Source organism: Malaclemys terrapin, chromosome 1, assembly GCF_027887155.1.
Source record: "Malaclemys terrapin pileata isolate rMalTer1 chromosome 1, rMalTer1.hap1, whole genome shotgun sequence".
NCBI classification, from domain to species: domain Eukaryota; kingdom Metazoa; phylum Chordata; order Testudines; family Emydidae; genus Malaclemys; species Malaclemys terrapin.
In genome coordinates this window covers 354763380-354835185 of record NC_071505.1, presented here as the reverse complement: position 1 = coordinate 354835185, position 71806 = coordinate 354763380, and the positions used below count along the sequence as shown (strand labels likewise).

At 46.5% G+C, this 71806-nt stretch overlaps 4 protein-coding genes across 4 annotated transcripts; all 4 read left to right on the top strand.

Annotated features, from left to right (window-relative positions):
- The first annotated feature begins 13406 nt into the window (after window positions 1-13406).
- Window positions 13407-14405, top strand: LOC128834216 (olfactory receptor 52M1-like). The gene has a single exon (XM_054022816.1). The coding sequence runs from the start codon at window positions 13407-13409 to the stop codon at window positions 14403-14405; it is 999 nt and encodes a 332-aa protein (XP_053878791.1).
- Window positions 14406-20111: 5706 nt separating this feature from the next.
- Window positions 20112-26194, top strand: LOC128849060 (olfactory receptor 52J3-like). The gene is given in 2 exon segments (XM_054049459.1): window positions 20112-20140; window positions 25261-26194. Coding segments are annotated over 2 exon segments (963 nt in total).
- Window positions 26195-51438: 25244 nt separating this feature from the next.
- On the top strand, window positions 51439-52377 carry LOC128834209 (olfactory receptor 52N2-like). The gene has a single exon (XM_054022804.1). The coding sequence runs from the start codon at window positions 51439-51441 to the stop codon at window positions 52375-52377; it is 939 nt and encodes a 312-aa protein (XP_053878779.1).
- A 16137-nt stretch (window positions 52378-68514) lies between these two features.
- On the top strand, window positions 68515-69462 carry LOC128834205 (olfactory receptor 52K1-like). The gene has a single exon (XM_054022794.1). The coding sequence runs from the start codon at window positions 68515-68517 to the stop codon at window positions 69460-69462; it is 948 nt and encodes a 315-aa protein (XP_053878769.1).
- The last annotated feature ends 2344 nt before the right edge of the window (window positions 69463-71806 follow it).

Here is a 71806-nt window from a genome sequence, read left to right as displayed (position 1 = left end):
CTGTGCAGAGCTGCCTGGTGACATGGTGCTGGGCCCCCTTCCCTGAATCACTCAATTGGCAGTCAGAGAGACATTAAACCCTTCCCTGACCTTAGTGTGCTGTCAGTGTGAGAACTGGAGAATCAGTCTGTATACCACTCATTAAGTCATTGGGTTGCCACCTTTCTAACTGCTGGTAATTGGACCCCATGACTCCCCTCTGTCCCCCCATTCCTTTAAGGCCCTGACCTCTGCCCCACATATTTCCCCTTGGCCTCTTCCCAGGCCCCACCTAGTCCATCAAGACCCAGCCTCATTCTCCATTTCTTCCACCACTTCCCTGCCCTTGTCCCTGGCTTCTCTACTCCGCTTCCCCCATCACTCGCTAGTTCTTCTCCACCTCCATCTCTGCCCCAGGTGGGCTCCCTCTGCTCTGGGACTGGTTGGAGCTGCTGAAGCCTGACAAAGGGCCTCCCTGTTGGTATGATGTGGCCCTGGCTGAGGAGGGGCAGGCCTGGGTTAATGACCCAATACCTCCACCCTGCCCTGCAGGATCCAGGCACAGTCCGATCCCCTCCTTGGGCGGACTTTCTAGTTCAAAACCAGGCAACTGAGAACCCAGCATGGCACCCAGACACAGAAGCCAAAAAACAGAGTGTCCGGATAAAACCCAGATGGGTGGAAACCCCATTAACTCACCCTTTATTAAAGAAACCGTCTGTATCCCCTATGTCTTTGGGCTTTTCCTGTACTCTTCTCTCACCCACCTTGTATGAAGGGGCTGAAGGCTGAAGCAGAGGCATCTCGCTCTAAATAGGGTGGTCATTAAAGACTCTTAGCCTTGGTCTACACGGGGGGGGGGATTGATCTAAGTTATGCAACTTCAGCTACATGAATAATGTAGCTGAAGTTGACCTACTTAGACCTACTCAACGCGGTGTCTTCACTGCGGTGAGTCGACTGCTGCCGCTCCCCCGTTGACTCCGACTGCATCTCTCGCTGCGGTGGACTACAGGAGTCAATGGGAGAGCACTTGGGGGGGTCGATTTATCGCCTCTAGACTAGATGCGATAAATTGACTCCCCGCTGGATCAATTGCTGCCCCCCGATCCGGCGGGTAGTATAGACATACCCTTATCCCTAGCGAGAGCTCACCCAATAGAAGGAGGGAATAACTGAATTCTAGATAAAAGCAGTTTTCTCCAGCTTCTCTGCAGAGGGGCGGGCATGGAAGAAATGGAACCTCCCCAGAAAAGGGAACAGAGAGAGGAAGCGTTGTTTCCAGCCCTTCAAAAACACAGAGACTGGATGAGTCCGAAGAAGCTGGGGCAGTAGAGAGGCACCAGGGTGTCAGAGGTGACTCTTTGGTTGCAGGGCTCTGGCTGCAGCAGAGACAGGTTCCAGCTGGAGGAGAAGCCAGGAGTTCCAGGAGGTGGCCCCTGAACACCCTGGAGGGCTCTGACCAATCCCAATGATGCTCCAGGATGATGTAGACAAAGTAATGCATATTGGAAAACATCATCCCAACTATACATATAAAATGATGGGGTCTAAATTGTAGCCAATAATTTTAGTTCATTATTCATTTATTTTGTGATGTTATGATTACTCACCATGTTATACTATATTTTCACTGTGGACACTTTTATGGACATGCAAAGAACGCAGATATAGAGAGAATCACATTATAAATAGGCTATGCTCAGAGTGGGAAAATTCAGTTCCCTATGGAAGACTCTAGCAGGAACCATCTGTCTACTGATGATCGAGGTATGAGACCCATCAGACCCTCACACTATTGTTAAGGATGGGAATATAACTAGATTTGTAACTGGTGCCTAGGTGTGTATAAAATTTCTGTATGCTTGGATAATTGTAACTTTAATAAAATTTATAAAGTAGACTAGGCCTTGTACTGATGAATGCATGTGTGGTCACTACCTTTGGTCTTTGTGTGTTCCTAGAGACTCTAAATTTGAAGCAAGCAGCAGAGGTGACTTTCACTCTGTTAAGATTGAAACTGTAGCCACCAGCGCCAAAGCCACAGTGGTGTAACACCACATTACAAAATTTACTTTAAATAAAATAAAAGGCTACAAAATCAGTGTTCCATCTTATTTTTTCCCCATCCATTTGCAGAATGAATTTTGTTATTTGCACCAATATCAAGGTAATGTGCAGATGTGTGCCACCAGTAGAAAAAAAAAGTTAAAATATGTATATATATAAATAATGGGAGATATCCTATCTCCTAGAACTGGAAGGGACCTTGAAAGGCCATTGAGTCCAGCCCCCTGCCTTCACTAGGCAGAACCAAGTACTGATTTTGCCCCAAATCCCTAAGTGGCCCCTTCAAGGATTGAGCTCACAACACTGGGTTTAGCAGGCCAATGCTCAAACCACTGAGCTATCCCTCCCCCCCGTCAGGCTAATTAGTCCAGTCAGGACAGGTTAGGTATTTTAGAACTCACTCACTACTCAAAAAATTAAATTTAAGCGTAAGAGCAAAATAATTTTTTGAAATGCACAGACCAGTCCAAAGCCTAAAATAACAGCATGTGGAAAGAATAAAATTACAGAGTGTAGATGTGCACTGCAGGAAGTATGAAGAAGTAAGAACAACAACAACACATGTATGTATTAGGAAATGACTGTGAAAGAGAGAGAATGTGTGTGCGTGTGAGACTGAGACAGTGTGTGTGTGTGTGAGAGAGAGAGACACACAGACTATGTGTGTGTGAGACTGAGACAGTGTGTGTGTGAGAGAGAGAGTGAGAGAGAGAGAGACACACACAGACACACACAGACACAGACTATGTGTGTGTGAGACTGACAGCGTGGTTGTGTGCTGGCTGGTGGGGAGTGTATGAGGGACCATGCTCTGACTCTTTAAACACTGAAGCACTCACCTGTCTGAAGGCTCCTTCAGACCACAGCAGCTGCCAGCCCCTCCATCCCCGTCCTGATCCCTGCCCCCCTGCCCCACTCTGTGGAGATGGGGGTACATGGATGGGGGAAGGTGGGGGAGGGGACACCCTGACCTCAGCACCCCCTCCCTCCCTCTGCACAGCGAGCAGGAGGGTCCCAGGAGCAGCTGGCCAGGGGTTCAAGGCAGAGGGCAGGAGCAGGGTGGCAGCAGACAATGGGGGGAAGGGCATCTAAACACAAGTTATCAGAAGTGTGCGGCTCCACTACTGAAATGCCCGGCACTCGACTGACTCTTGTGCGGCCACATAGCTTAGAGGGAGCACTGGCACTCTAACAGAGCTGTTACCACTCAAGAAAGAGATCTTGGATCTTTACGGATAGTTCTGCAGTGGCAGTCAAAGAAGCAAACAGAATGTCGGGCATCATTCAGAAAGGGACACAGCAGAACCTCAGAGTTACGAACACCAGAGTTACAAACTGACCAGACAACCACACACCTCATTTGGAAGGGGAAGTACGCGATCAGGCAGCAGCAGAGACCAAAAAACAAAACAAAGCAACTAGAATTTTTAGATATACACAAATGCACAGAGCAGCCACTTCCTCTCTGACTCAGCACAGAGCCCAAGAGTTCTCATCTCCCTTTGGGAAGGTCCCTTAATTGCTGTTTACTCAGAATATCAGGGTTGGAAGGGACCTCAGGAGCTCATCTACTCCCAACCCCTGCTCAAAGCAGGACCAATCCCAAGGCAGATTTTTGCCCCAGATCCCTAAGTGCCCCCTCCTGGATTGAACTCACAACCCTGCATTTAGAGGGCCAATGCTCAAACTACTGAGCTATTCCTCCACCCTAAAGCTGGATAAATAGCACAGAAGTGCAGACAGGCCTGTCTCCAGCCTGTTTACATTCAGATGCAGCTTCTCCCCTAGAGGCTGAGCGAACCCCACTGGGATTGCACAGAGCTATATTATAAATGGTGCACACCCTCGTGTCAACTCTTGGCGTGGGATGCTGCTGCAGATGCTGGGGTGAGAGAGGTGTGGGACACGGCTACCTGAGGGGGATTCCCAGGGAAGACGCTTTAATCTCAGGATTTACAGGTACTCATCTCTTGCTCAGGAGCTCACCTGCTCTACAAACCCTACAAACCCAGTGCAACATGGGTGTGATGGGGTAGAGAGTTAGTCTGGGGTCCTTTCTCTTCTGCACAGCCATTAAACATCCCAGGGCCCTTTCCACAGGTGATGAATTTGCTCCAGTATCATTGTCCAAAATGTCATAAGAACATCAGAATGGCCCTACTGGGTCAGACCAAGGGTCCATCTAGCCCAGTATCCTGTCTTGTGACCGAGGCAAGTGCCAGGTGCCCCAGAGGGAATGAACAGAACAGGGAATTATCAAGTGATCCATCCCCTGTCGCCCATTCCCAGCTTCTGGCAAACAGAGGCTAGGGACACCATCCCTGCCCATCCTGGCTAATAGCCCATTGATGGACCTACCCCCATGAATTTACCTAGTTCTTTTTTGAAGCCTGTTATGGTCTTGGCTTTCAAGGGGGGAGGGATAGCTCAGTGGTTTAAGGATTGGCCTGCTTAAACCCTGGGTTGTGAGCCCAATCCTTAGGGAGGCCATTTAAGGATCTGGGGCAAAAATCTGTCTGGGGATTGTTTCTTCTTTGAGCAGGGGGTTGGACTAGATACCTCCTAAGGTCCCTTCTAACCCTCATATTCTATGATTCACAACAGCCTCTGGTAAGGAGGTCCACAGGTTGACTCTGCATTGTGTGAACAAATACTTCCTTTTATTTGTTTTAAATCTTCTGCTTATGAATTTCATTTCATGACCCCTAGTTCTTGTGTCATGAGAAGTAGTAAACAACACTTCCTTATCTACTTTTTCTACACCAGTCATGATTTTAGACACCTGAATCATATCTCCCCTTAGCCGTCTCTTTTCCAAGCTGAAAAGTCCCAGTCTTATTAATCTCTCCGCATATGGAAGCCGTTCCATACCTCTAATCATTTTTGTTGCCCTTTTCTGAACCTTTTCCAATTCCAATATATATTTTTGAGATAGGGTGACCACATCTGCACACAGTATTCAAGATGTGGGCGTACCATGGATTTATATAGAAGCAATATGATATTTTCTGACCCATTATCTATCCCTTTCTTAATTATTCCCAGCATTCTGTCTGCTTTTTAGACGGCCGCTGCACATTTGAGTAAATATTTTCAGAGAACTGTCCACAATGACTACAAGATCTCTTTCTTGAGTGGTGACAGCTAATTTAGACCCCATCATTTTATATGTATAGTTGGGATTATGCTTTCCAATCTGCATTACTTTGCATTTATCAACATTAAACTTCATCTGCCATTTTGTTGCCTAGTCACCCAGTTTCGAGAGATCCTTTTGTAGCTCTTCGCAGTCTGCCTGGGTCTCAACTATCTTCAGTAATTTTGTATCATCTGCAAGTTTTGCCACCTCACTATTTACCCCTTTTTCCAGATCATTTATGAACATGTTAAATATCTTTGGTCCCAGAATAGACCCCTGGGGGACACCACTATTTACCTCTCTCCATTCTGAAAACTGACCATTTATTGCTACCTTTTGTTTCCTATCTTTCAACCAGTTACAAATCCATGAGAGCACCTTCTCTCTTATTCAATGGCATCTTACTTTGCATAAGAGCCTTTGGTGAGGGACCTTGTCAAAGGCTTTCTGAAAATCTAAGTACACTATATCCACTGGATCCCCCTTATCCACATGCTTGTTGACTCCCTCAAAGGATTCTAGTAGATTGGTGAGGTATGATTTCCCTTTATCAAAACCATGTTAACTCTTCTTCAACAAATTATGTTCATCTATGTGTCTGACAATATTGTTCTTTATTATAGTTTCAACCAGTTTTCCCAGTACTGAAGTCAAGCTTAAAAGTCTGTAATTGCTGGGATCACCGGAGCCCTTTAAAAAAATGGGCGTCACATTAGCTATGCTCCAGTCGTCTGGTACAGAAGCTGATTTAAATGATAGGTTACTAACCACAGTTAATAGTTGTACAATTTCACATTTGAGCTCCTTCAGAACTCTTCGGTGAATCCCATCTGGTCCAGGTGACATTGCTGTTTAATTTATCAATTTGTTCCAAAACCTCCTCTAATGATACCTCAATCTGGGATAGTTCCACAGATTTGTCACGTAAAAAGAATGGTTCAGGTTTGGGAATCTCCCTCACATCCTCAGCCGTGAAGACCGATGCAAAGATTTCATTTAGTTTCTCCACAATGGCCTTATCGTCCTTGATGGCTCCTTTAGCACCAAGATTGTCCAGTGGCCGCACTGATTGTTCATCAGGATTCCTGCTTCTGATGTACTTAAATTTGTTTTTGGTATTACTTTTTAAGTCTTTGACTAGCTGTTCTTCAAATAGTTTTTTGACCTTCTTAATTATATTTTTACACTTCACTTGCCAGTGTTTATGCTCCTTTCTATTTTCCTCACTAGGATTTAACCTCCACTGTTTAAAGGATGCCTTTTTGTCTCTCTCTGCTTCTTTTACTTTGTTGTTTAGCCACGGTGGCACTTTTTTGGTTCTCTTACTGTGTTTTTTAATTTGGGGTATACATTTAAGTAGAGCCCCTATTATGCTGTTATTAAAAAGTTTCCATGAAGCTTGCAGAGATTTCATGTTTGGTGCTGTACCCTTTAATTTCTGTTTAACTAACCTGCTCATTTTTTGTAGTTCACCTTTCTGAAATTAAATGCTACAGTGTTGGGCCACTGTGGTGTTTTTCCTGCCACAGGATTATTAAATTTATTTATATTATGTTCACTATTACCAAGCGGTCTAGCTATATTGACCTCTTGTATCACATCCTGTGTTCCACTTAGGACTAAATCAATAACTGCCTGTCCTCTGGTGGGTTCCAGGACCAGCTGCTCCATGAAGGAGTCATTTAAAGTATCGAGAAATTTTATCTCTGCATTTTGTCCTGAAGTGAAATGTTCCCAGTCAATATGGGGATAATTGAAATCCCCCACTATTATTGGGTTCTTAATTTTGATAGCCTCTCTAATTTCCCTTAGCATTTCATCATCACTATCACTGTCCTGGTCAGGTGGTCTATAATAGATCCCTAATGTTATATTCTTACTAGAGAATGAAATTACTATCCATAGAGATTCTATGGAACATGTGGATTCACTTAAGATTTTTACTTCATTTGATTCTACATTTTCTTTCACACATAGTGCCACTCCTCACCCCCCCTGCATGACCTGTTCTGTCCTTCCGATATATTTTGTACCCCAGAATGATTGTGTCCCATTGATTGCTCTCAGTCCAACAGGTTTCTGTGATGTCTATTATATCAATATCCTCCTTTATCACAAGGTACTCTAGTTCACCCATCTTATTATTTAGACTTCTAGCATTTGTGTACGACACTTTAAAAACTTGTCATTGTTCATTTGTCTGCCCTTTTCTGATGTGTCCGATTCTTTATGTGAATGTTTATCATCTGATCTGGCCCTTACATTATCCTCCTCCATCCTCTGCTCCTGACTATAACCTGGAGATTCTCTATCATTAGACTCTCCCCTAAGAGAAGTCTCTGTCCGATCCACATGCTCCTCTGCAGCAGTCGGTTTTCCCCCCGCCCCTAGTTTAAAAACTGCTCTACAACCTTTTTAATGTTTAGTGCCAGCAGTCTGGTTCCACTTTGGTTTAGGTGGAGCCCATCCTTCCTGTATAGGCTCCCCCTATTCCAGAAGTTTCCCCAGTTCCTAATGAATCTAAACCCTTCCTCCCTACACCATCATCTGATCTACCCATTGAGACTCTGAAGCTCTGCCTGCCTACCTGGCCCTGCGCGTGAAACTGAAAGCATTTCTGAGAATGCCACCATAGAGGTCCTGGATTTCAGTCTCTTCCTTAGCAGCCTAAATTTGGCCTCCAGGACATCTCTCCTACCCTTCCCTATGTCATTGGTACCTACATGTACCACGGCCACCGGCTCCTCCCCAGCACTACATGTAAGTCTCTCTAGATGTTTCAAGAGATTTGCAACTTCGCACCAGGCAGGCAAGTCACCATACGGTTCTCCCGGTCATCACAAACCTATCTATGTTTCTAATGATCGAATCTCCCATTACTAACACCTGCCTTGTCCTAGCAATTGGAGTTCCCTCCCCCAGAGAGGCAACCTCAGTGCGAGAGGTAATCCCAGCACCATCTGGAAGGAGGGTCCCAACTATGGGAAGGTTTCCCTCTGCTCCCGTTGAGGTCTTGGGGTGGTCTTGTCTTTTAAGTTTAAAGAATGTTGAGTTCTCTCCCCTGCTCACACTCCCCCTCTAAACTCCCTCACCAAACTCCCCGTTAGCCGCTGCTGTTTGTAGCTCTTCTGGTCACTTGAGAGCTGGCTTTTTAAAGCCCTAGTCTCCCTGAGTAGCCCTGAGTAGCCCCGCCCCCGGTTAAGGGTTGATGGTGCTAAAAGGCTTAGGGATCGCAGCCTCGTTAAGAAGCTCTCAGCGCTCAGCCTTGCCTAGCAGGCCGCTAGGCTCAGCACACACACGGTCAGCACAAGGTCCCCCAAACAAACAAAGAGAGCGCACGGTAATTTCAGTCAAGTAGCAAGCACACCACAAACACAGATCCATACACTATGGACAACAAATGTACCCCAAGGGTCACGTAATTGCTCCTCCATCACCTCGAGAAGTCCCTGTTAGCCGCTCCTGTTCGCTAGCTCCTTCTCTGCACTCCCTCCTGCCCCGGCTGATGGCTGATGCCCTCTAGCCCTGAGATAGCTGCATTTCAGTGGCACAGTGGATCCCTCAGGATGAAAGGTGTGAGTAGATGACAATACAAGGCCAAACTCTGAGGCCATGACTTGTAGTTTGCTCAGGCCACACTGAAGGAAAACTCCCCTTGGAGTAAAAACTGATTAAAGACCTCAGGAGACAGCTGTGTGTTAATGCACAGAAACTGTCACCTCCTGCTCTTGCATTTCATAGCTCTGGCTGTTAATGGGTGTGTGTGTGTGTGTGGGGGGGCTGTTACCTGACTTTTATCTGCTGGAAAGCATGGAGGTGCTAGGGTGCCTCACTGGAACAATTCTAAGAATTTTTCAACATGGGCAAGACATCTTCTCTCCTAGCTTCATTTGAGAAGTTGGCTGAACTGTTATGCCTGAAACTTTCACGTAATAATTCAGCCAGAAGCAGACATCCAGGATGGGAAATTTCAGTCCAAATGCTTAAAATTTGGCAAACTTATAACCACTAACCATGGTGCCACCAGCACCACCTACAATGGCCAATCCACTTGTATATCCCATTCAGCTAAGCTCTTCTCCAACAATGTCAGAGCCAAGGAGTTCCACAGGCCAAATATGGATTATGTTAACAAGTTTTTTTTCTCAGTTTTATATGTTCAGATTTCCAGTGTAATTGAATATTTCCTTGCTTCTGTGTTGTGAGACAGAGTAAATATTAATGTCTGATCTTTATCTTTTCGTTATCAATGGATTCGTTGGGTTCAATGTCAGTAGGCACCATTAGATCATCCTGTCTGACCTCCAATATAACACAGGCCATGAAACTTAACCCAATTACCCCTATATTGAGCTCAGTAACTTGTTTCTGACTAAGGCCTGGTCCACACTAGGATTTTACATTGTAGAATCACAGCCACAGGGTCAGAAGGGACTGCAAGGGTCAGCTACGCTAACTCCCTGCCACGGTGCAGGATTTGTTGTATCAAAACCATCCCAGACAGATGAGGATCCAGCCTCCCTTGGAAAACCTCCAGCGAAGGAGCCAGAACGACCTCCCAAGGCCTCTGTTCCATTGTCCTCCTGTTGTTACAGTCAGGAAGTTTTCCCTGAGATTTCATCTAAATCTCCTCTGCTGTAGTTTGAACCCATTGACTCTTGTCCCGCCCACTGTGGTGAGACAGAACAACTTTTCTCCATCTTTTTATGGCAGCCTGTCAAGTAGCTGAAGACCACAGTCATGTCCCTGTTCAATCTCCTCTTTTCCAAACTAAACATTCCCAGTTCCTTCAGCCTTTGCTTGTATGGCATGAATTCCATCCCTTGGATCATATTTGTCTGTCACCTCTGGATCCTTTCCAGTTTCTTTCCATCCTTCCTATACACTGATGACCCAAACTGGTCACAATGCTCCAGCTGAGGCCTAACCAGCGCTGAGTAGCGGAATACTATCACCTCTGGAGACTTGCATGTGCTGCCTTTGTTAATGCAACCCACAACTGCATTTTCTTCCTGTGCAATAGCAAAAACATCCACACCCCAGAGAGATGTCTCTGTATTAACCTAACCCCCGTGAAGACAGTATGAGGTCAATGGAAGAATTCTTCCATTGACCTAGTTACCACCTCTTGGGGAGGTGAGCTACCTACGTGGATGGGAGAACCCCTGACGTCGGTGTAAGTTGTGTCTACACTGAAGCGCTACAGCAGCACCACTGTAGCATTTTAAGTGTAGACAAGCCCTCAAGCAGATCTTTCAGAAAAGCATCCAGCCTGGGTCTGCAGACATGGGGAGTTGGAGAATCCACCACTTCCCTTCGCAGTTTGTTCCAAAGGTTAATAACCCTCAGTGCTAAACATTTGGCCCTTATTTCCAGTTGGAATTTGTCTGGCTTCAGCTTCCAGCCATTGGGTCTTGCTCTGCCTTTCTCCACTTTACCAATGGTTTTCACCCCATAAAAGTCTCCGCTTGAACGTCTTTTGATAAGTTAAATATGCGAGGCCCTTTTAGTCTCTCACTGTCCGGCATTTTCTCGAGACACCAATAATTTTTGTGGCTCTTTTCTGCACCCTCTTCAATTTTTCACCAACCTTTTTGAAATGTGGACCACAGAACTGGATTCAGTCAGTTACACCAATGCCATGTGCAGAGGTAAAATCCTTCCTCTGCTCCAACTCACCACTCCCCTGTTTATGCAGCCAAGGATCGCATCAGTGCTTTTGGCCACAGCATCGCACTTGGAGCTCACAATGAGTTGGTTGTCCACAATGACCCCTAAAGCCTTTTCAGGGTGCCTGTGTTCCATCATACAGTGCCCTAGTCTGTGGATCCGGCCTGCATTCCCTCTTCTGAGACAATAACTTTTCATGTGACTGTATTAAAACATTTTGTTTGTATGGCCTATGCTCCCGATCAATCGGTGTGCCCGACCTGGCTTCCTCATTGTAAACAGTGATTTTCTATTTCCTTCCAGATCATTGATGATCATCAGGCCAAGAACTGATCCCTGCAGAACCCCACTAGAAACACCCCCATTCACCCCCTTGACAGCTGATTTCTGAGATCTGTCAGTTAGCCAGTTTTTAATCCACTTTACATGTGCTCTACTGATATTGTAGATTGTTCATTTTTATCTGAATGTTTTCCCCTACTGAATACAATGTCTCTGAGAAATTGAAGTTCATTGCATCTGTGCAGTGCATTTGATCAATGAAATATGTACTCTCATTAAAGGATGAAATCAGTTTGATTTGACAAGACCTGTTTTCCATAAACCATGTTGTTTACTGGCATTAATTATATTCCTAAACTTTTTTTTTAAACTAATCTCATACCAGCTTTTCCATTGTTTCCTAACCTTTTGAAATCATCTTTTTTTAAAATTCCCTTTTTTAAAATACTTTACATTTAACACAAAACTGTCGTGTATTTGCCTTTTTTTTTTGGCTCTGCTGCTGACAGATTGCGCACTTCCACTTCCGAAGAGGATGTGAGGTGGATCGGTCAGTTTGTTACTCTGGTGTTTGTAACTCTAAGGTTCTACTCTAGATGCTTTTTAACATTCTCCTTGGCAGCTAATGGACTGGGGACTATTTCAGCACTTCATGTGATATGAGTACCTCATACTGCTTCTTTCTAAAGGCAGAACAAAACTATTTCTGCAACACATCTACGTTTTCTACAACATTAATAAGCTTCCGTTCTCCCTCTAAGAATTGTCCTAAACCTTTTCTAGGATTTCTTTTGTTCTTAATATACTTAATAACCAACTTTTTGTTATCCTTAGCCTTGCCAAGCATGGATATTTCCCTGGTCAGTAACGTCCTTTAGCAATTTTCATAACTTCCAATTTGTATTGCTTGCAATCTATTTTCCCTTTTCCCATTTGTATATATTGCTTTCCCCCCCAAATTCCTGCCTTCACTTGGCCACTGAATCGGTTGTGGAATTGTGTCTATTTAGCTATCTAATAAACTCTTCTTAAAGAACTCCCAAGTTTCAGTCCAATTTTTCTATCTAATATTTTCATCCCAATCAGTTTTCTTGATAATTTTCTTCAGCTTTGGGGAATTAGCCCTTTTGAAGCACTGTGTCTATAGATGTTACTGGTTGGGAACTGTTCTCTCTTTGTCCAATTAAATGTAATCAGTTCTTTTCTTTATATTCCTCTCCTCTATCAACTGCCCCCTTCTTTGTCTCTTCTCTAAACTGCGTCTGATGAAGCGGGTATTCAGACATGAAAGTTTATGATCCAATACGTCTGTTAGTCTATAAGGTGCCACAGGACTCTCTGTTGCTTTTCTCTAAACTAAACAGACCCAGAATTATCAGTTCGTCTGCATATGACAGCCTTCCCCATTCTCATAACCTGTCTTGGAAATCATCTTTATAATGCTGTATCCTTTTTAGAGACTGAGTGACCAAAACTGAGCACATATCCAGAGCAGGCTATTCTCCATCCCATTTCTTAGGCATCCGAACATTGGCTTTGATTTGGCCACTACTGGAAATGATCAGAGGGGTAGCCGTGTTAGTCTGGATCTGTAAAAAGCAACAGAGAGTCCTGTGGCACCTTTAAGACTAACAGATGTATTGGAGGATAAGCTTTCGTGGGTGAATACCCACTTCGTCAGATTCACCCACGAAAGTTTATGCTCCAATACATTTGTTAGTCTATAAGCTGTCACAGGACTCTCTCTTGCTTTTTACTGCAAATGAGCATGTTTTTTGTTGACCTGCTACCAATGACACCCAGGTCTTTTCCCAGAGGTCTATTCTAGTTGGGATGTTTCTCCCTGGCACATGTCTTGGCAAAAGGGTTTTTTTTTTATAATCTCAGGTTTTGAGCAACTGGGTGAATGGGGAACACCCTACAGCATGGACTCCCTAGACTAGCTTTCATTGCATTATGGAACAATGATGGATAACCAGTATACACACTAATGGTTCCTGCTGATGCCTATTAAGGTTTCCCACACCAAGACATGTAGAATTATTGATGCATGGAGCACCATCAAATATAGAATTGGGATTAATAGGGCCAGTTCTTCATAATTCCTTTCTCTGAATAATGAAAATGTCATCGTTCAGTGTGTGAAGAGCGACCAATCTGCTTTACCCACCAGTAGTGTATGTAATATCTCATATTAACATTGTCTCTCTATCCAGGCATTTGCACTGGATGGGCACATACAGGACGTCAGAGGAATGTACGCTACATGAAGGAGACACCATTCTGCTTCAGAGTTGGACATCTTCTCTCTTACTGCATGTCTGATTCCAACACAACCGACTTCACCAACCCCTCCACTTTCATCCTGCTGGGCATTCCTGGCCTGGAGATGGCCCATATCTGGATCTCCATCCCCTTCTGCACCATGTACATAATAGCCATCTTGGGGAACTTCACCATCCTGTTCATTGTGAAGCGGGAGCCGAGCCTCCAAGAGCCCATGTACTATTTCCTCTGCATGCTGGCCATCAGCGACCTGGTCCTGTCCACATCCACCCTACCCAAAATGCTGAGCATCTTCTGGTTCAATTCCAGGGAGATCGATTTCAGTGCCTGCCTCACCCAGATGTACTTCATTCACTGCTGCTTAGTGATTGACTCTGGGATCCTTGTGGCCATGGCTTTTGATCGCTACGTGGCCATCTGCGATCCCCTGAGACATTCCACCATCCTGACTAACCCTGTGGTGGCCAAGATTGGCCTGGCTTTGCTGCTGCGTGGTGGCATGCTCATTCTGCCCTATCCTTTCCTGGCGAGGCAAGGGCCATATTGCAGAACCAACATTATCCCACACTTGTTCTGTGAGCACATGGCCGTGATGAAGCTGGCCTGTGCCGACATTCACGTCAGTAGTTACTACAGCCTCTCTGTGGCATTCTTGGTGACTGCTCTGGATGTGTTTTGTATCGCCATGTCCTATATCCAGATCCTCAGGGCCATCTTCAGCCTCCCCACAAAGGACGCCCGGCTCAAGACTTTTGGGACCTGTGGCTCCCACCTCTGTGTCATTTTAGCCTCTTACATCCCAGCTATCTTCTCTCTCCTCATGCACCGGTTTGGCCACAATGTGCCCCTGCATTTTCACATTCTCATGGCGAACGCGTACCTGCTCATGCCCCCCATGCTACACCCCATCATCTACGGGGTGAGGACCAAACAGATCCGCGACAGGCTGCTCCAGCTACTTGCTCATAAAGGGATGTAAAGTTTTCTCCTGGTGCTCTGGCTCTCAGACCGAGCTCCGTGCAGAGCTGGCTGGTGACATGGTGCTGGGCCCCCTTCCCTGGATCACTTACTGGACAGTCAGAAAAGACATTAGATCCTTTCCTGACCTTACTGTGCTGTGTCAGCGTGACAAACTGGGGAATTGGTCTATGTACAATTCAGTGGGTTGCCACATTTCTAATTGCTGGTAACTGGACCCTGACACCCCACCCCTTCCTCACCTCTTCTGTCAAAGGCTCTGTCCCTGCTTTACCTTTTCCCCCGCAAGGCCCCGTGCATGTTCTTGCTCCTCTATTCCCCTCCCCCTGTCACTTGCTGGATCATTTCCACATTCCTTCCTCCACCCCCAGCTACAAGGGAGACATTTCAGATTTTGGTTGGGGTGGCAACTTGAGCCGTGATTCCAAAGGCTACTTAGGGTCTTGAAAACTCTAGTTTTTGGCAGATAACTTAGCAATTAGCTGACAGGAGCACTGTGTCTAATTATGATATGAACGAAAGAAAATAAAATAAATATTAGACCCACTCAGCTCTAATACTAACATGTTCTGACATCTTGTGCCCAGTCACTTAGACTATGAATGTATATTCTTACTTTGTTACTAACTCTGCAGAGAGAGAGATCCCATCAGGACTTCTGGGTTCTATCTCACCTCTGGGAGGGGAGTAGGTTCCACTGGGGGGCAGATAAATCTTGGAATGCAGATGTTGGGTAAAAACAATGGTTCATCTAACCCAGTATCCTGTTTGCCGAGAATGGCCAATACCATGTTCCTCAGAGGGTCTAGTGCATTACTGTGGTGGGGAGAGGGCGGAGATACCTCTGGGGTCTCCATAAGAACATCAGAATGGGTCAGACTAATGGTCCATCTCCAACACTTGGAGTTGCAACTAGCAAGAGATGTTAAGAGTAACAAGAAGGGTTTCTACAGGTTTGTTAGCAGCAAGAAGAAAGTCAAGGAAAGTGTGGGCCCCCTACTGAATGAGAGAGGTAACCTAGTGACAGAGGATGTGGAAAAAGCTAATGTACTCAATGATTTTTTTGCCTCTGTCTTCACGAACAAGGTCAGCTCCCAGACTCTTGCACTGGGCAGCACAATATGGGGAGAAGGTGACCAGCCCTCTGTGGAGAAAGAAGTGGTTCGGGACTATTTAGAAAAACTGGACGAGCACAAGTCCATGGGGCCGGATGCGCTGCATCCGAGGGTGCTAAAGGAGTTGGCGGATGTGATCGCAGAGCCATTGGCCATTATCTTTGAAAATTCATGGCGAGCGGGGGAGGTCCCGGATGACTGGAAAAAGTCTAATGTAGTGCCCATCTTTAAAAAAGGGAAGAAGGAGGATCCGGGGAACTACAGGCCAGTCAGCCTCACCTCAGTCCCTGGAAAAATCATGGAGCAGGTCCTCAAGGAATGAATTCTGAAGCACTTAGAGGAGAGGAAAGTGATCAGGAACAGTCAGCATGGATTCACCAAGGGCAAGTCATGCCTGACTAACCTAATTGCCTTCTATGAGGAGATAACTGGCTCTGTGGATGAGGGGAAAGCAGTGGATGTTTATTCCTTGACTTTAGCAAAGCATTTGATACGGTCTCCCACAGTATTCTTGCCAGCAAGTTAAAGAAGTATGGGCTGGATGAATGGACTATACAGTGGATAGAAAGCTGGCTAGATTGTTGGACTCAACGGGTATTAATCAATGGCTCCATGTCTAGTTGGCAGCCCATTTCAAGTGGAGTGCACCAAGGGTCGGTCCTGGGGCTGGTTTTGTTTCAATATCTTCATTAATGATCTGGAGGATGGGGTGGACTGCAGTCTCAGCAATTTTGCAGATGACACTAAACTGGAAGGAGTGGTCGATATGCTAGAGGGGAGGGATAGGATACAGAGGGACCTAGACAAATTAGAGGATTGGGCCAAAAGAAACCTGATGAGGTTCAACAAGGACAAGTGCAGAGTCCTGAATCCCATTCACTGTTACAGACTAGGGACCGAATGGCTAGGAAGCAGTTCTGCAGAAAAGGTCCTAGGGGTTACAGTGGACGAGAAGCTGGATATGAGTCGACAGTTTGCTCTTGTTGCCAAGAAGGCTAACAGCATTTTGGCTGCATAAGTAAGGGCATTACCAGCAGATCGAGGGACGTTATCGTTCCCCTCTATTCGACATTAGTGAGGCCTCATCTGGAGGACTGTGTCCAGTTTTGGACACTACAAGAAGGATGTTGGACTCTCTGGGGGGTGCAGTGGAAATCTCAGCAGCTGTGGCTCCCCTCATTATCTTGTCGGGGGCCTCCTCCCCCTCTGCGTCAAGGGCGAGGTGCCGATCCTGTGACTTTTGAGTGCCACGCTTCCCATGAACAAGGACCCAATGTGATGCCACACCCCATATTCGTCATAGAAATATTGTTATGATATGGATACGGCATAACTGAGATATATTCCATGGAAGCTGGGTCATGTGAAGTATCATTGGAAAGGTTACGATTTACTAAATGTGATTATCCAATTTGTATGCATCTGTCATTTCTGTATCTGACGTGAGGAATATTGACTCTGTAACAATTACAACTGTGTGTGTACTTGGGGGAATGCCTACCAGACAGTAGGCAATCAGCCTGAATGAGCCATTTAAGAAGGACAATAAAACTTTGAAGATTCTAATCTCCCACCTTCCTGAGGAGCTTCTTGGGACGTTGCTTTGGAGGCCTAGGCTTTGACGAACCAAGGTCTGGCCGCAGCCTGAATCAACTAAGGCCAAGGTTGGGTAATCCCCGACAACCACTGGCAGACCCAGGTGTAGTCCCATGTCGCGTCCGTGGCCAGGCCCCGATATACAGTTTGGATGGTCCCGGTCAGGTATGGGGCCAAGATAGTAGCCCGTTGGTCTTGGGCCCAGCCTGCGACTAACGCCACCCTTTCAAAAGTCACAAGAAAGGTTTCTGGGTTGTTGTTTGGGCCCATCTTGGTCAATCAGATGGGAGGCGCTAGGCTGGGGGGTCCAGTGGCATCCCCAGGCTGGGGCTCCGCAGGACGGGGCAGCAAGATCGCCAAGTGCTGCAGGCATTGCTGCTGATGGTCCCGGTTCTGGCGTCCCAGCTCCAAAATCAACTGTTGCTGTTGGGTCCCGAGCTGCTGGACCAGCTGCTGCTGCTGGAGCTGGGCGGCCTGCTGCTGCTGTTGGTTTTCGGCTAAGAACCTCATAAGCTCATCGTTATCCATGGTCGCTCGGGCCCACTCCTCTGCAGATCCCTTCTCACAAGGATCAGGGGATCCTGCCCACATTCTCCACCACGTGTAGGGGTTCGGCCGGGGCTTATCCCCATCTGGGGCAGTGGGGGAACAGGCTGCCTCGCTACTTAGGTCAGTGAGTCGGGGAATTAGCCTGGCGGTGTGTCAAATAGTCAGCAGCTCAGGCCCTCAGGCAGGGGCTGAGCGAACAGTTTAAGATTAGCAGGCCCCGGCCCTGGGTCAGGATGGGGCAACAAACAGTCAGTAGCCCAGGCCGTCAGACACGGCGGAGCAAACAGTTCAATACGCAGGCCCAGGCCCTGGGTCAGGACGTGACAGTAGAGAGTCAGTGGCTCAGGCCCTCAGGCAGGGAATGAGCAAACAAATAAGTTTAGAAGTCCAAGGTCCTGGCTCTGAGCGGCCAGGGAGAGGGGGAGACTGCCACCCACACATTGGGTGGCAGGGGGGGACGCAGGCCCACCCACTCCACTGCGTCCCAGCCCGGGGCCCTAGCAGTTTGTCCAGAGGGGCCGGTAGAGGAGAGGTATCCCTTACCCCCATTTTTCCCCAATTGCATCCCCTATCCTTGGATCCATTGCCTCTGCTCCCTGGCCCCAACCCTGCTGGCTAGCCCTCCACCTCCACCTTGGAGGACTGGGTGCTCATTCAGGGCAAGCGTGGTACCTGAAAGCCACAGACTCGGCACCTCCCCCTCGACCAGCCTGGGCTTCCTCACCCTGTCCTCCAGTGCCAAGCCCTCAAGCCTTCTTTAGCACACACCCGCTGCAGACACAGACTGAAATCACCTCTGTGGGAGGATTCAGCTCGGGACTTTACCCAGCACTCACGGGCACGCCTCCTTCGGGGTGTAAACCCAAAAAATATTCTCTTGCGCTGTATAGAGAGATCTGTACAGCATGAGCTCATAAAATCGCCCCCTCCCTCAACGTAGAGGGAGATATGCAAAGCTTTTTGCCCCCGCCCCAGATATGAATTGCAGAAACTGGGGGTTGAAATAAACAAGAAATAGGTTTATTAACCACAAAAGATAAATTCTAAGTGATTATAAGGGATAGCAAACAGAACAAAGCAAATTACTGAGGAAATAAAACAAAACAGGCCACCTAAGCTTAATTCACTAAAGAAAGAGGTTACAACGTGTCATTTCTCACCCTAAATGTTGTTTTAGGCAAATTGCAGAGTTTCTGTAGCTTAGAGTTGCAGGTATTTCTCTTCACGGGCTAGACCCATTTCAGCCTTAACTCAGCCCTTGTCTTTCCGCAGCTTAGTTCCTTTGTTACTTCAGGTGTTTTCAGCCTTTCACCCTTCTTGGGTGGGAGGCAATGGAGAAGAGCCCTGATTGACTCACTTCCCAGCCCTGAGTAGAATTTACATAAAGTGGGAATCTTTTATTTCCAGTGGAAAAATACCAGCAGTGTCCAACAGCGCCACTTTCTTCCAAAGAAGAGGGGTAGAGAAAACAATCCCTAAACGCAGCTTGTTTCAACTGACTCCTGTCAGTTAACCGCGACTGACTGGATATCCAATTTTGCAGTCACAAAAGAAAATCAACAACTAAACAGAAACTATGCTTTGCATCCTGGAATGCACTGTGACAAAGTTCCTCCTCTATCTTGGTGGGTCCTGCGCTTATTGGCGGATTTTCTTGCCTCAGAGATTCACCATGTGGGTTGGGGAACAGCCCAGAGACCTTCCCCTCTGGAAGAACCCACAGTCCAGGTCAATTGGGAGGTTTGGGGGAACCCAGGCCCACCCTCTACCCCAGGTTCCAGCCCAGGGCCCTGTGGACTGCAGCTGTCTATAGTGCCTCCTGTAACATCTACAGGACAGCTACAACTCCCTGGGCTACTTCCCCATGGCCTCCTCCAAAGACCTTCCTTATTCTCACCACAGGACCTTCCTCCTGGTGTCTGATAATGCTTGTGCTCCTCAGTCCTCCAGCAGCACACCCTCTCACTCTCAGCTCCTTGCGCCTCTTGCTCCCAGCTCCTCACACTCACACCACAAACTGAAGTGAGCTCCTTTTAAAACCCAGGTGCCCTGATTAGCCTGCCTTAATTGATTCTAGCAGCTTCTTCTTAATTTGCTACAGGTGTCCTAATTAGCCTGCCTGCCTTAACTGGTTCTAGCAGGTTCCTGATTACTCTAGTGCAGCCCCTGCTCTGGTCACTCAGGGAACAGAAAACTACTCATCCAGTGACCAGTATATTTGCCCTCTACCAGACTCCTGTACCCCACTGGTCTGGGTCTGTCACAGTACGTACACTTCTTGACAGCGATGATCGCTGTGAACGCAGGTCGGCCATCATTGAGCCACTGTCTGCCAAAAGGTCATCATTCTACTGCATGCTGGAAAAAGTTGGATGTAGGTAAACTTGAAATGCCCGAGACATGAGCATTGTTTCAACTTAGTCTTGATGCCTCCTTAGCCATTGACAATGACGGTTCAGAGCGGCCAGTCACTATTGAGGAGGACTGGGTCAACATCAAGAAAACAATCTATAAAGCTGCTGTGGAAGTACTGGGCTTCTGAACAGGCAAACACAAGGATTGGTTTGACCCCAAGGACAATGATGTCCCATGCTGTCTTGACAAGATGCATGTGACACTCCTGGCTTGGATCAATGATAAAGAGAAGGCCTCCAGGAAATCTGCATACATTCAAACTCAGCAGAAGCCACAAGGCAATTACGGCAAATGAAAGAGGATTGTAGCGAGTGGACTCCTCAAAAGGGGTGTGCTTGTCCTTGCCTGTGGCTCCAGAGCCCTGTAGTAAAGACATTTTACTAGGACCCTGTATGTGGGATGAACGGATAATGAGATCAGAGTACTGTATAATGGGCAATGGGTATGTGTTAATTCCTGGGAAGAAGTATTTTGGGAGGATGGAAGTGTTAGCAACCCGCTAGCAGGCAAATGTAATGTAAGTATTGTGTTTACCAATAATCACATTTACTGTTTGCCACAGCCAAAGTCTCAGCTTTGACCAGTTGAGGAAGGAGCTATGTGAAACCCCTGAAGCTATAGAGACCTCTTTAGATAAGGAAAAGGCCAAATGTAAGGGGATCGTCAGTAAAGACGTCTGGGGATGGCAAATTGGAGACAAGGAAATGTTGCAAAAGCTGGGGAAGGCGGCCCACACTCTGGACGCCATGTGGGTGGGTCTGTACTCCATTGTGAATCACATCTCCCCGGTAGTGTACCAGCTTCAGCTACCAGGCAAATTGAAATGGGCGCATGCCAATCAGCGCAAAACGTATGTTTCTCCCTAGGTTTCCGGTCAGGGCGTCGTGGGCCTCGGTTGTGGACCAGCCACCTGCCTGGACCATCTGGATTTCCAGATGGCCATGGGATTATCCAAATAATCATAATTATGAGGAAGGGAGATACCTCCAGGGGCTCTCCCTAGTTTCAGCTGCTGATAGGGCCCGGGCCACAGTGTGGCGTGAGGCTGGAGGGGAGGAGCCTTGGAAACAGTGCATCATTTGGATAGACACAGCAGGGCCACAGCAAAATACCTGGTGTGTGGCCCCCGCCTCCCTTGGATCCCATTAGGACAAACACTGTTCCTCCTGTGGCGGCCTGGAGTGGAAGTGGAATGGGAAGCCCTTTGGTAAGCAATAGCAATTACTGATCTTGGGATGTAATATGGTTGTTTTAACCTCTGAAACCAGGCAAACAACATCCATGACGAAAGCCAGAGCTGTAATGAGACAACTAATCATTTAGGGAGTTTTCATCCGTGCCTCAGTTTCCCTGATTGGCACATTTGTGTTGTGCTTTTCCTTTCCACCTTGCTTTGTTAACAGGACAAAGCAGTAATAGCGAGAGCCCAGGGACACCCCGAACAGGAGTGGTGGGACCGCTCTTGCTGCTTCAGGCAAGTGTAATACAATGTATGTATGGTGGCACGTAGCTACGGGAATCCTCGGGTGTTCTCCTTTATTAATTTTACCAGTGTCCAAAATTGGCCCTGGTAAAAGCAAAGGTCAATTATCCATTAGCCGGGGGGCGGGGAGGGGGGAGGAGGGCAATTGTGGCTTAGCATTCTGGGAATATGGTATCATGTGTTATCTGGGACTGGGTGGTCCATCGCGACGTGTGGGAGGTGGCTCCCGCCAATGACATGGCTAAGTGGTATGTGCTGACTACATCCTCATTCAGCACGTATGGATTGCAGAGGGCAACACTTGGCAGCTGTGGCCTATGGAGCCCCCTCAAATGTTGTGTAACGAGAAGGCAGCACCAGGCCGCTTTTACGAGGTAGGTCAACACCTCTGCTGGGAAGGGGAGGCATCGGGATAGGCCCCCACTGAGGCCCATGTGTTTACCAATACCTCTGCATGTGTTTGGAGGACCAACTACCCCAGGGTGCCTCTCTACTTACCATTAAGATCACGACCACAAACATTTTCAGTACATTGGCCCACCGTACTGCAACAGACTGTTAACGTTTCTAACTATGTTGTGTTTAATTTTTCATGGATAACACCCAATGTGTTTCTCCAGTTGGTGCACACCCAAGAGCAACTTTCCGTATTCCAGACAGATGCCTCCTCCTTTTTCTTTGTAGGTTATAAGAGGCTGAAAAGGGGGGAGAAGAAAAAGAAAAGAGCAGAGAATGGATTAACTCAACACTGCAGCTAGCAAGCTCAGTCCGAAGATAAGACGCTGGCCTCTGCCCAAGGACACCGCTCGCAGCTGAGACTTGGCTGACAGCCAAGAAAGATGGGGGCTTGAAAGTTGCCCAAGCAGGTGTGAGAAACGGACTACACAGACCTGCACCTGCAGGACAGCAAAAACAGTAGAGAGGAAAACGAAGCCCAAGGCTGCAGAATCTGAAAGCACAGACGAGACAACAAGAGGGGGAGCCAGCCAGGTTATATTTCATATTTCTAGTTTCAGATACAAGAGTGGTACATTTATACAAATAGGATGACCACACTCAGTAGATTATAAGCTTTGTAACGATACCTTAAAAAAGACCTTTTGCATGAAGCATATTCGAGTTACATTATATTCACACTCATCAGCATACTTTCATAAAATCATATAGAGTGCAACGTCACAGGGGGACTGAGTGGCTCGGAGAGGGAGGTGCAGGCATGCGTGGTTTGCTGGCAGGGGGTCCAATTCCATTGGCCTGGGTTTGGAAGACAGCTTTTCTTCCCAGACCATAAAACATCAGCAGAGGAGCCCAGGCAGGGAGTGAGAACTCAGGGCCACGTCGCCTGGCTGTGCTCGGCCTGGGACTCACACTAACAGCTCTCACTCAGCCACGGCATCTGCAGACATGGGGACTTGTCATGTCACCTGAACTGGAATCCATCTTTCTCCTTGTGCTTTTCCATTGAGAAGGGGGGACGGGAACCCAGAGAGGGACAAAGGATTCCCGCCTTGTGCAAAAGATATATAAGTGGGTGGAACAGAACAAAGGGGGGCTGCCAGTCATAAGGAATCCCCTAGCTACCACCTGAGCTGGAATGAGGGCTGTACCAGGGGAAAGGACTGTGCCCAGACTAGGAAGGAATCCAGCAGGGCCGGCTCCAGGGTTTTTACCGCCCCAGGCAGCCAAAAACAAAAACAAAAAAAAGCCGCGATCACGATCGCGATCTACGGTGGCAATTCGGTGGGAGGTCCTTTGCTCTGAGCGGGAGTGAGGGATTATCTACCGAATTGCTGCCCAATAGCTGGACGTGCCGCCCCTCTCCGGAGTGGCCGCCCCAAGCACCTGCTTGCCAAGCTGGTGCCTGGAGCTGGCCCTGGCGTCCAGTCTGTGAAAGAAATGTAGTGAAACATCTCTCAGCGTGAGATTTTTATCTGTACTCAGTTGTATTACTGTATTAGGCTTGGATTTGTGTGTTTTATTTTATTTCACTTGGTAATTCACTTTGTTCTGTCTGCTACTACTTGGAACCACTTAAATCCTACTTTCTGTATTTAATAAAATCGCTTGTATTAATTAACCCAGAGTATGTATTAATACCTGGGGTGAGAGGGGGGCAAGCAGCTGTGCATATCTCTTTATCAGTGTTATAGAGGGCGAACAATTTATGTGTTTACCCTGTATAAGCTTTATACAGAGTAAAACGGATTTATTTGTGCTTAGACCCCACTGGGAGTTGAGCATCTGGGTGTTAAAGACAGGAACACTTCTGTTAGCTGCTTTCAGTTAAGCCTGCAGATTTTGGGCACTTGGTTCAGACCCTGGGTCTGTGTTGGAGCAGACGGGCGTGCCTGGCTCAGCAAGACAGGGTGCTGGAGTCCCAGGCTGGAAGGGAAAGCAGGGGCAGAAGTAGTCTTAGCACATCACTTGGCAGTTCCCAAGGGGGTTTCTGTGATCTAACCCATCACACCCTCCTTTAATTCTTTATCTGTATCAGCTGCTCCATCATCTTGCCTGGCATCTATCAGATTGACAGGCCTATAATTATCTGTGTTATCCTGTTTACCCTTTTAAAAAACTGGTACAACATTCACTGTCTCAGTCTTCTAGGACTTCCCCAGTTCTCCAACTTATTGAAAATTAACATTGACTGCCTTTTGAGCTCTTCAGCCATCCCTTTTAAAACTCTTAGATGCAAGTTATCAGAATCTGCTGATTTAAAAATGTTTAACTTTAGTAGCTTCTGTTTAACATCCTCCTGAGATGCTAGTGGAATGGAAAAAGTGTTATCATCACCATATGATGAGTCTATATCACCTGTTTTCCCCCCAAATACAGAACAGAAATATTTAGCAAACACTTTTGCATTTTCTGCATTACTATTGATAATTCTACCATTTCCATCGAGTTACGACCAATACCATTGTCTGGATTTTTTTTGTTCTTAATATATTTTAAATACTCCTTCTTATTGTCCCTAACTCTCTTGGCCATGGATTTCTCCTCGTGTCCCTTGGCTTCCCTTATCAGTTTTATAAACTCCATAAGTTCCCCTTTCTTCCATTTATTTTTTAAACCTACCTTCACTTCCCCTTTAAACAGGGTCAGATATTTTAGCCAGCATGAACTTCTTTCTTGATTGTGAGATTGTGAAATTTGGGGCATCTAATGAGGGATCTTTAAAAGAATCTCAATTATAATTCACATTTTTCTGATTCAATGTTTCCTCCCCACTCCTTTGGCTCAGAATTGTTTTCAGCTTTGTGAAACTGGTCCAGTTAAAGCCCCAAGTGTATCCATTGCTGGTCTGGAATTCCCCCAGGTTAGATGCACACTTTCTGAGCAAGGAAACTCTCCTCTGTAAGATTTAGAAATTCCAAGGACATTGAAGTACCGCAGTCCTTCCTGTCCGTCCCTCCTCACAGCCTTACTGTCCCTGGTGTGAAAGTCTTCAGCTCTGGGGCTCCTGCTGTCTTTAGAGGACTCCCTGGCTCTCACTGACTCTCTGTCTCAGCTGACAACTTCCCTTTCTTCACTTGCTTGTTTCTCTTTCTGTAGTTTCTCTCTTTGGCTCTTAAGTACAGTTTGGATGAGCGATGCTAAGCAGAAATTAGCACTGTTTTTCCTTGCAGGGAGCATCTGTGCCAGCAGCAGGGACATCAGAAACCCCTGGAGATGTCACTGCTCATTTATACCTACTCCCACCCTTCCACCTTCATCCTGCTGGGCATCCCAGGGCTGGAAGCTGCACACGCCTGAATCTCCTTCCTCCTCTGCACCGTCTACATCATAACACTGCTGGGGAACTGCACCATCCTGCTCATCGTCAAAACAGAGCCCAGTCTTCACCAGCCCATGTTCTACTTGCTGTGCTTGCTCTCAGCCGTCGACCTGGGCCTCTCTACTGCTACAGTGCCCAGAATGCTGGGCATCTTCTGGTTCAACTTCAGAGAGATCAGCTTTGGTGGCTGCCTCACCCAGATGTTCTTCATTCACACGTTCACGGGAATGGAGTCAGCCATCCTTCTAGCCATGGCCTTTGACAGATACGTGGCCATCTGTGACCCTCTTAGATACACTGTGATCTTAGCAAAGAAGAGAATTGCACTGATGGGCCTGGTGATTATATTGAAGCCAGGAGTCCTCATTTTCCCCATGGTATTCCTGGTTAACCGTCTGTCTTTCTGTAGAGCCCGTGTCCTTGCCCATTCCTACTGCGAGCACATGGGAATTGCAAAGCTGGCCTGTGCAGACATTAGGGCCAATGGAGAATATGACTTGTTTTTAGTTTCCCTCTTAGTGATGGATCTGATCATGATTTTCTTGTCCTATGTTCGTATACTACGGGCCATCTTCCGGCTCCCATCCAATGACGCACGCCTCAAAGCTCTCAGCACCTGTGGCTCCCACATGGCCGTGATGTTCATATTCTACACCCCAGTGCTTTTCTCATACCTCACACACAGGTTCGGCCAGCAGATTCCCAGTTCTGCCCACATTCTGGTTGCCAGTTTCCATATCCTCATGCCCCCCATGCTGAACCCAGTCATTTACGGGGTGAGGGTGAAGGAGATCCGTGAGAGGGTGCTGAGAAAATTCCCCAGAGAAAGCGCTACTTACTCCTGTTTCTGCTGATCAGTGCAACCTCCAATAGAGCTTCTCACATCCCAGAGCAATACGTTTGTCTGGGGCCTTTTGAACCTGAACTCGGTAATGATGCATTGGTGTCATTTCTCATCTGCTCTGTGCCTTGGAGAGCTGGGGTGAGACTGGCAAAGGCAAGGCAATATTCTCCTGTCACCAGTGACTTTGCCACTTATATGTGGATCACTTCAACAAAACCAAATTGGCCAAGAGGCTGTGGGAGAACTATAGAACCAATGTGACCAGCTATAGGAGAGAGACCAATAGATTTGAAGCGCTGGGGAAAGGGCTAAAGTTCTTCAATCCAAAGCATGGTGATATCGGCGACTTGAAACCCAGATGGCACCGTTCGTTGTCTGACTGCAGAGAGACCGGCAACACCAGCAAGGTGCAGTGACAAGCTCTTTATTGAGGAGTGCACACAACAATAGAGAGCGGCCCGTCTCCAGAGAGAACCAGCCATGGTTTTAACAACTAGTAGGGTTATATAGACAGTTCCATCGCGTCATAGATTATTCATTTAAAACAACCGCATCCCACCCCCCTTTGTTAGTGAGAAACTTCTAGTATTCATGTATACCTATCCCCCTATACAAGCAGCCTTAAGCAATTCATAATGTTTCAGCAACTTTCTTATCAGCACGGTTAACAAGCACCAGAACTAGGAGACAGGGGGAGTCAAGAACATACAAAGAACAGAAACAGGGAGTGGAGGCAGTATGTCTCCTACTCTATCTTCTGAGCACATCTGGTACAGGAATGCAACTCCCCTCTTAGCTCACTTTTTCAGCTTAAGCAACTATGTCTTCGATTCTGCCCGGGGACCACCCAGAAACCTCTGTTGGCCTAATTCTGGTTAGGTTGGCATATCTGCTCTACAATTTTTCTTTTTGGGCCTGACAATCCCCCCTTTTTTCCCTACAGTACCTTACAGGGACTCTTGGGACATACTGGCTGCAACTCTTACTGAGTTTTGAACTAATTACTGCTGGGTGGAGCACAACTTGGTGCCTATCCAACACCCACATCGGAGAATAACATACAAAACTATCAGGCCACAAATAATTACAACAGCGCTGTGAAGGAAATTACAAAGCCAGCCACCTATGTCTAGAACCCAGTTAAACAGGTTGCTCCACCAAGAATCAACCCGCTTCTCTCCATGGTCCTTTGCTACTTGTATGAGGTAGTTTGCTCTGTCCCAGGTGGCGTGATAAACATTAGGAAAATATATGCAGCACTCTTGCCCAATTACTGCACGTGTTCCTCCCTGAGAGGCCAGTAAGATATCTAGAACCAAGCGGTTCTGGAGAACCATCTGCCTTAGTTTTCTCTGTGCAGTTTCCAAGTGCACCAGGGCATCGGCGATAGTATTTGCCATTATCTCCAAAACCCCCTGAAGTCTCATTACTCCTTCTCCAATTCGCCAGGTGGCTCTGCCACAAACAAAAACAAATCCTGCACAAACGCCTGTCCAATCATTTAGAGCCCGCCAGGTAGGGGGGTGAGATCTGTCACCTGACATCTATTCATCATAATCTGTTACAAAGGTTAATTCTACTTTTTATAATGTCTACAGTTAGTTCTACTTTTATGATTTCTGTCTACTCTCATCCTTTTACTCTCCCCCCCTTTTTCTTCTTCCTCCAGGCCACACATACAGTTCACCTGACTCTACATACAGTTCACTTGACCAAAGTTTAGGCCTTAGACTATTTTTCCTTCACAGATTCCTTAACATTATCCTCAGCAGCCCTTACATTTCTGATTTTCCCTCTTGGGAGGTGGGCGCGATAAACTACAGGTGGCTCTAACCAGGCTAGATAGCAGGATCCACTCCACGAGGGAGGGAGGACTAGGTATGCTTTGTTGCCACACACCCAATATACCCCGAATAGGGGTCGGTCCCACCGATTCCATCGGTCTGGACTGATTGGTAGGGTTGGGCCATTTGGATAAGAGCATATGCAAAGGGACCTATTATTGGGTCCGGGGGAACATTGGGTACAGTGTAAAGAAAAGCAGTTATAGGAAAGGTGTGAGGAAGAAGGTGTACATGCCGTGGTATTTACCTTCATCCATCTAGGAATTAAAGAGACATCCGGACCATTTATAATTTGAAATCCTTCCTTAGTGTGTGTATAAGCTAGTCCACTATGGGGGGTGTTATAATACCATGTGCACTGGCTAATCCCAACAAAAATGCTAGAATTAGCAAGTGGTCCTTTTAAGAGGCACCAATGTCCCGGTCTCCTCCAAACATTTAAGAACCCTTTATTCTTAATTCCAGTATCATTCCAGGTTATGTTTAGAGTGCCTGAAGAGTCCTTCCAGGAGGGAGTCCAGGTCATGTTCCTTGCACTGAGGGGAGTAGGGACCATAGGGAGACCTTTTTGGCTATCCGCTGGCATCAGAGAACATACCCAGCATGAAGTATTATGTCAGGCTGGCATGCGAGCTTTCATCTCATGGGCAAGGTATATAAAGGTGTTAGGACTGTGAGATTCTATAGCCCCTATGCTTCGTACCACCAGAAGAGAAAGGTAACAAATAATAAACAGATTAAAAACATAAGACCCCAGGCCAGAAAACGGGGCCATCCTTCCGAGAAAGGACACCACCAATTTAAGGCTTTTTTAGTTGCAGTCGAAGCTTCAGGTCGCCCAAAGGCGTATCAGTCCATTGGTCTCGGGCCCAGATGTCGTCTGCTTCTGGTTCAGCCGGTTCACGGTGGGATGAACGTGCGTAGCAACCTCGAAGTCCGACGTCGTCTACTTCTGGGGAACCCTTTACTCAGTCAGGTTCCCTAGTGGTGCTCCTCTTGACTCTAGTATGATGAATCCAGGTGGGTAGCTCCTTTACTCGGATGGCGGTAGGGCTCACCAGAAGAATTTCAAAGGGTCCTAGCCACTGCGGTTGAAGCGGAGTCTTGTATGCTTTTACCCACACGGGATCACCTGGTAAAAAAAATGAACAGCTTCCCACAATGGTAAGGCTGGGGAATGTGCAGAGTACTGCTGTAATGTCACTAGATGGCGCTGCAACTCTTTTACGTAGATCTCCGTTTCCTTGGTCATATCAGTATCATTGGGAACTGATATTAAAGGAGCAAAGGTTGGAGGTACATGTCCAAACAGGATTTCGTAGGGTGCCAGTCTAGTCCTAGCATTCGGAGTAGTTCGAATGGTATAGAGAGCGAGAGGAAGGACTTTAGTCCATTTCAAATTGAGTTCCCGGCATAATTTTGTCAAAAGGTTTTTCAGAGTTCCATTCATACGCTCCAGCTGGCCTGAACTCCGGGGGTGCCAGGGAGCCTGAAAGGCCCATTTTGTTCCTACCGCTTCGGTAAATTCTTTACAAATCTTTGCTATGAAATGAGTACCTTGGTCGGAGCCAGTTATTTCAGGAGGGCCAAATCTTAGGCTTGGTCTACACTACCCCCCCTAATTCGAACTAAGGTACGCAACTTCAGCTACGTAAATAACGTAGCTGAAGTCGAAGTACCTTAGTTCGAACTTACCTTGGTCCACACGCGGCAGGCAGGCTCCCCCGTCAACTCCGCGGTACTCCTCTCGCCGAGCTGGAGTACCGCAGTCGACGGCAAGCACTTCCGGGTTCGACTTATCGCGTCCAGACTAGACGCGATAAGTCGAACCCAGAACTTCGATTTCCAGCCGTCGAACTAGCTGGTAAGTGTAGCCAAGGCCTTAGTATAACTTCATTGAGGAATATCTGACATACTGTAGTTGCAGTGGCTCGGGCGGTGGGATACGCTTCCACCCATCCAGTGAGCTGGTCTATTAGTGCTAACAAGTGCTGTTTTCCTTCAGAGGGAGGTAAATCGGTAAAATCCATCTGTCTATGAGCCCATCTGCGCCCCCCCAGGCGGTGCTTGTTTGTTTACACCCATTGGATTACATTGCTGACACACAGCACACTTTTCTACTCTTCTCCTGGCTACTTCGTGAAGTCCTGGGGAAACAAACTGTCCTAAAAGAATCTGGGCCATTTTATTGGCTCCCAAATGCGTGTTTTTGTGAATCTGTTTCATCACTTCACTCTGGTGACTTTTGGGTAAAACAAAATGACCATGACATTTCCACATTCCTGTCGAGTTGGGCTTAGCTCCCCATTTCTCCCAGATTATTTTCTCACTATCTGGGGCTTGCCATTGCCAGGTTAAAAGAGGAGAGCCTAAATCTAGTTGAGTACTTCGTAAGGCAGCGGTTTTAGCAGCCTCATCAGCAAAGCGGTTTCCCACTGATACAGGATCAGTGTGTTTGGTGTGAGCCCTGCAGTGAATAACTGCAATGTCTTTAGGGGCTTGGATAGCTTGCAGCAATTCAGCGATTTCTTTACCAGGAGCAATTTGTGACCCTGAGGAAGTGATAAATCCTCTCTCCTTCCAAATGGCTCCGGTGGCATGGCACCCACCGAAAGCATATTTCGAGTCAGTATAAATATTAACCCTTTTTCCTTTAGCATACAAACAGGCAGCTGTTAAAGCCTGCAATTCGGCTGACTGAGCGCTTGTCCCAGGTGATAAGGGTTTCCCTATTAATACTCAAATATCAGAGGGGTGGCCGTGTTAGTCTGGATCTGTAAAAAGCAACAGAGAGTCTTGTGGCACCCTTAAGACTAACAGATGTATTGGAGCATAAGCTTTCGTGGGTAAATTCGCATGCATCCGACGAAGTGGGCATTCACCTACGAAAGCTTATGCTCCAATACATCTGTTAGTCTTAAAGGTGCCCCAAGACTCTCTGTTCCTATTAATACTGTATGCCCATCTGTAACTGCATATCCAGAGTGTCGAACTCCATTCCAAACAAAAGCAGACCCATCCACGAACAATTCCTATTTCGGATCAGATAGAGGAATGTCTGTAAGATCAGGTCGTGGAGTAGATACCTGATCCCAAACTCGTAAGGAATCATGTACTGTTTTCTGACCATCCTTACGAGGTAGCAAGGAACCCGGATTTAAATTTGCACATCTCTTTAAGGTAACTCAATGAGTCATTAGCAGAGTTACCTACTTTGACAGCCTTTGCTTAGTTAAATGTTTGTGCTGCTGAGAATTCAACCAGCTTGCTACAGCGTGTGGAGTGTGTACCATTAAAGGTTATCTCCATATTGATTTATACCTGCCTCTGGAGATTTCCATTACTTGCATCTGAAGAAGTGAGGTTCTTACCCACGAAAGCTTATGCTCCCAATACTTCTGTTAGTCTCTAAGGTGCCACAGGACCCTCTGTTGCTTTTTACCATTAAAGGGTGTCCGAAAACCATTTCTTGAGCCTTTTCAACTAATAGTGCAGCTGCTGCCACATTCCTGAGGCAGCCTGGGTGTCCCTTAGCCACTGGATCCAATTGTCCTGAAAGGTATGCCACAGGCCTAGGGGCATTTCCAAATGACTGTGTTAGTACTCCAGATGCTACTCCTTTTACCTCATGCACATACAAATCAAAAGGCTTGCTGTAATTGGGCAGTCCTAACGCAGGAGCTCGAATGAGAGATTCTTTTAGTGCTTTAAACGCTCTTATTTGCTCAGGGTTAGGATGTAAAGGTTCTTCAGCCTCCTCCCTGGTTAGTTCATGCAAAGGTTTTAACCATTCTCCAGCTGAAATAATCCAAGGGCGACAAAATCCAATTATACCAATAAAAGCCCGCATCCCTCGCTTAGTGGTGGGAAATAAGATATTAACTATGGTTTCTATCCATTTGGAATCCAGACTACATATTCCGGGACCCAGTGCATACCCGAGGTACTTTACCTCCTGCCGGGCCCATTGCAACTTAGTGGGGCTGACTTTATGTCCTTTGAGTGCCAACTGATTGAGTAAATAGACAGACTCATGCTCATTATCCTCTTGAGTCCTGGAAGCCACCAGAATGTCGTCAACATACATCACCAGGGTAGAGGCAGCCGGTAACTGGACATCCTTTAAATCCTCAGCTAAAACCCTAGCAACACACTCGGTGCTTCCACATAACCTTGAGGCACTCTAGTCCAGGTAAGTTGTCCCGGGGGTCCAGACCTTTTATCCCCTTTCCCTGCTGTACCAGGGACCCCCCATGTAACTGCAAAAAGGTTCTGCTTTTCTGGGGCCACTGGTACAGAGAAGAAAGCATTCACTAAGTCCATGCATGTAAACCATCCGCTTCAGGTGGCACCATTGCCAAAACAGTACTTGGGTTTGGCACCACAGGATGTTCTGGAATCACATACCGATTGAATAGTCTTAAGTGCTGCACCATTCTATATACAGGTTTTCTGTCTAAGTCGAGCTGCGGTTTCCTCACAGCCAGAATGGGAGTATTACAAGGAGAGACACATGGCACTAAAATTCCCTGGTTCTTAAAATTCTGCACAAGGGATGCAAGTCCTTGTATAGCCTCGATTTTAAGGGGATATTGTCTCTGAGCAGGCGGTGACATATTGCTCTTTACCACTGGATTTAGAGGTGAGGCAGATTTTACCAGACCCACATCATGTTTTCCTCCCCACACTATAGGGTTAACTTCATTTTGGACTCGGAGGGGAAGTGTTTCACAGTTGTGTCGGCTAATTGCGTTAGCAAATAAGCTTTCTCTACCGGGAATCGAAGGGAAATACTTTCAGGAGTACAGGAAATTTGGGCATGCAATTTACACAACAAATCTCTCCCCAGTAAGTTCACTGGACCATTCATTAACAGAAAGGAATTCTGAACAGATATAGGCCCTACCGTAGCCATACAATTATTAGTCATGAAATGTCGTTCAGGTTTTCCAGTGACTCCTACCACACATTTTTCTACTTCACTCTTTGGTGCCACTCCCTTAGGTATAGCTGAATGATTGGCCCCCGTGTCCACTAATAATTCAAAAGTCTTTTGTCCTACCTTTAGGGGGACCACTGGAAATCAAGCATCACACTTACATTGTACCATTCTGGCTTCATAAACCTCAGGGCCCCAGGGGAGCGGCGCCTCATTTACTCAATCAGTTGGCACAGAGAATCGACCCACTATCTCAGGCTTATAATCAGATCTTTGCCTGTGTGGACAGTTTCTTTTCCAGTGTCCTTCCTCACCACAATAGTGGCACCCATCACAGCCCGGGTCCGTACTACCTCCGCGTCCTCGTCCCCTAAATCCACCTCTTCCCCTTCCAGCAAATCCTCCCCTGGAGCCCCGGCTCCTCCCTGTGACCCCTTCCATTGCCTCCCGATATGGCCACTGCCAATAATCATAGAATCATAGAATCATAGAATATCAGAGTTGGAAGGGACCTCAAGAGGTCATCTAGTCCAACCCCCTGCTCAAAGCAGGACCAATTCCCAGCTAAATCATCCCAGCCAGGGCTTTGTCAAGCCGGGCCTTAAAAACCTCCAAGGAAGGAGACTCCACCACCTCCCTAGGTAACGCATTCCAGTGTTTCACCACCCTCCTAGTGAAATAGTTTTTCCTGATATCCAACCTGGACCTCCCCCACTGCAACTTGAGACCATTGCTCCTTGTTCTGTCATCTGCCACCACTGAGAACAGCCGAGCTCCATCCTCTTTGGAACCCCCCTTCAGGTAGTTGAAGGCTGCTATCAAATCCCCCCTCATTCTTCTCTTCTGGAGACTAAACAATCCCAGTTCTCTCAGCCTCTCCTCATAAGTCATGTGCTCCAGACCCCTAATCATTTTTGTTGCCCTCCGCTGGACTCTTTCCAATTTTTCCACATCCTTCTTGTAGTGTGGGGACCAAAACTGGACACAGTATTCCAGATGAGGCCTCACCAATGTCGAATAAAGGGGAACGATCACGTTCCTTGATCTGCTGGCAATGCCCCTACTTATACAGCCCAAAATGCCGTTAGCCTTCTTGGCAACAAGAGCACACTGTTGACTCATATCCAGCTTCTCGTCCACTGTGACCCCTAGGTCCTTTTCAGCAGAACTGCTACCTAGCCATTCGGTCCCTAGTCTGTAGCAGTGCATGGGATTCTTCCGTCCTAAGTGCAGGACTCTACACTTGTCCTTGTTGAACATCATCAGGTTTTTTTCTGCCCAATCCTCTAATTTGTCTAGGTCCCTCTGTATCCGATCCCTACCCTCTAGTGTATCTACCACGCCTCCTAGTTTAGTGTCATCTGCAAACTTGCTGAGAGTGCAGTCCACACCATCCTCCAGATCATTAATAAAGATATTAAACAAAACCGGCCCCAGGACCGACCCTTGGGGGACTCCACTTGAAACCGGCTGCCAACTAGACATGGAGCCATTGATCACTACCCGTTGAGCCCGACGATCTAGCCAGCTTTCTATCCACCTTACAGTCCATTCATCCAGCCCATACTTCTTTAACTTGGTGGCAAGAATACTGTGGGAGACAGTATCAAAAGCTTTGCTAAAGTCAAGAAATAACACATCCACTGCTTTCCCCTCATCCACAGAGCCAGTTATCTCATCATAGAAGGCAATTAGGTTAGTCAGGCACGACTTCCCCTTCGTGAATCCATGCTGACTGTTCCTGATCACTTTCCTCTCCTCTAAATGTTTCATAATTGATTCCTTGAGGACCTGCTCCATGATTTTTCCAGGGACTGAGGTGAGGCTGACTGGCCTGTAGTTCCCCGGATCCTCCTTCTTCCCTTTTTTAAAGATGGGCACTACATTAGCCTTTTTCCAGTCATCTGGGACCTCCCCCGATCGCCATGAGTTTTCAAAAATAATGGCTAATGGCTCTGCAATCTCACCCGCCAACTCCTTTAGCACCCTCGGATGCAGCGCATCCGGCCCCATGGACTTGTGCACGTCCAGTTTTTCTAAATAGTCCCGAACCACTTCTTTCTCCACAGAGGGTTGGTCACCTTCTCCCCATGCTGTACTGCCCAGTGCAGCAATCTGGGAGCTGACCTTGTGCGTGAAGACAGAGGCAAAAAAATCATTGAGTACATTAGCTTTTTCCACATCCTCGGTCACTAGGTTGCCTCCTTCATTCAGTAAGGGGCCCACACTTTCCTTGATTTTCTTCTTGTTGCTAACATACCTGAAGAAACCCTTCTTGTTACTCTTAACATCTCTTGCTAACTGCAACTCCAAGTGTGATTTGGCCTTCCTGATTTCACTCCTGCACGCCTGAGCAATATTTTTATACTCCTCCCTGGTCATTTGTCCAATCTTCCACTCCTTATAAGCCTCTTTTTTGCGTTTAAGATCAGCAAGGATTTCACTGTTTAGCCAAGCTGGTCGCCTGCCATATTTACTATTCTTTCTACACATCGGGATGGTTTGTTCCTGCAACCTCAATAAGGATTCTTTAAAATACAGCCAGCTCTCCTGGACCCCTTTGCCCTTCATGTTATTCTCCCAGGGGATCCTGCCCATCTGTTCCCTGAGGGAGTCAAAGTCTGCTTTTCTGAAGTCCAGGGTCCGTATTCTGCTGCTCTCCTTTCTTCCTTGTGTCAGGATCCTGAACTCGACCATCTCATGGTCACTGCCTCCCAGGTTCCCATCCACTTTTGCTTCCCCTACTAGTTCTTCCCTGTTTGTGAGCAGCAGGTCAAGAAAAGCTTTGCCCCTAGTTGGTTCCTCCAGCACTTGCACCAGGAAATTGTCCCCTACACTTTCCAAAAATTTCCTGGATTGCCTGTGCACCGCTGTATTGCTCTCCCAGCAGATATCAGGGTGATTAAAGTCTCCCATGAGAACCAGGGCCTGTGATCTAGCAACTTCTGCTAGTTGCCAGAAGAAAGCCTCGTCCACCTCATCCCCCTGGTCTGGTGGTCTATAGCAGACTCCAACCACGACATCACCCTTGTTGCTCACACTTCTCAACTTTATCCAGAGACTCTCAGGTTTTTCTGCAGTATCATACCGGAGCTCTGAGCAGTCATACTCCTTTCTTACATACAACGCAACTCCCCCACCTTTTCTGCCCTGCCTGTCCTTCCTGAACAGTTTATATCCATCCATGACCGTACTCCAGTCATGTGAGTTATCCCACCAAGTCTCTGTTATTCCAATCACATCATAGTTCCCTGACTGTGCCAGGACTTCCAGTTCTCCCTGCTTGTTTCCCAGGCTTCTTGCATTTGTGTATAGGCACTTAAGATAACTCAACGATCGTCCCTCTTTCTCAGCATGAGACAGGAGTCCTCCCCTCTTGCGCTCTCCTGCTTGTGCTTCCTCCCAGGATCCCATTTCCCCACTTACCTCAGGGCTTTGGTCTCCTTCCCCCGGTGAACCTAGTTTAAAGCCCTCCTCACTAGGTTAGCCAGCCTGCTGGCGAAGATGCTCTTCCCTCTCTTCGTTAGGTGGAGCCCGTCTCTGCCTAGCACTCCTTCTTCTTGGAACACCATCCCATGGTCGAAGAATCCAAAGCCTTCTCTCCGACACCACCTGCGTAGCCATTCGTTGACTTCCACGATTCGACGGTCTCTACCCCGGCCTTTTCCTTGCACAGGGAGGATGGACGAGAACACCACTTGCGCCTCAAACTCCTTTATCCTTCTTCCCAGAGCCACATAGTCTGCAGTGATCCGCTCAAGGTCATTCTTGGCAGTATCATTGGTGCCCACGTGGAGAAGCAGGAAGGGGTAGCGATCCGAGGGCTTGATGAGTCTCGGCAGTCTCTCCGTCACATCGTGTATCCTAGCTCCTGGCAAGCAGCAGACCTCTCGGTTTTCCCGGTCAGGGCGGCAGATAGATGACTCAGTCCCCCTGAGGAGGGAGTCCCCGACCACCACCACCCTCCTCCTCCTCTTGGGAGTGGTGGTCGTGGAACCCCCATCCCTAGGACAGTGCATCTTTTGCCTTCCAATCGGTGGAGTCTCCTTCTGCTCCCTTCCCTCAGATGGGCCATCTAGTCCACTCTCCGCATTAGCACCTGTAGAGAGAACATGGAAACGATTCCTCACCTGTATCTCCATTGCTGGTGCATGGACGCTCCTCTTTCTTCTTCTGGAGGTCACATGCTGCCAAACCTCCTCACAATCCTTCTGTCCCTGCTGCGCCTGCTCTGAATCTTCAGAACATTGTGGCCGTAGAAGCATCTCCTGACGTCTGTCCAGGAAATCTTCATTTTCCCTTATGCAACGCAGAGTTGATACTTGTTTCTCCAGCCCTCGAACCTTCTCCTCCAATATGGAGACCAGCTTGCACTTTGTGCAGACAAAGTCGCTTCTGTCCTGCGGAAGAAAGACAAACATGGCACAACCTGTGCAGGTTACAACAGCTGATCGCTCACCTTCCATATCACCGTCCTCTTAAGAACTTCCTCAACTGTTGCAGGAACGACTCGGAGAAACCACTTGATCCGTCATATCCTTTTGCTTTTCCTTCCTTCTTTCCTTTTCCCTCTTTTCCTCTCTCCCATTATAAACTCGCATTGCAATACTGACTACTTCAGGTAAACTTTTCCCTTGCATTCCATCCAGGTGTTCCCTAAACCTTTTTGCAATGTCCTCTGCACACTGTGCCATAAATACTATCTTAACCATTTCCTTTCCAGAATCTGATTCTAAGTCCAAGTTACTGTGTTTTCTAACCTCATTTGTTAACCGAGTGCAAAAATCGGAGAGATGTTCATTAGGGAGTTGAACACATGCAGTAACCTTACCCCAATTTGGGGTAGTCTCTCCCGCTTCCCTTACTGGAAAGAGGGACGATCATTGAGTTATCTTAAGTGCCTATACACAAATGCAAGAAGCCTGGGAAACAAGCAGGGAGAACTGGAAGTCCTGGCACAGTCAGGGAACTATGATGTGATTGGAATAACAGAGACTTGGTGGGATAACTCACATGACTGGAGTACTGTCATGGATGGATATAAACTGTTCAGGAAGGACAGGCAGGGCAGAAAAGGTGGGGGAGTTGCGTTGTATGTAAGAGAGGAGTATGACTGCTCAGAGCTCTGGTATGATACTGCAGAAAAACCTGAGAGTCTCTGGATAAAGTTGAGAAGTGGGAGCAACAAGGGTGATGTCGTGGTTGGAGTCTGCTATAGACCACCAGACCAGGGGGATGAGGTGGACGAGGCTTTCTTCTGGCAACTAGCAGAAGTTGCTAGATCGCAGGCCCTGGTTCTCATGGGAGACTTTAATCACCCTGATATCTGCTGGGAGAGCAATACAGCGGTGCACAGGCAATCCAGGAAATTTTTGGAAAGCGTAGGGGACAATTTCCTGGTGCAAGTGCTGGAGGAACCAACTAGGGGCAAAGCTTTTCTTGACCTGCTGCTCACAAACAGGGAAGAACTAGTAGGGGAAGCAAAAGTGGATGGGAACCTGGGAGGCAGTGACCATGAGATGGTCGAGTTCAGGATCCTGACACAAGGAAGAAAGGAGAGCAGCAGAATATGGACCCTGGACTTCAGAAAAGCAGACTTTGACTCCCTCAGGGAACAGATGGGCAGGATCCCCTGGGAGAATAACATGAAGGGCAAAGGGGTCCAGGAGAGCTGGCTGTATTTTAAAGAATCCTTATTGAGGTTGCAGGAACAAACCATCCCGATGTGTAGAAAGAATAGTAAATATGGCAGGCGACCAGCTTGGCTAAACAGTGAAATCCTTGCTGATCTTAAACGCAAAAAAGAGGCTTATAAGAAGTGGAAGATTGGACAAATGACCAGGGAGGAGTATAAAAATATTGCTCAGGCGTGCAGGAGTGAAATCAGGAAGGCCAAATCACACTTGGAGTTGCAGTTAGCAAGAGATGTTAAGAGTAACAAGAAGGGTTTCTTCAGGTATGTTAGCAACAAGAAGAAAATCAAGGAAAGTGTGGGCCCCTTACTGAATGAGGGAGGCAACCTAGTGACCGAGGATGTGGAAAAAGCTAATGTACTCAATGATTTTTTTGCCTCTGTCTTCACGCACAAGGTCAGCTCCCAGACTGCTGCACTGGGCAGTACAGCATGGGGAGAAGGTGACCAGCCCTCTGTGGAGAAAGAAGTGGTTCGGGACTATTTAGAAAAACTGGACGTGCACAAGTCCATGGGGCCGGATGCGCTGCATCCGAGGGTGCTAAAGGAGTTGGCGGGTGAGATTGCAGAGCCATTAGCCATTATTTTTGAAAACTCATGGCGATCGGGGGAGGTCCGAGATGACTGGAAAAAGGCTAATGTAGTGCCCATCTTTAAAAAAGGGAAGAAGGAGGATCCGGGGAACTACAGGCTAGTCAGCCTCACCTCCGTCCCTGGAAAAATTATGGAGCAGGTCCTCAAGGAATCAATTATGAAACATTTAGAGGAAAGGAAAGTGATCAGGAACAGTCAGCATGGATTCACGAAGGGGAAGTCGTGCCTGACTAACCTAATTGCCTTCTATGATGAGATAACTGGCTCTGTGGATGAGGGGAAAGCAGTGGATGTGTTATTTCTTGACTTTAGCAAAGCTTTTGATACTATCTCCCACAGTATTCTTGCCACCAAGTTAAAGAAGTATGGGCTGGATGAATGGACTGTAAGGTGGATAGAAAGCTGGCTAGATCGTCGGGCTCAACGGGTAGTGATCAATGGCTCCATGTCTAGTTGGCAGCCGGTTTCAAGGGGAGTGCCCCAAGGGTCGGTCCTGGGGCCGGTTTTGTTTAATATCTTTATTAATGATCTGGAGGATGGTGTGGACTGCACTCTCAGCAAGTTTGCAGATGACACTAAACTAGGAGGCGTGGTAGATACACTAGAGGGTAGGGATCGGATACAGAGGGACCTAGACAAATTAGAGGATTGGGCAGAAAAAAACCTGATGAGGTTCAACAAGGACAAGTGCAGAGTCCTGCACTTAGGACGGAAGAATCCCATGCACTGCTACAGACTAGGGACCGAATGGCTAGGTAGCAGTTCTGCTGAAAAGGACCTAGGGGTCACAGTGGACGAGAAGCTGGATATGAGTCAACAGTGTGCTCTTGTTGCCAAGAAGTCTAACCGCATTTTGGGCTGTATAAGTAGGGGCATTGCCAGCAGATCGAGGAACGTGATCGTTCCCCTTTATTCGACATTGGTGAGGCCTCATCTGGAATACTGTGTCCAGTTTTGGGCCCCACACTACAAGAAGGATGTGGAAAAATTGGAAAGAGTCCAGCGGAGGGCAACAAAAATGATTAGGGGTCTGGAGCACATGACTTATGAGGAGAGGCTGAGAGAACTGGGATTGTTTAGTCTCCAGAAGAGAAGAATGAGGGGGGATTTGATAGCAGTCTTCAACTACCTGAAGGGGGGTTCCAAAGAGGATGGAGCTCGGCTGTTCTCAGTGGTGGCAGAAGACAGAACAAGGAGCAATGGTCTCAAGTTGCGGTGGGGGAGGTCCAGGTTGGATATCAGGAAAAACTATTTCACTAGGAGGGTGGTGAAACACTGGAATGCGTTACCTATGGAGGTGGTGGAGTCTCCTTCCTTGGAGGTTTTTAAGGCCCGGCTTGAAAAAGCCCTGGCTGGGATGATTTAGCTGGGAATTAGTCCTGCTTTGAGCAGGGGGTTGGACTAGATGACCTCTTGAGGTCCCTTCCAACTCTGATATTCTATGATTCTATGATTCTAATCCATGCAAAATAGCTTGTCGGTACTGATTCAAACTCTCCTTGCCCCTATCCAAATTCGGATCCCAATCAGGTTCAGCGGTGGGCGTAGCTCCCCAACCTGGGTGACTCAGGTAAAATGCCGCAGTCTTTTCTTGAACCTTTTGACGTTCATCCTCGGTTAAGAGGGTGTCCAACAACTGATTCACATCTGCCTATGTTGGTAAGTGACTAGAAAAAACAGTTCAAAACATTCTTTCTACCGCCTCGGAGTTATCTCGAAGGCACGGCATAGAACGCTGCCAATTTAATAAGTCTGCAGTTGTGAATGGAGTGTGAGTAAGCACCATTTAATGCTGCCCAGTACTCTGGGGAACAGGGTAACCTCGCAAAGGAGCTTGGACTGCCTTTGTCATTACAGGGGACCCAAAAGTTCCAAAAAAATCTCCTAAGGATTTGGAAGGACCCGCTCCTTGAGCATCCCTTTTCAATTCAGAAGGACCCGCTCCTTGAGCATCTCTCTTCACCTCTGTCCTCTCACTCTCTACCAGTGCTCTTGAGCTCCGCCTTGGTGGTACTCTCATTGGAATATACCCATCTTCTTCAGGTTGAATTTCTGGGACAGAGGGCGGGGGAGTTTTAATGGATTCTTCTATACAAATGGCTTCAAAGGCCATATGTCCCTCTTTTGGTTTATAGTTATACCATACGAATAAATAATTCATTTGTCCTGGTCTAAGATCAACCAAAATATCTCTTAAGGAATTCATCCTGTCTGCGGAAAAGGTTCCACAGCCTTGCCAATCTTTAGTCGGGGACAAATGAGCAGTAAAGGAAGGCCATTGAATTTGACATAAATTTCTCATTTTAGATTTAGTCAAACCGGCTGTTCCAGAGATTCCCTTCCAATCTCTCAGTATCAGAGACAACAGGGAGTCCCCCGGGCATTTACTGCAAAATTGTCCCATTTAGATGGTAAAGGGACTCGAACCCCACCTCTCAATATCGAGCGATCGCTTACCTCCCCAGGGACTCGAACCCCGAAGACCTGGATCCTACTCAATGGGTAGGTGGACGTTGCTGGATTTCTACGGGCTTCAGCTGGTTTGCAGAACATGCTTTATCGCCGAGGCATGGATCAGGTCACCGGGCAAGGCTCCGGGCAAGGCTCCTCAACACTGGAGGATGCACGCTGCGTTGCTTCAGAGTCTGATCCCGCGCCAGAGAGTCAGACGAGTCCCTTCGTGGTTGCCAACTTTGTCAGGGACTTGGAACCCAGACGGCACAGATCATTGTCTGACCACAGAGAGACAGGCAACACCAGCAAGGTCCAGTGACAAGCTCTTTATTGAGGAGTGCCCATAACAATAGAGAGTGGCCCGTCTCCAGAGAGAACCAGCCACGGTTTTAACATCTAGTAGGGTTATATAGTCAGTTCCGTCGCGTCATAGATTATTCATTTAAAACAACCCGCATCCCATCCCCCTTTGTTAGTGAGAAACTTCTAGTATTCATGTATACCTATCCCCCTATACAAGCAGCCTTAAGCAATTCATAATGTCTCAGCAACTTTCTTATCAGCACAGTTAGCAAGCACCAGAACTAGGAGACAGGGGGAATCAAGAACATACAAAGAACAGAAACAGGGAGTGGAGGCAGTATGTCTCCTACTCTATCTTCTGAGCACACTGTTCTTAGCACATCTGGTACAGGAATGCAACTCCCCTCTTATCTCACTTTTTCAGCTTAAGCAACTATGTCTTCGATTCTGCCCGGGGACCACCCAGAAACCTCTGTTGGCCTAATTCTGGTTAGGTTGGTATAATCATTCTTATTGAGCTTTGAGCAGGGGGTTGGACTAGATGACCTCTTGAGGTCCCTTCCAACTCTGATATTCTATGATTCTATGAACTGCTCTACAATTTTTCTTTTTGGGCCTAACAGTGAGGAGAACTCAAGTATGGCCTTTGCATCAGTCCTCATTGCAGGGGATATGACGGAGATTCCCACACCTGAGCCATTCTGTTTAGGTGACAGATCCGAGTACAGCAGCCCATACTAGCCAATAGCCACTGGTGGGCCTGGCCTTCAGGAATTTCTCTGGTTCTCTTCCGAACCCAGTTAGACTTTTGGCCTTTTCAACATCCCCTGGCTCAGAGATTCCCATGTTTTTGGAGCCATTTCTTCTGAGATTCTTCAAGTTCATCTTGTTTTCAATGTGAGACTGGGTTAAAATACTCATGGGGAGCAGGCAGGGACAAAGGAGGCTGTATCAACAAGGGGCTGTCGGGGGCCAGAGAAATTAGAAAAGCCTCAGGGACACAAGGGGCGGGTGGTGTTTTGTTGGTGTTTCTCCTCTATGGATCTAATGGGTGAGCTTCATGCCTCCAGGGTATCCTGGGTTGAAATTTAAATGAAAGCTGAGATTCATAGATTCCTAGGCCTGAAAGGCCCCTTGTGATCCTTTGTACATTTTTCCAAAAGGTAATTAAGCTCACTGTTGTTAATGTGCACCTTATTTCCAGTCTGCATTTGTCTGGATTCGATTTCTAGCCATTGGCTCGTGTTAGACCTTTCTCTGCTAGACTGAAGAGCCCGTTATTACATATTAACTTATAGGCTGATGGAATCACCCATCAACCTTCTTTGTTATGCTAAATGGATTGAGCTCCTTGAGTCTGTCACTATAAGGTGGGTTTTCTAACTCCTTAATCATTCTTATTGAGCTGCTTAGGCACCTGAAAACTATAGCTTTTTGGCAGACAGAAGCACTGTATCTAATGTCCATAGAAAGAAAGAAATATATACAGACCCATTAAACACCTGTTTAAACACCCATTAAAGCCCTATTTTAAGGCGGGTCGGTCCCCCTGGGGCTGGAGCCACTTGCTGCTGATGGGGCCGCTGAGGCCGCTGGCCAGCAGCTAGGCCCTGGCAACACTCCTACTGTTAGTCCACCCCCCTGCCAAGGTATATTTAGTAAAAGTTAGGGGCAGGATGCAGGCTTCTGTGAATTGTTGTTTATTGCCTGTGATCTGCCCCTAACTTTTACTAAAAATTCCTGTGAGAGACTCTTAACCTTAGTGATGGGATAACCTACCCACAGGGAAAGTTCCTTCCTGAACCCAGGAGTTACAGGGTGGCAGATGCCCTGAAGCAGGGGGGTGAATAAGCCTTTAGAACTCCCGGGTTTTCATCTGCAACTCCAATTTATTGACTGTCCCCTGGCTCTTGTATTCTGAGACAGGGTGAATAGGAGGACTCTACTACTTCTCTCTCCTAGGCAGTGCTCACATTCTTAGAATAATAGAATCATAGAATATCAGGGTTGGAAGGGAGCTCAGGAGGCATCTAGTCCAGCCCCGGCTCAAAGCAGGACCAACCCCAACTAAATCATCCCAGCCAGGGCTTTGTCAAGCCTGACCTTAAAAACCTCTAAAGAAGGAGAATTCACCACCTCCCTAGGTAACCCATTCCAGTGCTTCACCACCCTCCTAGTGAAATAGTGTTTCCTAATATCCAACCTAGACCTCCCCCACTGCAACTTGAGGCCATTGCTACTTGTTCTGTTATTTGCTACCACTGAGAACAGTCTAGATCCATCCTCTTTGGAACCCCCTTTCAGGTAGTTGAAAGCAGCTATCAAATCCCCCCTCATTCTTCTCTTCTGCAGACTAAACAATCCCAGTTCCCTCATCCTCTCCTCATAAGTCATGTGCTTCAACCCCCTAATAATTTTTGTTGCCCTCCGCTGGACTCTTTCCAATTTTTCCACATCCTTCTTGTAGTTGTAGATGTTAATGTTGTCCATGGTATAGGAATCTTGGCGTTTATCCCATGCACTGCGACAGGCTAGGGACCCACTGGCTAAGCAGCAGTTCTTCAGAAAAGGACCTAGGGATTACAGTGGGTGAGAAGTTAGAGATGAGTCAACAGTGTGCCATTTTTGCCAAGAAGACTAGCAGTATTTTGGGCTGAATTAGTGGGAGCATTGCGAGCAGATTGAAGGAAGTGATTATTCCTCTCTATTCAGCACTGATGAGGCCACATCTGGAGTATTACGCTTAGTTGGGGGACCCCCACTACAGAAAGGGTGTGGAAAAAATTGGAGAGAGTCCAGCAGAGGGCAACGAAAATGATAAAGGGTTCTGGGGCACATGACTTACGAGGCGAGGCTGAGGGAACTGGGCTTATTAAGTCTGCAGAAGAGAGGAGTGAGGGTGGATTTGATAGCAGCCTTCAATTATCTGAAGGAGGGGTCCAAAGAGTATGGAACTCAGCTGTTCTCAGTGGTGGCAGATGAGAGAACAAGGCACAGTGGACTCAAGTTGCAGTGGGGGAGGTTTAGGTTGGATATTAGGAAACACTATTTCCCCAGGAGGGTGGTGAAGCACTGGAATGGGTTACCTAGGGAGGTGGTGGATTCTCCATCCTTAGAGGTTTTTAAGGTCCAGCTTGACAAATACCTGGCTGGGATGATTTAGTTGGGGGATGGTCCTGCTTTGAGCAGGGAATAGGACTGGATAACCTCCTGAGGTCCCTTCCAACTCTAGTCTTCAATGATTCTTCTATGATTCTATGATTTGATGATCATCTGTTCAGTTCTTTCCCTCTGAAGCACCTGGCACTGGCCACTGTTGGAAGATAGGATATTGGAAGAGATGGACAATTGGTCTTACCCACTATGGCCATTCTGATGTTCTTATATAGATTGCAGATTTATCGCCCCCTGCTGTAATCTATTAGACCCCTCTCCTCTCCCAGAGCTGAGATAGAACCCAGGAGTCCTCATGGAGTCTCTTTCTCTCCTGAGTTAGTAACAAAGTAAGAATATACATTCAAATTTTAAAACTCACCAGTGTCCCTTAAGTGACTTGATGTAAGATGTAAGAAAATATTAGTACAAGAGCTGAGTTGGTCTCATATTTACTTATTTTTACTTTCTTTTAGACAGGAATTAGATACAATGCCCTTGTCAACTAATTGCTAAGTTATCTGCTCAAAACCTAGAGTTTTCAGGTGCTTAATTAAATAGAGACCCCCCCTCGAGACTGTCACTTGATGTGCTGGGGTACCACTGATGACAACCCTCCACTCTTGTCTTGCTGAGCCAGACACTCCAGTCAGCTTCAGCACAGACCCAGAGGTTGCACGACGCCCCTCTGCAGTTCACAGAAACTGAGATTCACTCAGCCCAGAGGCTTCTCAGTTTACAGGGACTTTCCCAGTGTTTACACTTTCTGAGAGTATGAACCCGAAATAAATCTATTTTACTTTGTATAAAGTATAAACAGGGTAAATTCATTAAATTTCCACACTCTATATCACTGATAGAGAGATATGCATGCATTGCCTCCCCCAGGAACCAATTACTTACTCTGGGTTTATTAATAAACAAAAGTGATTTTATTAAGTATAAAAAGTAGGATTTAAGTGGTTTCAAGTAATAACAGACAGAACAAAGTAAGTCACGAAGCAAAATAAAACAAAACACGCAAGTCTAAGCCTAATACATTAAGAAACTGATTACAAGTAATATCTCACCCTGAAAGATGTTCCAATAAGTTTCTTTCCCAGACTAGACTCCATCCTAGTCTGGGCCCAATCCTTTCCCTGGTAGAATCCTTGTTATTTCCAGCAGACATCTCAGGTGGTAGATTCATAGATTATAGGACTGGAAGGGACCTCGAGAGGTCATCGAGTAGGGGTTTTCTCATGACTGGCCTCCAGTTTGTCCTGCTCCACCCCCTTTTATAGCTGTGGCACAAGGAGGGAATCTTTTGTCTGTGCTTGACCCCCACCCCTCCTTGTGAATGGAAAAGTAAAGGATTTAAGCTGGATTTCAGTGTCAGGTGACATGGTCACATGTCCCTGTGAGACCTCATTCTTCATTCCCCACGGGCTGGCCCACACGTACACAGGAAGTCTCGCAGATAACCCATTTACAACTCGTTGTTTCTGAAGCACTCTTAATGGTCTCCACTTAATCTGACTACATTAGTAGTACAAGTTTATACCTTATATTTCTAACTTCAGAAGTAAGAATGATACATGCATATGAATAGGAAAATGAAATTTAGCAGATTATAAGTTTTCCAATGATATGTTACACGAGACCTGTTGCATAAAGTGCATTCCAGCTGTCATTTTCAGATTCATAAGCCTATTTTCATAGAGCATATGGATTCCAACATCACAGTAATGAACTATAATTTTAAAATATATACAGTTAAAGAGAGAAGCCAATTCCTCTCTCTGCCTCAGCACAGAGCCCAATAGTTCTCATCTCCCATTGGGAAGGTCCCATAATTGCTGTTTACTCCTAAAGCTGGATAAATAGCACCGAAGTACAGACATGGAACAAGAGACATTAGCTAGAGTGTCTCCGGTCTCCAGACTGTTTCCATCCAGATGCTGTTTCTCCCCTTGAGGCTGAGTGAACCCCCTTGGGGTTGCACAGAGCTATATTATAAACAGTGCACATCTCTGTCGGCTCTCAGCGTGGGATGCTACTGCAGATGCTGGGGTGAGAGAGGTGTGGGACACGGCTACCTGAGGGGGATTCCCAGGGAAGACACTTCCAACTCAGGATTCACAGGTACCCATCTCTTGCTGAGGTGCTGACCTGCTCAACAAACCCAGTGGAATGTGGGCATGATGGCTCCTTTCTGCTCTGCACAGCCATTACATTTTCTTTTAGCAGTGTTATCTGTTCAGACTTTCATTGTAACTGAATGTTCCCTTGTTTGTGAGTGGTGAGTGTTAGAGGGCTTATTCCCTCACCCGCTTACTTCCCTGGTCCTTCTCGCATGAACAAAGAGCAAGAATACCCAAAGTCTGAAGGTGCAAACAATTTGATGTTTATTGGGGTGAACTTCCTGCAAGCATGATTCCAGTTTCCTTCCTCAGTGTCCCCCCCTTCCAAGCTCTGACACCACAGAGCCTTACCTGAGTCCCTGTTCCCATTCCCTGTTCCCGTTCCCCCCTTACTTCCTGATGGACTGCAGACTATATAGTAAAACTTGAGTTCTGCTTAGCTCTACTTTAACCAATCATTTTACTGAAATTTAACTAACCAATCCTAACATACTTTAACATGGTTATTTAACCAATTATATCCCACCACCTTAATTAGTTTACAGCCAACAAAATGAATTATACAGCAGCCAGAAACAATCACAGAACCAGACAGAGACCATGCAAATAAACAATAGCAAAGTGGGAGCTATAATGACAAAACAATGCAGAAGTGAGGATTTGACAACTACATCTAGACAGACAGAAGGGTTTCCCAGCTGTGTCTATTGATAAGTGAGTTCTCACCAGACCGAAAACTATCAAACGAAATTTCCTTTTACATCTTCTAGGCTCTTCCCTTTCTCTGGAGGTGATAGATCGGATCCCCTTCCTAACAGCCCCAGAGCCTTACTCGTTTGGGAGGTGAGGATGTGACCGTTCGCTTCCCAGCTTATGGCTGCCTCTGCTGCTTGGCCAAAGGCCTTATCCTAAGAGCAGGGCCTCAGACCGTCACAGGGAGAGATGGACCTTACACAGATTCTTTCTTTTATACCTCTATAACTAGCTAAATGATAAACATACACCTACATTCTTAAAGCATAGGCCTTTACAGGCAGGCCTGAATATCTATATCCTAACAGTGAGACAGAGTAAATGTAAATGGTTGATCTAGTTTATTTATTGACAGATTCATAGGGTTCATGGTCAGAAGGCACCAGTAGATCATCCTGTATTACCTCCTGTATAATACAGGGTGTTACCTTTCACCCAGTTTCCTCTGTATTGAGGCCAAAGACTTGTGTTTGACTAAGACAGCTCTAAGGTACGATTTCATGTCATAGAATCACAGAGCCACAGGGTGAGAAGGGACCGCAAGGGTCAGCTAGTCTAACCCCCTGCCAAAATGCAGGATTTGTGGTCTCTAAACCATCCAGGACAGATGATTATCCAACCGTCTTTGGAAAACTTCTAGCGAAGGAGTTTCCACGTCTGTTCCATTGTCCTCCTGGCCTTACAGTCAGGAAGTTTTTCCTGAGATTTCATCTAAATCTGCTCTGCTGTAGTTTGAACCCTTTGACTCTTGTCCTGCCTCCGTGGCAAGAGAGAACAACTTTTCTCCATCTTTTTTATGGCAGCCTTTCAAATATCTGAAGACCTCTCTCATGTCCCCGCTCAATCTCTTCTTTTCCAAACTAAACATACCCAGTTCCTTCAGCCTTTGCTTGTATGGCTTGCATTCCACCCCTTTGATCATCTTTGTCTCTCGCCTTTGGATCCTTTCCAATTTCTCTGGGTCCTTCCTATACATTGGTGACTGAAACTGGACACAATACTCCAGCTGAAGCCTAACGAGCACTGAGTAGAGGAATATTATCATCTCCGGTGACTTGCATGCTGTTAATGCAACCTAAAACTGTTGTTACTTGGGTAAGTAGTGTCTTCACTGAAGAGCTATGGCAGTGTTGCTATAGTATTTTAACTGTAGAAAAGCCATCAAGCCCTCCATCCAGTCTGGATGTGCAGACATGGGGACTTGGAGAATCCACCACTTCCCTTCGCAGTTTGTTCCAATGGTTAATCAACGTCAGTGCAAAACACTTGGCCCTTATTTCCAACTGAAATGTATCTCGCTTGGGCTTTGCTCCGCCTTTCTCCGCTATCTTACGGAGTCTGTTATTACCCATGGTTTTCTCCCCATGAAATTCTCCATTTGATCATCCTTTTGATAAGATAAATAGATTAAGCTCTTTAAATCTCTCACTGGTCAGCATTTTCTACAGCCTCCAATCCTTTTTGTGATGCTTTTCTGCACGTTCTCCAAATTTTCAAATTTTGAAACGTGGACCCCGGAACTGGATGCATTTCGTTTCACCAATGCCATATGCAGAGGTAAAATCCTTCCCCTGCTCCAACTCACCACTATGATGAGTTGGTTATCCACAGTGACCCCTAAATCCTTTTCAGGGTCCCTCAATTCCATAATACAGCAATCGAGTCTGTGGGTCGTTCCTGCGTTCCCTGTTCTGAGATGATAACTTTGCATTTGACTATATTAAAACATTTGTGTCTGTTGGTGACTCTCATTGTAACCACTCTGCCAATTTTGGGTCCCCTGCTATTTTATCTACAGTGATTTTCTATTTGCTTCCACATCATTGATGAAAATATTGAATAGCATCGGTCCAAGAACTGATCCCTGAAGAACTGCACTAGAATCGCCCCCATTCCCTGCAATGCCCCATTGACAACTGCTTCCTGAGATCTGTCAGTTAGCCAGTTTTTTGCCTATTTTATGTCTGCTCTACTGATATTGGATAGTGTTCTTATCTGAATGTATTCCCCGACTACATCAAATGCCTCAGAGACATTGAAGTCTATTGTATTTGTGCAATTCCCTTGGTCAACCAAACGTGTACAGCCATTAAAGGATGAAAACTTATTTGGCAAGACCTGCTTCCATAACCCTGTTCGTGACTCTCATTAATTATATTCTTAGACTTTTTGTTAACTAATCCCACGCCAGATTTTCCATTTTTTCCTAACCTTGTCAAATCCTTAAAAAAACTTTCCCTTTAATTTTTAATAGTTCTGTTTCTGGTGTTTGTAACTCTCAGGTTCTACTGTAGATGCCGCTTAACATCCTCCTTGACTGCTAATGGACTAGAAAGTATTCCATCAGCTCATCTGATATGAGATCTTCACTTTCTTGACTGTGGAATTGTGGCTTGTTAGCTATCGATAAACTCTTCTTAAAGAACCCCCAATTTTCATTCCCGTTTTTCTGAATATTTTTTTCCTCCCAATCAGTGTTGTGGATATTTTATCATCTTTGAGGAATTAGCCCTTTTGAAGCACTAATTATCTATAGATATTACTGGTTGGGAGCTCTTCTCTCTTTGTCCACTGGAATGTAATCAGTTCCATTCTGATATTTTGTTTTCCTCTATCATATGCCCCCTTCTCTGTGGCTTCTCTAAACTAAACTGTCCCAGACTTTTCAGTCGTTCCGCATATGGCAGCCTTGCCCATTCTCACAGCCTGTCTCCGAAATCTGCTTTCCATCTGCTATATCTTTTATAGAGACTGTGTGATCAAAAGTGAGTGCGTTTCCAGAGCAGGTTGTTCTCCACCCCATTCCTTAGGCATCTGAACATTTTCTTTGTTTTGGCCGCTACTGTGAATGAGCAGGTGTTTCCATGGAACAGCTATCGATGACACCCTGGTCTTTTCCCTGAGGTGGTTCTAGTTGGAATGTTTCCTCTTGGTACATGGATTGGCAAAGCTTTTTTTTTTTTTTTTTTTTTTTTTCTTTTTTTTTTTTTTTTACAATTTCAGATTTTGAGCAACTGGGTGCCTCGGGGAATATCATGCAATTTCTAGCCTGGCTTTCATTGCATTAAGGAAGAATGAGGGATAACCAGTATCCACACTTGTGTTTCCTACTGGTGCCTATTAAGGTTTCCCAGACCATGACATGTAGAAATTATTAATGCATGGAGGACTATCAAATATGGAATTGGCATTAGTAGAGTCAGTTGTTCATAATTCATTTATCTGAAAAATGAAAATGTGGGTGAAGAGCAACAAATCTGCTTCACCCATGAGAAAAATATCCAGTAGTGCATGTAGTGTCTCATATTAACATTGTCTCTCCGTCCAGGCTTTTGTACTACGACCATTACCCTGGGCCCTGGGAATGGCTCAGAGTTGAACAACTTTCTCCCCTACTCCATGTCAGATTCCAACAAAATCAACTTCACCAACCCCTCCACCTTCATCCTGATGGGCATTCCTGGCCTGGAGGTGGCCCATGTCTGGATCTCCATCCCTTTCTGCACCATGTACACCATAGCTGTCTTGGGGAACTTCATCATCCTGTTCATCGTGAAGACGGAACCAAGCCTCCATGTGCCCATGTACTATTTCCTCTGCATGCTGACCATCACCGACCTGGTCCTGTCCACGTCCACCGTGCCCAAAATGCTGAGTAACTTCTGGTTCAATGCCAGGGAGATAGATTTCAGTGCCTGCCTCACCCAGATGTACTTCATTCACAGCTTCTTCGTGATGGAGTCTGGGATCTTCGTGGCCATGGCGTTTGATCGCTATGTGGCCATCTGCTATCCACTGAGACATTCCACCATTCTGACAAACCCCATGGTGGCTAAGATTGGACTGGCCTTGGTGCTGCGTGGCATCATGGTCGTACTGCCTTATCCTTTCCTCGTAAGGCAACGGCCATATTGCAGAACCAACGTCATCCCCCACTCGTACTGCGAGTACATAGCTGTGGTGAAGCTGGCCTGCGGCGACACCCGCATAGGTAGTTACTACGGCCTCTTTGTGGTACTCTGTGTGAGGGGTCTGGATATGATTTTTATCTCTGTGTCCTATACCCAGATACTCAGGGCCATCTTCAGCCTCCCCACAAAGGATGCCCGGCTCAAGGCTTTGGGGACCTGCAGCTCCCACCTCTGTGCCATCTTAAGCTTTTACATCCCAGCTCTCTTCTCCTCTCTCACGCACCGGTATGGCCACAATGTGCCCCTGCATTTCCACGTTCTCATTGCCAATGTGTACCTCCTGGTGCCCCCCATGCTGAACCCCATCATCTACGGAGTGAGGACCAAACAGATCCAAGACAGGCTGCTCCGACTCTTCACTCTTTAAACTCTTTAAAGTTTTTCCCTTGTGCTCTGGCTCTCAGACTGAGCTCTGTGCAGACCTGGCTGGTGACTTGGTTCTGTGCTCTCTTCCCTAAATTACTGACTGGGCAGTCAGAGAGACATTAGACCAGAGGTGGGCAAACGTTTTGGCCCAAGGGACACATTGGAGTTGCAAAACTGTATGGAGGGCTGCATAGGGAAGGCTGTGCCTCCCCAAACAGCCTGACCTCCTGCCCCTTATATGCCCCCTCCCACTTCCTACCCACCTGACTGCCCCCCTCAGGACCCTCCACCCATCGACCTCCCACTCCTTGTCCCCTGACTGCCCCTCCCATGACCCCCTGCCCCTAACCCCCACCCCGGGATCCCACCCCCTATCCAACCCGCTCTGCTCCCTGTCCGCTGTCTTCCATGACCCCTATCGACACCCAGCCCCCTGACTGGCCCCCCAGGACTCCCATGCCTATCCAACCCCCCCGGTTCCCCGTCCCCTGACCACCACCACCCAGAACCTCCACCCCATCCAACTGCCCCCTGATCCCTGTCTCTTGACTACTCCCTGGGACCCTCTGCCCCTTATCCAACCCCCCGCTCCCCACCCCTTACCATGCCACTCTGAGTGGCAGGACTGGCAGCCACGCCGCCCAGCTGGAGTAAGCCATGCTGCCCACGCGGTGGCATGGCAGCGAGGGAGGGGGAATAGCAGGGGAGGGGCCGGAGGCTAGGCTCCCCAGCCGGGAGCTCAAGAGCCGGGCAGGACAGTCCTGTGGGCCGGATGTGGCCCACGAGCCGTAGTTTGCCCACCTCTATTAGACCCTTTCCTGACCTTACTGTGTTCTGTCAGTGCGACATACTGGGGAATCGGTCAGTGTCCTGTCTTCCGACAGTGGCCAGTGCCAGGTGCCCCAGAGGGAATGAACAGAACAGGTAATCATCAAGTGATCCATCCCCTGTCACCCATTTCCAGCTGCTGGCAAACAGACACCATCCCTTGCCATCTTGGCCATTGATGGAACTTCACAACATCCTCTGGCAATGAGTTCCACAGATTGGCTGTGTGTTGTGTGAAGAAATACTTCCTTTTGTTTGTTTAAAATTGTTGCCTATTAATTTGATTTGGTAACCCCCAGTTCTTGTGTTATGAGAAGGATTAAATCCCACTTCCTTATTTACTTTCTCCACACCAGTTATGATTTTATATACCTCTATCATATCCTCCCTTAGTTGTCTCTTTTCCAAGCTGAAAAGTCCCAGTCTTATTAATCTCTCCTCATATGGAAGCCATTCCATACCCATAATGGTTTTTATTGTCCTTTTTTGAACCTTTTCCAATTCCAATATACATTTTTTTTGATGGGGCGACCACATCTCCTCGCAATATTCAAGATGTGGGCGTACCATGGATTTATATAGAGGCAATATGATATTTTCTGTCTTATTATCTATCCCTTTCCTAGTGATTCCCAACATTCTGTTCACTTTTTTGACTGCTGCTTCACACTGAGTGGATGTTTTCAGAGAACTAGCCACCATGACCACTAGGTCCCTCCCTCTTATCACGCTTTCTCTCCCCAATACTATGACCCTGGTACACATCTCCCCTCAAGGCCACAGCCCCTCTACACCTATTCCCCGAGACACAACCCCTGCTCCACCTCTTGCCTCTATCTCCCACTCCCTTCTCCGCCTCTTGCCCCAAGCCCCCGCCACTGCTGGTCGCTCTTTTTCCCACTCCCCGTCACTCACTGGATTACCTCCTGGGAATCAAGCTGCTCCAGGGACCTGGGTGATTGAAACAGCTTTAACTGATTAGCATGGTAGATTTTATCTTTAGTACACTTCCCTCCTGTTCCTCTAATCTTGTACACTGCTGAACTGAGTTTATCGATGATTCAGAAAGGTCCGATCCACTGATTACACAGCCTATGCTCTGGTGCTCTGTAGGATAACAGCATTACCAGATCACCAACCTCCCAAATGTCACCAGATGCTACCAGTGTGGTGCTCTGCTCTTGATCGATGATGATTAACACTGTCACTGAGGCATTACAATCACTAGACTTGGAAAGGATCCCCAATCTAATCAAAGATGAGCAATTATTAAATTGGTATTGCCCTAAATGTTTTGAAAGGCCTGAAGGGGAGAGATCTATATGTTTGAATGCACGTCCACATGTATCCATTGGAATTATGAGACAGATGGGGTCTGTGACACCACATCCCAACTGAGACAGATGTTTATCTTCTCAAAATTGTGTTGTAGCACAATCCTTGTATGTTTCATTCACAGTCTCTTTACCCATATTTGACTCAGACAAGGATGTGTATATGAGGTTGGCTGCAGTACAGTCCATAGGTCACCTTGAAGGTGGCATCTACAAGGTACCTGTCCATGTGTCTCCCTTGGTAGTCTATTACACTGCAATCCAAACATGGAAAGTTCTGCAGATGGCCTGTTGCTCTAAAAGAGGGCCTCAGTATACCTGCAGATGTAATGTGTTTGAGGCAAATACTATCTTGCGTGGACTGCAGGGAGAGCTCCAGAATCAATCCTCGTTAGATGGTCCAACTAACCAGATGGAAAACTCCTATGGAGAGGATGATCTATGCTGGAAATGGCCAATTTTACATAGTAACCAACCAGGAAAGGTTCCTATATAGTTCCTTGGAGTGGCACAGATCCAAACAGATCCAAACTTCTGTTTTACTCTAAGCAGATTCCCTCAATTGGAAATCAAGTGATTTCCCCTATTCCTGCCTTTGAAAACACAACGATTGTTCCATCTGATCCCTCCTATCAGGATTTGACTATCTTATAGACTCCAACATTTTTGGTACATATCCCCCCTCTGGGATTACAATTAAAGCAATTGGTATCCCGAAAGGAAACCCACCTTATCCAGATAACAAATAAGCAATTGTCCAGTTATTATATGGGGAAGGCCAAGAAGTAGATTCCCCCTGTGAGGAATTGGGTTGAAAGGATGGATTATTATCCAAGGAATTGCATCTGGGATTGTTTTCATCACTTTAGGATGTATGCAGTGTAAAATCAATAAGTTACAAAGACAAACACCTCCGATACAGCCAACTAATTATGCCTCTATAATGCCCAGGCTGGAGCTATATCAAGAAACAGAGCCTGTTCCCACACCTGAACGACCTGTCCCTTGGTGAGGGTGATGGGGTTCTTTAGTAATCACCCCATCAAATGGGGGATTGGTAACCCTGTGGCAGGGCAGGGGTGAACCCCTTTAAGGCCCTGCTAGAATGCTGGCTGAGCCATGCTCCCTGCCCGGGAAGCCAGGTGGAGAGGCACAGGCACTCAGCAGGGGCCCAGCTGCAAGCCCTAACAAGGGCTAGCTCCGAGCAATAGGCTAAGCCAAGTAGAGACAGCCGGGCTGAGGACTGAGAGGGCTATAAAAGCCCTGGACAAACCTCAGTGAGGAGGCTAGCCTGGGAGGAGACAGGTGGGCTACATCTCTGTTTCTTACCCACTGGAGGGCACCACAAGGGGCAGAAAACCCTGGGAAGGGTCTGAGGGGTGATTGCTGTTGGGGGAATTGGGACTGCACAAAAGCACTGTAAATAAAGGCACGAAGGTGAAACCGCTAAAGAAGGCATTGGGACTCTTTATTCAACCAGCGCTGGCACAAGAGGGTGGAAACCTGCGCAGACCCTGTGACAAGCCCATAGGGTCATAGTTTGCAGGGTTGGGTGGTTAAGCTACAGGTGTTGGAGGCAGCTGGTGGCAATAAGAACCCTGATGTTGGGGAAAGTGGGTTGGCAGTGACATGGGGGCACAAGGGAAAGAGTTTGGGGACAAGGTGTGTGGGTAGGGGGCGGCACGGAAGTGCTCTGCCTGCATTGCTATGGGTGCCGGTATCGAGTCCTCTTGGCTCTCCTTGATGCTGAGCAGCAGCTCCGTACTTTAGTGCCGGTGACCCGCATTCTGCTGGCGGACCGTCCTTTCACTCTCCCACCATGCTTCACTTTTAAATTTTCATTAAGGGACTGCTGCGTGACATCATGCAGTACGTCCTCTTTTCTTCTTCGTGGGCACTTCCTGATTCTTTGGAGTCTTTCGGCCATTGATAACAAGGATGGCTGGGATCTCAAGGTTGCATCTGTAAAGCCAAAATGAAACACTTAAGAGAGGCAGCATTGTTCACACCAGACAGAGCAATGATTCGATGTATTTAAAGACAAGCACAGTGTACACAATAGTAGAAATTCTCTGTCCTAAATCCAGCACACATAACTTGCAGGAGCCCCAAAATGGTGAGTAAGCACAGGGGCAGGGGGACTGATTGTTTCACTGCCTGTAGCCCATAAGATTATTTTGCTAGCTATTATATCTTACTAATCCAGCCAGCGGTATCAATTAATATGTTTCTTTTCCTGAAATTAATCCATTTTATTCTTATATTTTATCAGTATTAATTCCTTGGAATTTAGGATGTGTTTCCTAATAATAAATGTTGCTGAAATGCAAGCCGGCCTGTAAGATCCGGTAAGATCTGCTATATAGGAAAAACTAGAATTAGTTATAAATATCTCAGCATAAAAGCTGGCAACCTTTGGCACAGATAAGAATGGTCCCTGAACTTTGGGGAACAAAGGGAGGAACTATCCACATCACATCACAGGTTTATCCAGCATCTACAACTGGTTGGTAACTGCAGGGTACACCACAACTTGGAGGTCACCAAGAGAGCCTAGGTTGGCAGTTTTGGAGTGAGATAGTCCTTATTACTATATTTAGAAAGTAAGTGTCATAATCCACTAACCTATAGGAGAAGGTTACCCATAAATTTCTTAGTGTACAGAAATAAGATTTGGGTATAGTAGGTTGGGCCTGAATTATAGAGGGTCAGGATCCTATAAAGTATCTTGTAAGAAGGCTCTTCAGGGCTTATCTAAAGCTCCTGAAGCTTTGGTTTCTTGGAGTGCTTTTTCCAGTTCTCCTATACTCTATCTATCTATGTATCTATCAGCTCAGCTTGTGCAGCATAGTATAACTACTCAACATTCGTAACTATTGGGGAAGCCAACACCATCTTGTTATCGGGCATGCCAGGAGTGAGGCTGGTCCTTCACCTCCTATTACTGGGTCCTCAAGGAAGGTTGTGAGTATGTTAGGTTAAGGTACTTATAATAGAAATGTTACCGCCAGGAGTTTTGGAATTCTTTTACTGTTTTACAGTTATAAGTTTCATTGCATTTCTTATTTTTATGTTAATTTCAATAAAGATTTTATCAGTTTGGTATTGTCCTCAGTGTACGTGTTCTTGCCAAGCACCCTGAGAGTCCACTCCCGATATAGAACTCGCTGAGTTCTTGAACTCTGTAGTCTGAATTGTATAGGAACCTATCAATCTTCTGGTTGGATGCGATCAGTGGTGAGTCATAACAACTAACCCATCAAATTCAAATCAACATAACTATCTCATAGTGTCCCCCACCTCAGACCTAAAGCCTAAAGTGTACCATGTTAATTCTCTAAAGCCCTTTTATTCTAGAGAATTAAAGGTTTTTCAGTTTACAGCCCAGGGAGGAGATAACGCTTAGTGGACTGAAGTTGTCCACTATGAAGGAAAAAGTGACAGTGGCACCAGATGCTGCGTAGTCCAGCCCTGGGATCCCACCTGGGTGTGTCTCATGGGGAGCACAGGCTCTCTCCTTCTGTCTGTCGGGGAGTTGTCAGACTGGGCCCGCGCTGGGCAGGCTGGAACGAGGTCAGAGCTTTCCCTGAGCTTGGGGCAGTCAGCGCGTGGGGTGGGGCCAGGCCCATCTCTGCTCTTTGCATGGCTTTGGGCTGTCCTCTGTGGGAGGGTCATTCTCTCCCTTCCTGAGCTCCACACTCCTGGAGGGACAGACTCCCAGCAGCGGCAGGTCCTGAACCACAGCATGGGCAGAGCCGGTGGGACCATTAATTCTCCCTGCTCCCCTGCGTCTGCAGACACAGGGAGCTGGGGAGGAATGCTCCGGGGTTATTTGGGACTGGAGATATTTTTCTGTCTGGAAGGCCATGCTCAGTTCCCTGACCCCAAATAAATCCATTTAACCCTGTATAAAGTGTATACAGGGTAAACTCATAAATTGTTCACCCTCTATAACACTGGCCTCACCTTATCCCCCACACGGAGGCCTGGGGACAACCCCCCACTCCCCCCCTGCAGAGGGCTGGGTCCCCACACACACACCCTTTGGGGGAGCTGCGTAGGGCCCCAGAATAGCTAGGGACAGCCCTGGCTCCCATCTTGTTCTGTTCCACTCATTTATATATCTTTTGCATAAGGCGGGAATCCTTTGTCCCTCTCTGGGTTCCCACTCCTCCTTCTCAATGGAAAAGCACCAGGTTAAAGATGGATTCCAGATCAGGTGACATAATCACATATCACTGTAAGACTTCATTGTCCACTTGCCAGCACAAACGTATACAGGAAGACTTACAGGTAAAACACAGCCATCTGATGTTGTGGGAAAGGGAAAGAGACCATGGAAAGCGGTTTGGACTGGCACAAGGAGCACCAGGAACAGAGGTCGTGGAATGGAATACCCACAAAGGAGCCCAGGACTTAAAACCCTCCTGAGAGCTGGAGCAATTCGGAGATTACAGCGGATTCCCCGGACGACCTGGGCCCAAGGCAAGAACTCCCATCCACCCCTTCCCCTCCCACTCTTCTTCTTACATTACACTCAGGCCTGGCCAGCTTTGGGTAGTGCATGTGTGAGTATGAAAGTGGGTTAGGACGTGGGGCTCTAATGCTTTATTTCTTCCCCTGAGTGACATGGGAGCATTCCCAGCATTCTCTGCTGTATTTTCTTATTTTATGAATAAAGCGTTAAAATTTAAACACTTGGCGTGTTACATTATCTCCTCCCCAAACGATCCTGTGGCATCAGCCTGATCACCTGGTAACGAAAATCTGTCACACTAGGAGTAGTAAACAAGAAGCCCTTTGGGGATACGGCTTCTCAGCTAACACTTGTAAACAGGCTCAAAGCCTGTCACAGCAGGAAAATGATAGTAAACCTGGTCTGCTATGTGGAAGGGGAAACTGAGGCGCACCGCCTCATGGCATTGATGAATATCTGCACTGAGTTATCATCCGTTGGAAAAACACAATGGTTAACAATGCTGCATCTGAAGAAGTGAGGTTTTTACCCACGAAAGCTTATGCCCAAATAAATCTGTTAGTCTTTAAGGTGCCACCAGCTTCCTTGTTGTTTTTGTAGATACAGACTAACACGGCTACCCCCGATACTAGATACAAAGAGAGGTTTTCTAGCAACCCAGAAAAGGCATACTACCTGACTTTTGATATCACAGGGCTGATCTACAAAGTGTTAAAAAGTGCACAGAACTTTGGAAGAAAACCTGTGGATAATCCTGCTGTGTTTGAAACACTTGGGAGTTGTATGGTCAAAACCTAAAGAGGGCCTCGGGCACACTGCCTCCACATCAGTCAGTGACTAGCACTCCAGCAGTAAACTAAGAGGTGAGGTGTGACTCAAAGCAACACCCTGGCACCCCCATATTTACCATTGTGATATGATTATGAGGTGTTTTATATAAAGTATGTCATGTAAGCTCTCAAACTCAGTGATGATTTTTGATTGGCCCTCTCCCAGGACCAAAGGGAAGGGGGAGGATTGATAGGAAACCAGGCCCCTCAGACTGACAGGCCCCAGAGGCAATGGGGGGTGGGGCTGCGAGATGGGATATGGGGCAGGAGCTGGGGCTGGGGTTGTCCACAGCCGGGTGCGGTGAGCAGCTGGGGAGAGCGAGGGGGACCCTGGGCAGAGAGCCCAGACTGGGAGGGGGATCGTAACCCTGATGGGGGGGTGGCACTGGGGGGAAGGGCCCTGCCACCTATAGTTTGAGGGCGTGTGGCCACCGCCAGAGCGAGTGTCTGACCTGCAGCATCCCTGCAGCACGGCCAGGGCCTGGGCCGTGTGAGGAACAGACTGTGAAGTGCCCTGACATCCAGCCATGGCTGTTAGTGATGTACCGCTGCAGCTGCACCACTGTGAGGTCTCCCGTGTAGTCGCTCTATGGCGATGGGACAGAGCTCTTCTGCCGGCACAATTAAACCAGGCCCAATGAGTGTCTCCCGCTGACATAGCTCTGTCCAGACCAGTGCTTTTGGCGGTCAGGGGAGTGTTTTTTAACACCCCTGACCGACAAAACTTTTACTGACAAAAGTGCCAGTGTAGACAAATTTCAGAGTAGCAGCCGTGTTAGTCTGTATCCGCAAAAAGAAGAACAGGAGTACTTGTGGCACCTTAGAGACTAACAAATTTATTAGAGCATAAGCTTTCGTGAACTACAGCCCACTATGCATCCGAAGAAGTGGGCTGTAGTCCACGAAAGCTTATGCTCTAATAAATTTGTTAGTCTCTAAGGTGCCACAAGTACTAGTGTAGACAAAGCCTCTATCCTGCCTATAGGGCCCCCCTTCTTCCAAGGCAGCTTTCAGGGGGAGGCGGGGCAAGGCCTCTGTCCCCAGGACAGGCCCCTGGCTGCCCGGTCCACAGGAACATCCTGTTGGTGTTGGTTTTACTAACTCTGTTCCCCCGAAGCGACCCCAGTGACTGTGATGCGTTGGCAGGATTCTGAGTGGCAGCAGAAGTGGAGTCCTGGAGTTCACAACTCACAGGAGCAGGGAGCTCATGAACTCCAGCTAGTTCTGACAACCTCAGATTTTCTAAGTATTTTGAGGATCCTTCAATGAAAGGTGCTGTACAGTCTGATGATCGTTACTGATGAGAATTACTGATCTCTGATCCCTTAGCGACAGTCCAGTTGGCTGCAGAAAGTGTTTGTATCTCCCCAGAGTGATCTATCCCCAGATCTGTCTGTCTACTACCGACCCATCCATCCTGGGCATTTACAGGGTATCAGACCCTATGGAGGCCTAGACACTCTCCCTAGTTTCTTCCTAATCGACTATAATTTTTAAATATACACATATGCACAGAGCAGCCAATTCCTCTTTGGAATTCTCATCTCTCTTTGGGAAGGTCCCTTAATTGCTGTTTACTCCTAATGCTGGATAAATAGCACAGAAGTGCAGACAGGCCTGTCTCCAGCCTGTTTACATCCAGATGCAGCTTCTCCCCTAGAGGCTGAGTGAACCCTACTGGGATTGCACAGAGCTATATTATAAATGGTGCATACCTCTGTGTCGCTCTCAGCATGGGATGTTGCTGCAGATGCTGGGGTGAGAGAGGTGTGGGACACGGCTACCTGAGGGGGATTCCCAGGGAAGACGCTTCGATCTCAGGATTCACAGGTACCCATCACTTGCCCAGGAGCTCACCTGCTTAACAATCCCAGTGCAACATGGGTGTGATGGGATAGAGAGTTAGTCTGCGGTCCTTTCTCTTCTGTACAGCCATTAAACATCCCAGGGCCCTTTCCACAGGTGATGAATTTACTCCAGTATCACTAGACAAAATGTCATAAGAACATCAGAATGGCCCTACTGGGTCAGACCAATGGTCCATCTAGACCAGTATCCTGTCTTGCGACTGAGGCCAATGCCAGGTGCCCCAGAGGGAATGAACAGAACAGATAATCATCAAGTGATCCATCCCCTGTTGTTCATTCCCAGCTTCTGGCAAACAGAGGTTAGGGACACCATCCCTGCCCATCCTGGCTAATAGCCATTGATGGACCTATCCTCCGTGAATTTATATAATTCTTTTTTTAACCCTGTTATAGTCTTGGCCTTCAGAACATCCTATGGCAAGGAGTTCCACAGGTTGACTCTGTGTTGTGTGAAGAAATACTTCATTTTATTTTTTTAAACCTGCTGCCTATAAATTTCATTTCGTGACCCCTAGTTCTTGTGTTATGAGAAGGAGTAAATCACACTTCCTTATCTACTTTCTCTACACCAGTCATGATTTTATAGATCTCAATCATATCTCCCCTTAGCCATCTCTTTTCCAAATTGAAAAGTCCCAATCTTATTATTCTCTCTTCATATGGAAGTCATTCCATACCCCTAATCATTTTTGTTGCCCTTTTCTGAACCTTTTCCAATTCCAATATATCTTTTATGAGATGGGGCGACCACATCTGCATACAGTATGCAAGATGTGGGTGTACCATGGATTTATATAGAGGCACCAGGATATTTTCTGTCCTATTAGGTATCCCTTTCTTAATTATTCCCAGCATTCCGCTTGCTTTTTTGACTGCCGCTGCACATTGAGTGAATGTCTTCAGAGATCTATCCACAATGACTCTAAGATCTCTTTCTTGAGTAGTAATAGCTAATTTAGATCCCAGCATTTTATATGTATAGTTGGGATTATGCTTTCCAGTATGTATTACTTTGCATTTTTCAAAATTAAACTTTATCTGCCATTTTGTTGCCCAGTCACCCAGTTTTGTGAGATCCTTTTGTAGCTCTTCGCAGTCTACTTGGGACTCAACTATCTTTAGTAATTTTGTATCATCTGCAAATTTTGCCATCTCGCTGGTTACCCCTTTTCCCAGATCATTTAAGAACATGTTGAATAGGACTGGTCCCAGTACAGACCCTGAGGGACACCACTATTTACCTCTGTCCATTCTAAAAACTGATAATTTATTCCTACCCTTTGTTTCCTATCTTTTAACCAGTTACCAATCCATGAGAGCATCTTTCCTCTCATCCCATGGCAGCTCACTTTGCCTAAAAGCTTTTGGTGAGGGACCTTGTCAAAGGCTTTCTGAAAATCTAAGTACACTAGATCCACTAGATCCCCTTGGTCCATATATTTGTTGACCCCCTCAGAGAATTCTAATATATTGCTCAGGCGTGATTTCCCTTTACTAAAACCACGTTAACTCTTCCTCAACAAATTATGTTCATCTATGTGTCTGACAATATTGTTCTTTATTATAGTTTCACCCAGTTTGCCTGGTACTGAAGTCAGGCTTACAATCCTGTAATTGCCGGGTTCACCTCTGGAGCCCTTTTTAAAAATTGGTGTCACATTAGCTATCCTCCGGTCATCTGGTACAGAAGCTGATTTAAATGATAGGTAACAGACTACAGTTAGTAATTGTACAATTTCAAATTTAAGTTCCTTCAGAACTCTTGGGTGAATCCCATCTGGTCCTGGTGACTTACTGCTGTTTAATTTATCAATTTGTTCCAAAACCTCCTCTAATGATACCTCAATCTGGGATAGTTCCACAGTTTTGTCACATAAAAAGAATGGCTCAGGTTTGGGAATCTCCCTCACATCCTCAGCCATGAAGACCAATGCAAAGATTTCATTTAGTTTCTCCGCAATGGCCTTATCATCCTTGAGTGCTCCTTTAGCACCTCAATGATCCAGTGGCCCCACTGGTTGTTTAGCAGCTTCCTGATTCTGATGTACTTAAATTTGTTTTTGGTATTACTTTTGAGTCTTTGGCTAACTGTTCCTCAAATTGTTTTTTGGCCGTCCTAATTATATTTTTACACTTCACTTGCCAGTGTTTATGCTCCTTTCTATTTTCCTTACTAGGATTAACTTCCACTCTTTAAAGGATGCCTTTTTGTCTCTCTCTGCTTCTTTTACTTTGTTGTTTAGGCATGGTGGCACATTTTTGGTTCTCTTACTTTGTTTTTTAATTTGGGGGATACATTTAAGCTGAGCCTCTATTATGGTGTCTTTAAAAAGTTTCCACATAGCTTGCAGGGATTTCACTTTTTTTTTCTCTGTACCTTTTAGAATCATAGAATCATAGAATATCAGAGTTGGAAGGGACCTCAAGAGGTCATCTAGTCCAACCCCCTGCTCAAAGCAGGACCAATTCCCAGCTAAATCATCCCAGCCAGGGCTTTGTCAAGCCGGGCCTTAAAAACCTCCAAGGAAGGATACTCCACCACCTCCCTAGGTAACGCATTCCAGTGTTTCACCACCCTCCTAGTGAAATAGTTTTTCCTGATATCCAACCTGGACCTCCCCCACTGCAACTTGAGACCATTACTCCTTGTTCTGTCATCTGCCACCACTGAGAACAGCCGAGCTCCATCCTCTTTGGAACCCCCCTTCAGGTAGTTGAAAGCAGCTATCAAATCCCCCCTCATTCTTCTCTTCTGGAGACTAAACAATCCCAGTTCCCTCAGCCTCTCCTCATAAGTCATGTGCTCCAGACCCCTACTCATTTTTGTTGCCCTCCGCTGGACTCTTTCCAATTTTTCCACATCCTTCTTGTAGTGTGGGGCCCAAAACTGGACACAGTATTCCAGATGAGGCCTCACCAATGTCGAATAAAGGGGAACGATCACGTTCCTCGATCTGCTGGCAATGCCTCTACTTATACAGCCCAAAATGCCGTTAGCCTTCTTGGCAACAAGAGCACACTGTTGACTCATCTCCAGCTTCTCGTCCACTGTGACCCCTAGGTCCTTTTCTGCAGAACTGCTACCTAGCCATTCGGTCCCTAGTCTGTAGCAGTGCATGGGATTCTTCCGTCCTAAGTGCAGGACTCTGCACTTGTCCTTGTTGAACCTCATCAGTTTTTTTTCGGCCCAATCCTCTAATTTGTCTAGGTCCCTTTGTATCCAAGCCCTACCCTCTAGTGTATCTACCACATCTCCTAGTTTAGTTTAATTTCTGTTTAACTAACCTGCTCATTTTTGTGTAGTTCCCTTTTCTGAAATTAAATGCTACAGTGTTGAGCGGCTGTGGTGTTTTTCCTGCCAGAGGATTATTAAATTTAATTATATTATGGTCACTATTACCAAGCAGTCCAGCTATATTCACCTCTTGTACCACATCCTGTGTTCCACTTAGGACTAAATCAAGAATTCCCTCTCCTCTGGTGGGTTCCAGGACTAGCTGCTCCAAGAATCAGTCGTTTAAGGTGTCAAGAAACTTTCTCTCTGCATCCCGTGCTGAGGTGATATGTACCCAGTCAATATGGGGATAGTTGAAATTATTATTGATTTTTTTATTTTAATAACCTCTCTAATCTCCCTGAGCATTTCACAGTCATTATCACCATCCCGGTCAGGAGGTCGGTAATATATCCCTACTGCTATATTCTTATTATTAGAGCATGGAATTACTATCCATAGAGATTGTATGGTAAAATTTGATTAATTTACGATTTTTACTTCATTTGATTCTATGCTTTCTTTCACATATAGTGCCACTCCCCCACCAGCACAACCTGTTCTGTCCTTCCAAAATATTTTGTACCCTGGTATTACTGTGTCCCATTGATTATCCTCATTCCACCAAGTTTCTGTGATGCCTTTTATATCAATATCCTCATTTAATACGAGGCACTCTAGTTCACCCATTTTATTATTTAAACTTCTAGCATTGTTATATAAGCACTTTAAACTGGTCTCCTGTTAGCTTTCTGCCATTACACAATGTAATTGAATAGAATTATTTTTTATTGACGTTTTCTGATCAGACCCTGCCTGTATTTTATCATCTTCCATCCTCTGGTCCTCACAAGGAGAAGAGTGGAATTCTTCCATCAACCTAGTTACCACCTCTTGGGGAGGTGAGCTACCTATCTGGATCGGAGAACCCTGTTATCGGTGTAAATAGTGTCTATACTGAAGCGCTATGGCAGTGCTGCTGTGGCGTTCTGAGTGTAGACAAGCCCTCAAGCAGATCTTTCAGAAAAGCATCCAGCCTGGGTCTGCAGACACGGAGAGTTGGAGAATCCACCACTTCCCTTTGCAGTTTGTTCTAAAGGTTAATCACCCTCAGTGCTAAACATTTGGCCCTTATTTCCAGCTGGCATTTGTTTGGCTTCAGCTTCCAGCCATTGGGTCTTGCTCTGCCTTTCTCCACTTTACTAATGACTTTCACCCCAAGAAAGTCTCCACTTGATCGTTTTTTTGATAAGTTAAATATCCGATGCCCTTTTAGTCTCTCACCCTCTCCAATTTCTCAACAGCCTTTTTGAAATGTGGACCCTGGAACTGGACGCGGTCGGTTTCACCAATGCCATGTGCAGAGGCAAAATCCTTCCCCTGCTCCAACTCACCTCTCCCCTGTTTATGCAGCCAAGGATCACATCAGCCCTTTTGGCCACAGCATCGCCCTGCTCACAATAAGTTGGTTGACCACAATGACCCCTAAAGCCTTTTCAGGGTGTCTGCATTCCATAATACAGTGCCCTAATCTGTTGATCCGGCCTGCATTCCCTCTTCTGAGACAATAACTTTTCATGTGACTGTATTAAAACATTTTGTTTGTACGGGCCCATGCACCAGATCAATCGGTGTGCCCGACCTGGCTTCCTCATTGTAACCACTCTGCCAATCTTTGGGTCATATGCAAATTTTATTTGCAGTGATTTTCTATTTGCTTCCAGATCAGTGATGAAAATATTCAATAGCATCAAGCCTAGAACTGATCCTTGCAAAATCCTTCTAGAAATACCCCCCATAACTGACAACTGGTTTCTGAGATCTGTCAGTTAGCCAGTTTTTAATCCACTTTACATGTGCTCTCCTGATGTTGTAAACTGTTCATTTTTTATCTGAATGTTTTTCCTACTAAATGAAATGCCTCGGAGAAACTGAAGTTTATTGCATCTGCACAGTACCCTTGATCTACCAAAGGGGCACTTTTATTAAAGGATTAAATCATTTTTATTTGACAAGACCTGTTTTCCATAAACCATGCTGTTTACTGGCATTAATTATATTCATAGACTTTTTTTTAACTAATCCCATACCAGTTTTCCATTGTTTCCTAACCTTGTCAAATCTTTTTTTTTTAATATTTCCCTTTTTTTTTAATATTTTACATTTAACATAGAACTGTCCTGTATTTGGCTTTTTTTTGGGGGGGGGGAGTGGCTCTGCTGCTGACAGATTGTGTACTTCCACTTCTGAATGAGATGTGTGGTTGATTGGTCAGTTCATTACTCTGGTGTTTGTAACTCTAAGGTTCTATTGTAGATGTTGTTCAACATTCTCCTTGGTAGCTACTGGACTGTGGAATATTTCATTACTTCATGTGATATGAGTACCTCATACTGCTTTTCTCCAAATGCAGAACAAAACTATTTCTTCAACACATCTGTGTTTTCTGCAACATTAAGAGGTTTCCTTTCTCCCTCTAGGAATTGGCCTAAACCTTTTCTAGGATTTCTTTTGTTCCCAATATACTTAATAACCTCCTTTTTGTTATCCTCAGCCCCACCAAGCATGGATATTTCCCTGATGTCTTTTACAAACCCAATCAATATTCATATCTTCCAATTTGTATTGCTTGCTATCTATTTTCACTTCTTTCCCATTTGTATATATTGTTTTCCCCACATAATTGCTGCCTTAACTTTGCCACTGAACTCGGTTTTTAGCCAAAGTTCTCCACCTCCTTGACTGTGGAATTGTGACTATTTAGCGATCCAATAAACTCTCAGTTCTTTTCTTTATATTACTCTCTTATGTCAACTACCCCCTTCTTTGTCTCTTCTCTAAACTAAACAGTCCCAGAATTATCAGTTTGTCCGCATATGACAGCCTTCCCCATTCTCAGAGCCGGTCTCAGAAATCCTCTTTATAATGCTGTATCCTTTCTTAGAGACTGGGTGACCAAAACTAAGCACATATCCAGAGCAGGTTATTCTCCATTCCTGAGGTGTGTTCTAGTTGAGATGTTTCTCCCTGGCGCATGTCTTGGCAAAAGGGTTTTTTTTTTATAATCTCGGGTTTTGAGCAACTGGGTGAATGGGGAACACCCTACAGCATGGACTCCCTAGCCTGGCTTTCATTGCATTAAGGAACAATGATGGATAACCAGTATCCACACTCATGGTTCCTGCTGGTGCCTATTAAGGTTTCCCACACCACAACATGAAGAATTATTGATGCATGGAGCACCATCAAATATGGAATTGGCATTAGTAGGGCCAGTTCATAATTCATTTCTCTGAATAAGGAAAATGTCATTGTTCAGTGTGTGAAGAGCGACCAATCTGCTTCACCCATGAGAACAGCCTCCAGTAGTGCATGCAGTGTCTCATATAAATATTGTCTCTCCATCCAGGCATTTGTACTGCGACCATCACCCTAGAGCCTGGGCACATACAGGAAGTCAGGAGAAAGTACGGTACATGCAGGAGACACCGTTCTGCCTCAGAGTTAGACACCTTCTCTCCTACTTCATGTCCGATTCCAACACAACCGACTTCACAAACCCCTCCACCTTCATCTTGCTGGGTATTCCTGGCCTGGAGGCGAACCATGTCTGGATCTCCATCCCCTTCTGCGCCATGTACATAATAGCCATCTTGGGGAACTTCACCATCCTGTTCATTGTGAAGAGGGAGCCAAGCCTCCATGAGCCAATGTACTATTTCCTCTGCATGCTGGCCGGCAGTGACCTAGTCCTGTCTACATCCACCCTACCCAAAATGCTGAGCATCTTCTGGTTCAATTCCAGGGAGATCGATTTCAGTGCCTGCCTCACCCAGCTGTACTTCGTTGCCTGCTTCTTAGTGATGGACTCTGGGATCCTTGTGGCCATGGCTTTGGATCGCTACGTGGCCATCTGCGATCCCCTGAGACATTCCACCATCCTGACAAGCCCTGTGGTGATGAAGATAGGCCTGGCCATGGTGCTGCGCGGTGGCATGCTTGTACTGCCCTTTCCCTTCCTGGCGAGGCGGTGGCCATATTGTAGAACCAACATCATCCCCCACTCGTACTGTGAGCACATGGCTGTGGTGAAACTGGCCTGTGCTGATATCCGCATCAGTAGTAACTACAGCATCTCTGTGGGATTCATGGTGACTGCTCTGGATGTGTTTTTTATCATGGTGTCCTATATCCAGATCCTCAGGGCCATCTTCATCCTCCCCACAAAGGATGCCCAGCTCAAGACTTTTGGGACCTGTGGCTCCCACCTCTGTGTCATTTTATCCACTTATATCCCATCTGTCTTCTCCGCCCTCATGCACCGTTTTGGCCACAACATGGCTGTATATTTCCACGTTCTTATGGCCAATGCGTACCTGCTCGTGCCCCCCATGCTACACCCCATCATCTACGGGGTGAGGACCAAACAGATCCGGGACAGGGTGCTCCGGCTCTTTACTCATAAAGGGATCTAAAATTTCCTCCTGGTGCTCTGGCTTTCAGACCGAGCTCTGTGCAGAGCTGTCTGCTGACATGGTGCTGGGCCCTCTTCCCTGAATCACTTACTGGACAGTCAAAAAGACATTAAATCCTTTCCTGACCTTACTGTGCTGTGTGTCAGCATGACAAACTGGGGAATAGGGCTATGTACAATTCAGTGGGTGGTCACCTCTCTAATTGCTGGTAACTGGAGCCCCCAAACCCCATCCCTTGCCCCACCTCTTCTGCCAAGGCTCTGACCCTGCTTTACATCCCCCCCATGGCTCTGCCCCGTCATAGAATTATAGAATATTGGGGTTGGAAGGCACCTCAGGAGGTCATCTAGTCCAACTGCCTGCTCAAAGCAGGACCAATCCTCAACTAAATCATCCCAGGCAGGGTTTTGTCAAGCCTGACCTTATAAACCTCTAAGGAAGGAGATTCCACCACCTCCCTAGGTAACCCATTCCAGTGCTTCACCACCTTCCTAGTGAAAAAGGTTTTCCTAATTGTGACGCATTCTATATGATTTAATGAAAATATGCTAACGAGTGGGAATATAAATATGCTTCATGCAAAAGGTCTCTTGTAAGGTATTATTACAAAGCTTATAATCTACCAAGTGTGATCATCCTATTTGTATAAATGTACCACTCTTGTATCTGAAACTAGAAATATGAAATATAACGCTGAGTGCCTGTTGTAATTATGCAAAGTGTGGGCCATTAATGGTGGTTTGGAATCTTGATGGCTCCCATTAACCAGGACAATTGACTGCAGATGGCTCTGTTTTACCTGTAAGTCTTCCTGTATACGTGTTTGCGGGCAAGTGGGCAATGAAATCTTATACTGACATGTCATCATGTCACCTGAACTGGAATCCATCTTTAACCTGGTGCTTTTCCATTGAGAAGGGGGGGTGGGAACCTAGAGAGGGACAAAGGATTCCCACCTTATCCAAAAGATATATAAATGGGTAAAACAGAATTAAGGGGGGCTGCCAGTCATGAGAAATCCCCTAGATACCACCTGAGCTGGAACAAGGGATGTACCGGGGAAAGGACTGTGCCCAGACTAGGAAGGCGTCCAGTCTGTGAAAGAAACTTATTGAAACATCTCTGAGGGTGAGATCTTATCTGTATTCAATTTCTTACTGTATTAAAAAAAATGGAGATATCCTATCTCCTAGAACTGGAAGGGACCTTGAAAGGTCATCAAGTCCAGCCCCCTACCTTCACTAGCAGGACCAAGTACTGATTTTGCCCAAGATCCCTAAGTGGCCCCCTCAAGGATTGAACTCACAACCCTGGGTTTATCAGGCCAATGCTCAAACCACTGAGCTATCCCTCCCCCCTATTAGGTGCAGACTGGCGTGTTTTATTTTATTTTGCTTGGTAATTCACTTTGTTCTGTCTGTCACTACTTGGAACCACTTAAATGCTACTTTCTGGATTTCTTAGAGTATGTATTAATACCGGGGGGGGGGGGGGGAAACAGCTGTGCCTATCTCTATCAGTGCTATAGAGGGCAAACGATTTATGAGTTTAACCTGTATACGCTTTATACAGGGTAAAATGGATTTATTTGTGTTTTAGACCCGATTGGGAGTTGGGTATCTAAGTGTTAAAGACAGGAATACCTCTGTAAGTTGCTTTCCTACAGCTGTTAGGGGACACGGTTCCGACCCTGGCTCTGTGTTGGAGCAGACGGGCGTGTCTGGCTCAGCAAGAAAGGGTGCTGGAGTCCTAAGCTGCCAGGGTAGGAAAGCAGGGGCAGAAATAGTCTTGGCACATCACTTGGCAGTTCCCAAGGGGGTTTCTCTGATTCAACCCATCACACTAATATCCAACCTAAACCTCCCCTACTGCAACTTGAGACCATTACTCCTTGTTCTGTCATCTGCTACCACTGAGAACAGTCTAGATCCATCCTCTTTGGAACCCCCTTTCAGGTAGTTGAAAGCAGCTATCAAATCCCCCCTCATTCTTCTCTTCTGCAGACTAAACAAGCCCAGTTCCCTCAGCCTCTCCTCATAAGTCATGTGCTCCAGCCCCCTAATTATTTTTGTTGCCCTCTGCTGGACTCTTTCCAATTTTTCCACATCCTTCTTGTAGTGTGGGGCCCAAAACTGGACACAGTACTCCAGATGAGGCCTCACCAATGCCGAATAGAGGGGAATGATCACATCCCTCGATCTGCTGGCAATGCCCCTATTTATACAGCCCAAAATGCCGTTCGCCTTCTTGGCAACAAGGCCATACTGTTGACTCATCTCCAGCTTCTTGTCCACTGTAACACCTAGGTCCTTTTCTGCAGGACTTCTGCCTAGCCACTCACTCC

Excerpts from the sequence above, each read along its gene's own strand:
- LOC128834216 (XM_054022816.1), top strand. The coding sequence starts at position 13,407 with ATGAAGGAGACACCATTCTGCTTCAGAGTTGGACATCTTCTCTCTTAC.
- LOC128834205 (XM_054022794.1), top strand. The coding sequence starts at position 68,515 with ATGTCCGATTCCAACACAACCGACTTCACAAACCCCTCCACCTTCATC.
- LOC128834209 (XM_054022804.1), top strand. The coding sequence starts at position 51,439 with ATGTCAGATTCCAACAAAATCAACTTCACCAACCCCTCCACCTTCATC.